General features: G+C 32.2%; 5 protein-coding genes and 2 pseudogenes across 7 annotated transcripts; 6 read left to right on the forward strand and 1 right to left on the reverse strand.

Moving 5' to 3' along the window:
• The first annotated feature begins 15,356 nt into the window (after positions 1-15,356).
• Positions 15,357-20,791, forward strand: LOC121212660 (nuclear transcription factor Y subunit A-1). Of its 3 annotated transcripts, XM_041085862.1 has the most exons (6): positions 15,357-15,505; positions 16,669-16,976; positions 17,696-17,811; positions 17,915-17,986; positions 19,725-19,889; positions 20,095-20,791. In XM_041085862.1, the coding sequence occupies exons 2-6, from the start codon at positions 16,709-16,711 to the stop codon at positions 20,419-20,421; spliced, it is 948 nt and encodes a 315-aa protein (XP_040941796.1). In that variant the 5' UTR covers positions 15,357-15,505; positions 16,669-16,708; the 3' UTR covers positions 20,422-20,791. The 3 variants fall into 3 exon arrangements, with proteins under 3 accessions (XP_040941796.1, XP_040941795.1, XP_040941797.1); XM_041085861.1 differs by lacking the exon at positions 15,357-15,505 and having other exon boundaries at positions 15,574-16,976; XM_041085863.1 differs by lacking the exon at positions 15,357-15,505 and having other exon boundaries at positions 15,628-16,976; positions 17,884-17,986.
• A 3,375-nt stretch (positions 20,792-24,166) lies between these two features.
• LOC107945202 (sulfite reductase [ferredoxin], chloroplastic) lies at positions 24,167-28,528 on the forward strand. The gene is made up of 8 exons (XM_016879087.2): positions 24,167-24,480; positions 25,165-25,950; positions 26,351-26,647; positions 26,757-26,954; positions 27,335-27,469; positions 27,595-27,711; positions 27,794-27,952; positions 28,024-28,528. Exons 1-8 carry the CDS (start codon positions 24,310-24,312, stop codon positions 28,228-28,230), a joined length of 2,070 nt encoding a protein of 689 aa, XP_016734576.2. The 5' UTR covers positions 24,167-24,309; the 3' UTR covers positions 28,231-28,528.
• A 1,358-nt stretch (positions 28,529-29,886) lies between these two features.
• Positions 29,887-37,475, forward strand: LOC121212370 (uncharacterized; annotated as a pseudogene).
• A 943-nt stretch (positions 37,476-38,418) lies between these two features.
• LOC121212371 (inosine-5'-monophosphate dehydrogenase 2-like) lies at positions 38,419-39,926 on the reverse strand (annotated as a pseudogene).
• Positions 39,927-42,866: 2,940 nt separating this feature from the next.
• LOC107950398 (protein RETICULATA-RELATED 4, chloroplastic) lies at positions 42,867-46,057 on the forward strand. Its single transcript, XM_016885271.2, has 8 exons — positions 42,867-43,511; positions 44,214-44,282; positions 44,704-44,835; positions 44,937-44,990; positions 45,074-45,118; positions 45,202-45,341; positions 45,432-45,557; positions 45,651-46,057. Exons 1-8 carry the CDS (start codon positions 43,005-43,007, stop codon positions 45,721-45,723), a joined length of 1,146 nt encoding a protein of 381 aa, XP_016740760.2. The 5' UTR covers positions 42,867-43,004; the 3' UTR covers positions 45,724-46,057.
• A 4,503-nt stretch (positions 46,058-50,560) lies between these two features.
• LOC107939450 (zinc finger CCCH domain-containing protein 22) lies at positions 50,561-54,064 on the forward strand. Its single transcript, XM_041085864.1, has 9 exons — positions 50,561-51,535; positions 51,605-51,754; positions 51,846-52,025; positions 52,108-52,184; positions 52,263-52,511; positions 52,601-52,739; positions 52,890-53,045; positions 53,145-53,203; positions 53,651-54,064. The coding sequence occupies exons 1-8, from the start codon at positions 50,913-50,915 to the stop codon at positions 53,167-53,169; spliced, it is 1,599 nt and encodes a 532-aa protein (XP_040941798.1). The 5' UTR covers positions 50,561-50,912; the 3' UTR covers positions 53,170-53,203; positions 53,651-54,064.
• A 6,964-nt stretch (positions 54,065-61,028) lies between these two features.
• Positions 61,029-68,445, forward strand: LOC107939461 (uncharacterized). The gene is made up of 11 exons (XM_016872797.2): positions 61,029-63,393; positions 63,871-64,110; positions 64,497-64,626; positions 64,711-64,863; positions 64,973-65,217; positions 65,335-65,404; positions 65,843-66,049; positions 66,196-66,431; positions 66,633-66,711; positions 66,795-66,932; positions 67,692-68,445. The coding sequence occupies exons 1-11, from the start codon at positions 61,226-61,228 to the stop codon at positions 67,887-67,889; spliced, it is 3,864 nt and encodes a 1,287-aa protein (XP_016728286.1). The 5' UTR covers positions 61,029-61,225; the 3' UTR covers positions 67,890-68,445.
• The last annotated feature ends 3,644 nt before the right edge of the window (positions 68,446-72,089 follow it).

Genomic DNA, 72,089 nt, shown 5'->3' on the forward strand with positions numbered 1-72,089 from the left:
CGATTTTTCGCATTATCACTAATTTCATAATCATTTTCTCATTTCATAGCCTATCCTTACATTTACCTCATTGCCATGACATAACATTTTGTTTGTTGTTTCCAATACTTGGATGTCCCCCGATAGCTTCCTTTTCCATTCAACTTTCAGGTGCTCAGATATTGACGACATGAATAAGCCCGTTACGAATCTTGAAATTGATTTTGAGAAGGCTGTTTGCTTAGGAGAATTTGAAGCCGAAGAAAATGCTGAAGATTATGTCTCGTCTCCTGAATTGTTAAGAATGGTGGAACAAGAGGATAAACAGGTTCTTCCTTATGAAGAATCTGTGGAAACAATAAATTTGGGCACTGAAGAGAGGAAATAAGAAGTGAAGATTGGGACTTCTATTTTAGAAAGTACTAGGCATAGTTTGATCACTTTACTCCGCGAATACAAAGATGTTTTCGCGTGGTCATACCAGGACATGCCAGGGCTAAATGAAGATTTAGTGGTCCATAAGCTCCCATTAAAGCCAGAATGCAAGCCCATCCAGCAAAAATTAAGACAGATGAGGCCCGAAATGCTGTTGAAAATAAAAGAGGAAGTCAAGAAGCAATTTGACGCTAGCTTCCTACAAGCCTCCAAATATCCAGAATGGGTGGCTAACATAGTCCCGGTACCAAAGAAAGATGGAAAAGTACGAATGTGCGTGGATTACCGTGACCTGAATCGAGCAAGCCCAAAAGATAATTTTCTCTTGCCACATATTGACACGTTGGTGGACAACACAGCAAAACATTCATTGTTTTCTTTCATGGATGGATTCTCGGGGTATAATCAGATCAAGATGGCCCCTGAGGATATAGAGAAAACTACCTTCATAACAATGTGGGGAATGTTCTACTACAAGGTGATGCCATTCGGGTTAAAGAATGCTGGGGCAACATATCAGAGGGCTATGGTGACGTTATTCCATGACATGATGCATAAAGAAATAAAGGTCTACGTCGATGATATGATTGTTAAATCTCGAGGAGAAGAAGAGCATGTAATGAACCTCAAGAAGTTGTTCGAAAGGCTGAGAAAATTTCAGCTAAAGCTTAATCCAGCCAAATGTACATTCGGGGCTACCTCGGGAAATTTGCTAGGCTTCATTGTTAGTGAAAGAGGTATCGAAGTTGATCCAGATAAAATAAAAGCCATCCAAGAATTACCACATCCGCGCACGCAAAAGGAAGTTAGAGGATTTTTAGGGAGATTAAATTACATCGCCCGATTTATCGCTCAACTTACCAACCAATGCGACCCAATCTTTCGGCTTCTTCGAAAACATAACCCGGGAGAATGGAATAAGGAATGCCAAGTGACCTTTGATAAGATAAAACAATATTTGTCCAGTCCTCCAGTACTAGTACCGCCAACTCCGGGAAGACCATTAATTTTGTATCTGACAGTGTTAGAAAGTTCAATGGGTTGCGTACTGGGGCAACATGATGAGTCAGGGGGAAAAGAAAAGGCGATCTACTACCTCAGCAAAAAGTTCACTGAATATGAGGCAAAATATTCGTCTATTGAGAAATATTGTTGTGCTCTGGTTTGGGTAGCACGGAGACTCAGACAATATATGTTGTATCACACGACATGGCTAATTTCAAAGCTGGACCCAATAAAATACATGATGGAATCGCCGGCACTATCAGGAAGAATGGCACGATGGCAGCTCCTCCTTTCGGAATATGACATTGCCTATGTAAGTCAGAAGTCAATAAAAGGGAGCGCAATAGCTGACTTCTTAGCAACTCGAACGACAGAGGAATATGAGCCTTTAAGATTCGATTTCCCAGATGAAGACTTAATGTGCATCACAAAAATAGAATCCGAGTCATCAAAAGAGAAGTCATGGAAGATGTGCTTTGATGGTGCGTAAAATGCTTTAGGGCATGGAATTGGAGCAATCCTGGTATCACCAGACGGGAATCATTGTCCGTTCACTGCAAGACTGAACTTCTTCTGTACCAATAATATCGCAGAATATGAGGCCTGTATCATGGGGCTTCGTGCAGCTATCGAACGAAACATCGAGATCTTAGAGGTGTACGGGGACTCAGCCCTAGTGATTTACCAAATCCGTGGAGAATGGGAAGTGAGGGACTCAAATTTGATTAAGTACAGCGATTTAGTGGCTGGATTGATCAAGGAATTCAAAGAAATAACTTTTCATTACTTCCCACGAGAAGAGAACCAACTGGCTGATGCCCTAGCCACTTTGGCTTCAATGTTCAAAGCAAGTAGAGAAGCAGAAATAATGCCCCTCAAAATGAGCATATACGAGGTCCCTGCACACTGTTGTAGCATTGAGAAAGAAGTAGACAGACGGCCTTGGTTCCATGATATCTTAGAATATATCAAGAATCAAAGGTATCCCGAACAAGCGAATGAGAACGATAAAAGAACAATTAGAAGAATGGCAGCGGGATTTGTTCTTGATGGGGATATCCTGTATAAAAGAGGAAAGGATCAAATGCTTTTGAGATGTGTGGATGATGTTGAAGCCAGAAAAATACTTGAAGAGGTCCATGAGGGAATTTGCGGAACGCATGCCAATGGTTTCAATATGGCCAGAAAGATCATGAGACTCGGTTATTATTGGCTGACAATGGAAAGTGACTGTATCAATTTTGCCAGAAAATGCCACAAATGTCAAATCTACGGCGATAAAATTCATGTAGCCCTTTCACCCCTTCATGTCATGACTTCTCCGTGGCCTTTTTCTATGTGGGGCATGGATGTCATAGGGCCAATTTCTCCAAAAGCTTCAAATGGACATCGATTCATTTTTGTGGTTATCGATTACTTTACAAAATGGATTGAAGCCGCTTCGTTTGCCAATGTGACGAAGACTGCAGTGTGCAAGTTTTTGAAAAAGGAAATCATTTGCCGATATGGTTTGCCTGAAAGAATCATCTCAGATAATGCCACGAATCTGAACAATAAGATGATGAAAGAAGTGTGCGAGCAGTTCCAAATAAAGCATCATAATTTCTCGCCCTATCGCCCAAAGATGAACGGGGCTGTTGAAGCAGCTAACAAGAACATTAAGAGGATCATTGGGAAAATGACTGAGACATATAAAGATTGGCACGAGAAACTTCCATTTGCTTTGTTTGCATATCGCACATCTGTGCGAACATCTACGGGAGCAACTCTTTTCTCTCTAGTCTATGGAATGGAAGCTGTACTACCTATCGAGGTTGAGATCCCCTCTCTGCGAGTATTGATGGAATCAAAGTTAGAAGAAGCAGAATGGGTTCGAGCTCGATATGATCAGTTGAACCTCATTGAAGAAAAACGTCTAAGGGCAATTTGTCATGGGCAAATGTACCAAAAGAGAATGATCGCAGCCCATGACAATAAGGTACGACCAAGAGAGTTCCATGAAGGAGAACTCGTTCTGAGAAAGATTCTCCCAATACAAAAAGACCTGTGAGGAAAATGGGCACCAAATTGGGAAGGACCATACGTTGTAAAAAAGGCATTCTCAGGAGGAGCTTTAATCCTTACCGAGATGGATGGGAAGGAGTTACCGAATCCGGTGAATTCAGATGCAGTGAATAAATATTATGCTTAAGATGAAAACCCGAAAAGGGCATCTTAAAAAAAAAGAGAGGGATCAGGGCGAAAACCCGAAAAGGGCGTCTTGATTAGTACAAAAAGATTAGGATGAAAACCCGAGAGGGCATCCTAATGAAACAAACCTGGCGGTCGAACGATAGGTCAAGTAGTGAGACTACAGTATTTGAAGCACTTCTGAAAGCTCGAAATTTTCTACGCAAGAAGCCATGCTCGAAAAGATTATTGAGTGAGAAACGTGTTGTATCCGTTGAATACATTGCTATGTGTTGTAGGCCAATTTTAGCCCATTTACATCAAAACCCAATTTAGCCTTACCTAACCCACCAAAATTAAACCCAAAACCCAAAATCTTAACTACCCAAATCCCAATTTACATCAAAACCCCAATGGCCCAAACCCTAAGCCCAAATCAAAATAAAAAACCTAGCCCACAACTTAAACTTTTCTCAACTGGCCACTCATTTTCCACCACCAACTCCACTAACCACACCTTTTCCACCACCAACTCCACTAGCCACTCTTTTTCCACCACCAACTCCACTAACCACACCTTTTCCACCACCAACTCCACTAGCCACTCTTTTTCCACCACCAACTCCACTAGCCACACCTTTTCCACCACCAACTCCACTAGCCACTCTTTTTCCACCACCAACTCCACTAGCCACACCTTCTCCACCACCACTTGTACCTACAAATGAAGACATAAACAATAAAAAAATATTTTGTAAATGGCTATATAAGCCTTCTCATATTTTGTATATGGAGGAGATTTTTTGGAGAGTTTTTGGGAGAGAAAGTTATTGTAAAGGATTTTTGGAGAGGTTCCTTTTTAAAGTAATCAAGGAGAAGAGTTATTGTGAAGGCTAGTTTTTGGAGAAGCTAGTTTTTTTTGGAGATTAATCAAAAATCAAAGCAAAAGATGTTTCTTTGTCTATTCTCATTTTAAGTTCTTTGTTTACTTATTGTTTTCCTTTCAATCTTATTTTGTTTCTTTTATACGAAAGTAAAAAAAATAAAAGGAGGAAGCTTACCCATTTTTACCGAAAAAGTTTTTTTGAGGTCCGGCTGCCGTGTACGGTGGCGCCGGCGGCGGTCTGGCGACCGGACGATGGCCGGCCTTGTGGCCGAAAATCACCCACCCTCTCCCTCTCTTTTTTTTGTTATTATTATATTTCTTAATATTATATTATATATATTCTTTTAATATATTAGGTATATTTTAAATTTTATATTACGTATATATATATTTTATACTATTTTATTTATATATCTTTAATATTATATTATTTATATTTTTTTTTCTACATGTTATCTTATGTATATATCTTAACTATATTATGTATGTATTTTAACACTATATTATGTACATATTTTTAATATTATCATGTATTTATTTTTTATATATGTACATATTGATGTAGTATTATTAATAGTATTTTTTTTAACATCATTATTATTTCTAATATATATATTATGTACATCTTTTTTATTTCTATTTTATTTTTTATTTGTCAATATTAATTATTATTATTCTAATATTTTGATATTTTAATATTTTATATTTTATATATTTTATTATTCCCATCATTGTTCGCATTTTTTGACAATAATATTCTTAGATTTTTTTTACTATCATTTTAAAAACTTTTTACATTTTAATTTTAAGAATAAGGTAATGTACCGATTTTAACATTAAGTCATCGATTTCATCGCTATGTTGGGTGAAATTAATCGGCTCGTGTTAAAAACGGGACCTCCTTCTAAAAAACAAAAAAACTTGCAACTTCTCATTTCCTTCAATCGGATCACACTTAAATGTCAAATTGAATTCGTATTTTTTGAAAATCAAGACAACATGTGTTTAATAAGATACCAATTTTGGGCGTCGCGAGGGTGCTAATACCTTCCTCGCGCGTAACCGACTCCCGAACCCTAAATTTTCTCTGGATTTTAACGTAGACCTAAACTTAGCCTTTTATTTGTTTTAATAAGAGATCTAATAGGTGTCCGATCACACCTAGGAAAAAGGATCGGTGGCGACTCCCTGTTTATTTCAAAAATCAAACGTCAAATTTCAAACTTTTTTTTCAATAAATCGCCACAATTAGCGACCAAGCTAAGCTAAAATTTTTACGTCGCTACACTATGCATGTGCTTTGCTTTCCATAGCTGCTTTTAAATAAACTATTTATTGTATATTAATAAAAATATTAAAAATATAGTTTATATTTACATATTTTTATAATTATATTTAAATTAAAATTTATTATTTAAATTTTATTTGAGTCGAATTAATCTGAGGTGAAATTTTCTTATAAGTTTATCAACTTCAAGTAGACTATTTGACTTATGAAAAGATTTTTTAAAGGCCTTCATTTTTTAGGGTAAACTACATTAATAATCACTCAACTATGAAAATTTACAAAATGATCACTCAAATATTTTGAATTTTTGGGTGTTTCTATTTTTATATTAGTCAATTAGTGACCAAAAAAGACAAATTGAACAATTAAGTGACCATTTTGTAATTTTCTATAGTTGTATAATAAAAAAATATTAATAATTATGTAATTATTAGTGTAATTTATTATTTAAAAAATAGATTTTGTTAATGAGGATACTATGTGTTTAAATCTATTTGAATCAATAACCCTTTAAGAATTTGTCATCACCATTGCAATAAGTTGACTTTTAATACTAATTTATAATGTATAAATTACTTATATAATATCGAAAATTACTAACGATTGATGATATATATATTTTAATTTGATAAGCATGTCTCATTTATTTTTAAACTAATATTTTAATGGTTTTTTCGAAACTGATTCAAAATAATTGACTAATTACGAAAATAATTTAGGTGTAAAATTTTGTATGAAAATAACCCGTTTCTTATGATGCATGTCGGTGTTGTCATTTTTATTGGCGGCACCACCTCGTCGTTATTGAGTAATCATCAACTTTTAAAAAGAAAATGTGCATGGGTCCTGCCAAAAAAATTGAAGGCACCAGATTGAAGTGTGATTATATAAAATATTCAGGGACCTGATGAAGCAATTGTCCTTTTTAGATTGGCTGGCGGCACCAAATTAAATGCTTTACAATTTTTTGTCTATTTGCATGTTAGGTTTGTTCCCTTTTGAAATTAAATTTAAATAATCTTTAAAAAATATAAGAATAACAAAAATATACCCTTCTCATTTTTTTTAAATTTTTTAAAAACAATAAACTTAAAAAACTATATAAAATTCTTACTTAAATTACCCAAATACATCTCTCAAAAATTTCCTCAAGTTTATCTAAATTCAAATATGTTAGGGAATGAATAGAAAATGTTTAAATTTAGATAAACTTGAGGAAAAATTTTTTAGGGATATATGTGGGTAATTTAAATAAGAATTTTATATAATTTTTTAAGTTTATTGTTTTTAAAAAAATAAGAAATGAGAAGGGTTTATTTTTGTTATTATTATATTTTTAAGGGTTATTTAAATTTAATTTCAAAAGGGAACAGACCTAACATGCAAATAGACCAAAAATTTGGAAAGCATTACAGTTGCCGAATTAAATGGTAATTGCTTCATCATGTTTTGAACGTTTTATATAATCACACTTTAGTCTAGTGCCGCCAATTTATCTGGTGGCACCAATAAAAATTATTTTTTAAAATACAATCATTGGTCAATGATGGGAGGCCGGTGCCGCCAATGTGTCTGGCGGCACCGACAAGTACTATAAAAATCAAGTTATTTACGTACATGATTTTTAATTTGGGTCCTTTTCATAATTAATCAAAAAATTAGGTTACTTCTAGAAAAAAAAAGTCCATTAAAGATTATATATTTAGCAACATTAATTATAATTTCTTTATTGATTTTCTTTTATGAATTGAATAATTAAATAATTAAAATAAATTATATATTTACATATAATAAAACTCAACTTGAGCATCAATCTCATATATCAAATAAGAAAAAAAAAAGTATAGTGCTTGTTTACATCAACCCAAGTGATTTCCACATGGTAAGCCCATCAAAGTATATAATCATTTGTTTACATCAACTCAATATGAGTTTAGATGGGCTGCGCGTTTATCTGCGATTAGTGTAAAAACAGCAGTAACAATGAGATTAGATAATATAATGATACTGTAGCATGAACTAAAAAGTAAGCTAAATGCACTATACCGTACCCAATCGCCCATTCAAACCCACCATCAATTGAGTTTTCAAGACATAAATAAATCTTAAACCTTAAAAATATATATTTCCTTTTTTTTACTGCTAAAGAGATCAATTTTGTAGCGGTATAGCCCTTCTAGTCAGAATGTTTTATTTTGGTAATGAATCGTATGATTTGAAATTAATTAATAATAGTAATAACATATACAAATGTATGATATTAAAATAAAAAAAAGTTAGATTAAATTGTGAGTAAAACAAAATTTAAATACGTAAATACATCAGATTAAGAAATATTAAGTACACTACAATCGTTTAACATGATGTTATAATCAATTTTGAGTTGATGTCGAGTTTACTTGTGATAGCAACTTAATAAATAACATTATTGATACTAGATTTTTGTCACACCTGCAATATGGGTGAAAGAAAATTTTCATTTAAAATTTGTTCAATAATGAATATAGGTAAGGCAGTAACGAACTTATAATATTAAACACATGTTCGATCATTGGGTTTTTTTTAATTATTTTATTTAAATATGATATAAAAGTACGAAAAGATAAAAATGACATCATAATAATATTAATTATAATTTGAAAGGAGTATTTCTATAATTTCATAATTGAGTTGGTAACCCAGTTAAGGGTGACACGAGCTCCATAAATTGCTTAAATATAAGTATTAGGTTAGATATTTAACATGTGTTTGATCATTGGATTTGTAATTTGTAATTATTTTATTTAAAGATGGTATAAAAGTATGAAAAGACAAAAGTGACATCACAATAACATTGATTATTATTTAAAAAAATTGTATTTCTGTAATTTCATAACCAAGTTGGTGACCAGTTAAAGGTGACACTAATTCAGTAAAGTGTTTAAATATAAGTATTATATTAGATATTAAACACATATTCCGTCATTGGATTTGTAATTTGTAATTATTTTATTTGAAAATTATATAAAAGTATAAAAAGATAAAAGTGCTATCGTAATAATGTTAATTATAATTTAAAAGAAATGGTATTTTTATAATTTCATAATTGAGTAAGCAGATCGATTAAGAGTGATACTAACTTAGTAAAATACTTAAATATGAATATTATATTAAATACATTAAATATTTTTTTAAAAAAAATTATAATATGTAACTATAAACCATACAATTACCGATGCAATACCGATTACCTTATTAATTAAAAAAGAGAGGATATTTTTGGAATTTCGGGAGAATAAAAGCAACAATCTCACTTCCGACGGAAGGATATTTCTGGAATTTGAAGAAAGTGCCAAAAAACACAAAAAGTTGGAGCGACGCCTGCGACATTCGAACTCTCGCGGGGAAACCTCATGTTCTTAGCAGGCACACGCCTTAACCACTCGGCCATAGCGCCACTTTAATTTTGTCTGTATTTAACTTCTTTTTATCTTTTCTCTAAATAAAGCAGTCCATATGAGGTGTCCAATTACTCAATGCTTTAGCTATTTATTTCTTTATATAAATTTTGTTTGGCTTCTTTTGGTAAAATATATTTGTATCCTTTATGAGAAATTTTCAAATAATAAGTAACAAGTACTTTATTAGTCCTACCAATTGCAACGAAAAAGGGGTAATATAATTTTTAGTCCCTAAACATTTTTTAATCCATTTTGGTATGTTTGGTCTTTAAACTTGAGTTTTGTCAAGATTTGATGGCATGACTGTAACACCCCTACCCGTATTCGTCGCTGGAACAGAGTACGAGGCATTACCGAGGAGTACAAAACACTTACAGATAATTTAAATATATTTTTATAACAACTTGTCTCGATTTCATACTATTTCATATTTAAGCTTTACTTGCCAAAAGTATTTGAAATATCATCTTTATGCAAATAGCACACATGAGGTACATAATTCCATAGTTAAGAATGAACACATTTATCAAACATATTTCACATTCATATATCAATGTCTTACATTTCCATATATCAATAACCGACATTTTTCTTGTTTTTCAAATAATTATGTGTAACCATTGATAAGCATGTAATTCACTGTTTCTTCCTGTCAATCACAATTTCAAATGACAAATTCGTGTGAATCAGCTCAACCTCATTAGGTGTTTAAATTCTATCACTTTGATTCACATACTGATAACTTACTAACATAGCCTGTCAAACACAATCTCTGAATGATAAAATCACATAATTGAGCTCAATAATAATAATGATAACATTACTTACATTTCTTTTTCCACATGTTACATTTACGACTTACCAACTTGTCCATCCAATGAACAGCTTACGGATTTGAGTACATCGTGATTTGAAGCCCGAAATTTAGCTGAAGCACATAAGTGCTAAACGGAAGCCCGAAGGCTAACTGAAGCACATAAGTGCTAAACGGAAGCCCGGAGGCTAACTAAAGCATTTAAGTGCTAAACGGAAGCCCGAAGGCTAACTAAAGCTCATCAGAGCTAAACTGAAACCCCAAAAGGGTTAATTGAAACTCATATGAGTTAACGGAAGCTCGTAAGAGCTAAACGGAAAGCAAACACGAGAATTCGCAACAAATGTTGAATCTCGGTTTACTTGGGTAATTTACCGTCAATTCATCTTTTTCACTGAAAGATTGTACTCATTTCCTGCGTTCCGTTCCTCCGAAATTCTCAGTTTAATTTCATAACTTTTGTACATAATTTACTTATTTTCAATAATTAACATACATAAATATTAATCACCATCCATAAAATAATATTGAAATTTAATAATATTAACAAATGGTCACTAAATTTAGTTATATAAACTCACAAGTTCGATTTTTTGTATTATAGCGATAATCATAATTTCATAATAAATATTCCAAATAAAACATTATATCGTTTCTAATTCAACACTTATAGATTATAATCGGGCATGTGATCAGTTTATACACGAGTCATTCATATATTTTTGTATATTTTCCTCCTCCTCCTCTCCATCCACATCCTTAGTATAAACAACACACTTGTAGGTAACATTATCTATAATTTTCACTATCTACTTATGTGAATATTCAAGCTGTCCATCTGTGTCATAGTCACTAAATTATTTTTATCTTGAGCTACAGAACTCCAAATTAAGATCCATTAATTTTCCCAGAAACTAGATTCACATATCTTCTTACCAAAAAATTTTCATAATTTTTGGTTGGGCCAATTAATACAGTTTATTCATTGAAGTCTCCCCTGTTATGCTGTCTGACAGTTCCAACCCTTTTATCACTAAAAATTAATTATCTCCTCGTACAGGATTCGAATGATATTCCCGTTTGTTTCTTTTGAAAATAGATTCATTCAGGATTCTAAACATATAAATTTAAACCCCTAATTATTTTTATCCAATTTTTTTTATGATTTTACAAAGTCAGAACAGGGGAACCCGAAATCATTCTGACCTTGTCTCACAAAATTTATCATATCTCATGATTTACAATTCCATTGCTTACATTATTTATTCTATAAAAAACTAGATTCAATAATCTTTAATTTCATATTTTATTCATCCTTAATTCCATTTCTAAAATTTTTGGTGATTTTTCAAAGTTAGACTACTACAGTTTTAGTGCAAAATGTTGATTTCCATTTTGCCCCAAATTTCACAATTCATACAATTCAGTCCTTGCTCAATTAACCCCTCAATTAAGATAATTTTCTCAATTAATACTTTTCCTAAACATTATAAGTTATTTCATAACAATTGAATTTCAAAATTTCTACATAAAACTCTAACTTCAAACTCTTTTACAATTAGGTCCCAAACATTCACTTTCTATTCAATTCTCACAATAAAATCAACATATAAACAATTTAAAGCTCTAATTCCATGCCAAATCATCATATACTTCCAGCACATATGTATAGAAACTTTCAATTTCTTTCATAGAATCAAAAACTAATGAATTCAACAATAGGACCTAGTTGTAAAAGTCACAAAAACACAAAAATTTCAAGAAATAATCAAGAATTTAACTTACTTGAAGTAAAAATATGAAAAACCAGCTTAATAGAACTCTTCCATGGTGTTTTTCTGATGAGAATGTAGAAAAATAAAGAAAAATCTAGATAATTCCACTTTAGTCCTAGCTTTTTAAAGTAAAATTTGCAATTTTCTAATTTTGCCCTCAATTCTCCTTATTTTCTTGCTGATTTCATGCCCTTGCCGTTCAGCCCAAATAGAATTTGGGTCTATTTTCCTTTTAAACCCTCTTTCTTTTATTAATTAAGCTATTTAATCATTTCCCATAATTTTGCATTTGATACAATTTAGTCCTTTTTGTTTAATTAACTGTCAGAACTTTAAAATTTCTTGACAAAACTTTATTACTAACATATTAACACTCCATAAATATTTATAAAAATATTTATGGCTCGATTTAAAATTATCGAGGTCTCGATACCTCGTTTTCGATTCTAATTATTTTAATATTTATTTTTAGTACACTATTCACTATTTCAAAAAAATTTTCTAACTTCACATTTAATTTATACTCACTAAACTAATAATATTTCCTACTCATTTGTCGGATTTAGTGATCTCGAATCACTGTTCCGACACCATTGAAAATTAGGCTGTTACAATGACATTCTAAAATTAGACCATATTATCAATTTTTCATATTTTTCAAATTTAGGGACCAAAATGAAATTAGCTGACAAGTCTCGATACCAAAATTGACCTAATTACCATGTTTATATGCCAAAAATTACATTATTCAAAAAAATCCCTTTATTTTATTTTTTAGCAATTGGTCCTCATATTTTACGGCAGTTGAGAAATTAATTCAATTTAGCAACATTGTTAAACCTTATCGTAAAATTATTGATCTAAAAAACAACAGTTGAACAATTTATATGCGGATAATTAACAAAAATCAACAATTCAATAAAATTATATGAAAACAAAAAAAAATCCAGTAATCCAGATTCATGTGTGTACCAATAAATGTCTATCCAAAAATTTTATATTTAGTCCCTTTACTTCTATTTTTTAACGATTAATCCTCATATTTTATGAAAATTATGAAGCTAGTTCATTTTGACAAAACTATTAAACCTTTATCGGTGACTTGAAAGTCAACATTTCAACCATCTATATGTAAATAATTAGCAAAAACCAACAATTCAACAAAAAGTATACAAAACAAATTGAAATAATATCTACCAACAATTAGACCGAAGTTTCCAACTTTCATGAAAGAAGAGGACAAAATTCTGATATGTTAAAGTAAGGATACTAATTTCGTAATTTTTATAAAATAAAGGATGAAATCCGAAATTAGACCCATAAATTTTTTTAAATTAATAAAGTAGATCAAGTTTATTTGTCGTTACCCTAATAAAAGTGGTCCCAAATTTGAGACACGCGTTTCTCGTAATGTTTTTTGCCCGTCAAGTGCGTGTCACGTGGGCCTTTCCCCCTTCGTATTTTTTCTGCGTCTTTGACAACGTCACCCTAAGCTCTACTCTCATTACGTACACTCTATTTTTCCCCGGCAACCGGCTCTTCACCGGTTTTATTTTCTCTTAGTCTAACTCAAGTAAATGCTCTGAATGGCGAAAGGTCAAGGGATTTCATCCACCTTTTAAGGGGAATCAAATTAATGACCGAATTAATCATATCATTGATTTTGATTAAATTAATTTGATTGATAGGTTTAATTTTAATTAAATGAATTGTTATAAAATTATAAATTTTGAGTTAAATCGATTTTTTTTTATGTTAATTCATATTAGTTCATAAGTCAATCGATTCTTTCTCTTATTTAGATTAGTAGTGTTGGTTGATTCTTAATCCAACCAGTAAATTTTTTTTAAACTGGTTTGGTAGTCGAATCAATCAATGATTTTAAGTTTGAGAAATATAAAAAATAATCCATTGTAATTTCGACAGTATAGTAGATTTTATGCTCATTTTAACTCACGCTTGTTGCATTCTTATTCAATAAAATTATATCATCGTAGATTCACTCTTGTATAATTTAAATAGTAGGGTAAATTATATTTAATGTCACTAAACTATTAGTAAGTTTACATTTTAGTTACTTAACTTCAAAAAGTTACTAAATGGTCATTGAACTATTCGAAAGTTTTTATTTAACTCACTAGGCTATTAAGTTTTCTTTTTTAAAGTCCGACTAGTAAGCTCCAAGTGATTATTCGAAATCGATATGGTGAATCAATACCTATCGATGAGTAGAAGAATATACCTTAGATCCAAGTTAACCTAATAAGTAGTGCTGAAATTTGGAGAAAAAACTGTTTGGGTTTTGATTCATAGATCCGTGGTGTTTCAAAGTTGTTTCATAATAAAAAATTTTGTAGAAGACAAGGGAGAGAAGAGCTTTCATTTTGTGCAAGTAACGCCACCAGAGAATGCCATACAACAACGGTTTTATCAACACGGTGTTTTAAATAATTTAGTGATTATTTTATAACTTTTTAAAGTTGAATGATCAAAATGTAATTTTATTAATAATATGGTAACCTTGAGTGTAATTTACTCTATATATTAAACTCTCTCGTAAAGTCTTTTCTCATTAAAAACTTACGTATATTTAGTCGACAAAACAATTTATTTACAACATAAGTTGTTGAAATAAGGAAAAACAATTACACTGGATCGTTTTGAGTTGTCTTTACTTCATTGAAATGCTTTCTTAAATAATTCATAAAATATTACTGCATTAAATTTAGAGGTGGTATCAAGGGGTTGGCAACGGCCTGATCCCTTTAAAATGAAAAATTTTAGTTTTGATCTTTTATAATTTATAAAATTTTAAATTAGTACATGGTAAAATATTATTTTCCTTTTCAAATAATTAAATTTTAATTTAATTTTAAAAAATTTATAAATATATAAACTATTAAAATAGTGAATTCGCAATAAAATATACAACTGAATCTGCAGAAAAGAATTGACTTTTCCCTTCATTAAATTCCTTAAAAAGATGGTACAATTTAGGGACTAATGTGGATAAACAATTCAAGGATCAAATTAAAAAAATATTAAATTTAAGGGTTAAAATTGCTTTATCCTAAAATAAATAACCCAAAAAGAAAGAGAATAATAAAAAGGTTAAAATGTGTCAAAAATCCCTGTACTCTTCATAAATTTTAGAATTTAGTCCATCTATTTTTCATATTTCAAAATTAAAGTCCAACTATTTAAAAACTTGTTGATGTGACATTTTAAAATTTAAAAAAAATCATTTGGTAGTGATATAACTAAAAAATTGATATTGTAATGAACCTGAATTTAATAAAATAATTTTAGCATCGTTAAAAGTTGGACCTAAATTTCAAAACCTAAAAAGTAAAGGGACTAAATTCTTAGAAATAAAAAGTATAAAAACTAAATTCTAAATTTAAAAAAAATGCAAGGACTTATGCATATTTAAACTTAATAAGAAAAAATAGTACTGAGAAAAAAACCACGTGTCGGTAGAATCTCGATAAAACCTGGAATTCTAACATTTTGTGACGTCATCAAAGTTTAACTCTCAGAGTTTAAATACGCAATAAATAAATAAATAAGAAAAAAAGAAAAATGGGCGAAGCTCTCTTTTTAGTGTTTTAACTGAATTGCAGAGAGACTATATTGACTCTCTCTTATTTATTTTCTCTCTCAAAAAATCCCCAAAATCTAGGGTTGTTGTTTTTGTTCTTCTTTGTTAAACCGGTAAGTGTCTCTTTCAATTCCCTTTTTCTCTTTCCTTTTTCTTTTAATGGATTTTTTTTCATAATTTCTGATTTTTTAAATTGTTTCTTCTTTTTGCCTCTTTTTTTTTTTGGGGGGGGGGTAATTTAGAAAGTGGAATTGCAGTAAGTTTAGGGTGTTTGGAATTTTGGGGGGTTTTTGTTTTTTGTTTGAATTTTTATTTTGTATTTGGGGGTTTTGATTGTAGAATTTGATGAATCGAGGTGATCTTTAGTGTTAGAATTTTGGGTTTTGTGGGATAACTCGAGAAATAGGGTTTTCTTTTAAAGAAAGTAAAATTCTGGGTTCCATGCAGAACATGGAATAATAGTTTTGAATTATTGGGAATTTAGGGAAAAAGAAAATTAGTGAATTAAGAGTGAACTTTGAGGAGACCAAGTAAATAACTTTGTTGATACAGCAAAAGGATGTTGTGAACTTTAATATTTTGGAAAGCATCAAAAGCAAAAAAGATTTGTTATAGATAAGATATGCAGAAGAACAGTGATTGGGAAATCTTTTTATTTTCTTTGAATCTTGAACATAGAACAAGTAGCAAAAGCATAATTTACTAATATGGGCACAAAATATACTAATTTTCCATAAGGAATGTTAACCGGTTCTGGGTTTTGTCTGTGTGTGTGGTCAAAGCTTTGTGGTTATCACTTTTATGCTTTTTATTTCTCTTTTTAAAACAAGTTTTGATGTGTTCTTTTTGATGAATGTGGAAATTTCCTTTTTCTCCTTTTTATGTTTTTCTTTCTATTCTATCTGCTCGAAGGAAAGGTCGTAACTTCTTGTATAAGGCATTTTCGCTGGTTCTGTGTTAATTGCGGTTCATGTCTATGTCTATGTTTTGCTTTGTTTTGTTTTTCTCATGTGCCATTACATAAGTAAGAAGAATTCGTGTTTTCGAAGGATAGATTCCCATGTTTTTATGTCAATCGGTGTGTTTTTGTAGCTATGTCTTTATGTTTATTTTATTTCAAATGGCTTCTAATTATGACATGTTTCTTGTGTGGAAGTAATTTATTGTTTGGTCAGAAGGAATCATTCCGTTCGTTTTGTATTTTCTATCTTGATAGATGGCCCTATTGTGATTGTAAATTTTAAATAAGTTCAAATGTCCTCATCTTTGGGCACAGAGAATAAGAAATTGACTATCATTTGAGTGTATTGGGAGGAATGCAGTCGAATTCTGAAGAAGGAAGTCGATTAGAACCTGCAGTGCATGGTGTTCATCCAACTGCAGTTTATTCTGAACCCAAGTGGCGTAATACTGGTTATGGTGCCATCTCCCCGGGAGTGAGAGGAGTGAACTCATTAAATTCATCTTCGATGGAATGCACTAATGCATCAGAGTCGAATGATGGGCAGTCACTGTCCAATGGTGCACTAAATGAAGAGGATGATGTTAATAAAGAAACACAAACTACTGCATCCTCTCGGGCAGGTACGTCACATTATTATGCTATTAATATCTGTAGCCAATAATTACTAAAAAGAAAATGTTATGAACATAACTGGCTAAGTCTGTATGAAGTTTACTGCTTGGCCATATTCTTAGTAAAAGTACCATGGAGGTCTCTGTACTAGGAGCAGGATTACATTTTGCCCCCGCTACTCAAAAAATGGGGAAAGTAGTCCCAGTATGCTAGATCAAAGAGCAAACTGGTTTTTTTTTGCTATTAAAAACTAGTCCTTATACATCAGCATGAGGTACACTGGCATGCCACGTGTCATTGTCTGGTTATTCCATTAGCCACATCAGTTTTTGATAGTACAAATGAATGAAAATTTTAACTAAAAGGATTAATTTGCTCTTTGATCTAACGTACATAGACTAATTTATCCATATCTTAAGTAGAAGGGGTAAAATGCGATCTAACTCCCTAGTATGGGGGTCTCTATGGTACTTTTACCCCAATTCTTCATCATGTAATGAGTTCTGAGATTGAACATGGATATATAGGTTATTCAAATTAGATATCGTTCTAGATTCTGTTTAGTGGTTACTACTATTTCAAGTAAACCTTTATGATGGTTATGTGGAATTGGAAATAATTGTGAAAACCTAGTTCAAGACATTTGGTCTCTCTCAACTATTATAACCATATAAGTGGATGTGCTAAGCAACGGGTTTCTTTTGCCATGCCCTCTGTTCATTTTTAGTTGGAACTGGAGGACAAGAACATCACAATTTGCAGCATGTTGGATCTAGCATGCCTGCTGTGCGTGATGAAGGCCTCACCCAACCTCCCCTGCTTGAGCTTGTTGGTCATTCAATCGTAAGTGGCTCAGGTTCAATATTTTCTCCTGTACTGTTAGGGGTCTCATAGTTACAGAACTTGCTATGGAAGGATTCCTAGTTTTCTTCCAATCCTTTTGCAGGCATGTGCATCAAATCCTTATATAGATCCACTTTATGGAGGAATGATGGCAGCTTATGGACATCAGCCTATGGTATGCAACCTTAGCCTATTCCTATCAATATGATCTAGTCTAGATGCGTTCTTCTCTTACAAATTGATCATTGTGCTCTTGCTATATAATTTTTATCTTGAATTTGTGCTGCTTGTGGATTTGTTTCTATTGATGTTCTATCTTTCGTTTGAAATCTCATGAGACATCAAGGTTATACTGATGCTTCAATACAGATTGCAGTTTACGTATTTAATATCACTCTGCTTGATAGACATTTTTTCTGCCTAACTTACATTTTCAAATGCAAAGCATAAACGTTTTTCCGGAAAAGCTTTACTATTCTTTTATTCCTTGGTTTGAGTTGGAAAGAATTGAAGAGGATTTGCACTTTGCTACTTTTCAGCATGTTTGTACATATGCTCAATTCAGTGTTTGTTAAGGGTGCAAGGAGCGCTGTAGGCACTATAACCATTTTATACTTGAGGCACAAGGCGCAAAAAATGTGCCTGCCTGAGCAATATGTATGTTTGTGCTTTTATTTGCACTAACATTGGTAAATTTTCTCTTCATTTTGGTGAGCCAATATATGTGATTTTTTTATTTTTTTTTGGGGGGTGGGGAGGGGTGTTCCATGTTTGTTTTCAAATACTCAAAACATTGAGAAGTGGAGAATTTTGGAATTTGCACCTGGAAAAAAAGTCCTAAAAATACTCGCAAAGCTGAAGGATTTTTTTCCTTCTTTTAACAAATAGAGCTAAATTTCCGTACCTTGTGGAGGTTAATTTTCCCAAATTTTCTCCAAGAAACCAAACATGAATTTTTTTTTTTTAAGTCTCCGCATAGCCAAATTTTTATGTTATATGCTCAACTTTGGTCTTAGCTAGTAGTGTTTGCATGTTCTAGTGCTAGGTTTTTATCTTTTCATTCGCTTCTTAATTTCTTATCTTCTAACGGACTCCATCATAGGGGTAGACCAAACCAACAAGCCTTAATCCCAATTTACTTGTGTCGGATACAAAAACCAAGACAAAGTAACATTTATGTAGGGTCAGGTACATCAATCCTCCTCCTATTATTCCTATCTTCCACCATCTTCTCTTCTAGATCTAATAGAATAAAATTGTTGGGGGTAGACAAAGTAAAATGAAAAGAACAATATTGCTGGAACTAAATGAAAACTTCTTCACGGTGGAAGTTCACCTGTAGTTACTTCATTTTTGCACTAAATTCAGCAACCCTTAATTTAGATGACCAGTTTTGCAGGATAGTATTTTCTGCGACTTTGGATGCTTGCTACTTAGATGAATAGAGAAACATGCTTTTGAATTTCAAGTTCTTTCCAATTCTTAATCTTTAGTGAACCATCGGTCCATGATTTGCCATTTTCCTCCTCTTTTTCTTCCTATCTTTGTTTATATATATATATTTGGTACAACTGTGATTCGATCCCAAGCTATTCTAGGGGAAGGTGAACACTTGGCTAATAGGCCACACCTTGGTGGTCTCCTATCTTTGTATATGGTCTTGGCATATTGGGGGTTGGCATTGGGATACTAGGGAACAGGGAAATCTGACTGAAGCATGATTTTATTACATTACCAGGCCTAAGTCACGAATTGTCACTTGTTCTTCTTCTAGTTTATTTGTTATAATATGATAAAATTCTTGAAAGCAAGAGCACCATTACAGTAAGCTTCTTCGTTTAAGAACCTTCTTTTGATATTTGACGGACAAGACATGGTACACTTTCTAATGAATAAATTTTTGCAATGGCTAGGGTTATCCTCCGTTTGTTGGAATGCCTCATGCAAGAATGACTTTGCCGATTGAAATGGCACAAGAGCCTGTTTATGTAAATGCCAAACAGTACCAAGGAATTCTCAGGCGAAGGCAGGCCCGTGCCAAAGCAGAACTTGAGAAGAAGGTTGTTAAATCCCGAAAGGTAAATCTAAAACCACATACTCACGGTATTGATAATTGTGCAGTTTAAACAAGAGATCTTTTTCAAAATATTGACTATTAAAGTTCGAACCTCAACATAGGGAGAAACTTGGTTCTTTTTATTGTTTATATGGTTCGACTCTATTACATATATGCATGTCGTCTGACCTTTATCCTTGTAATACCACATCTTCTATGGCCTACAGCCTTATCTTCACGAATCAAGGCACCAGCATGCTTTACGTAGGGCGAGAGGTAGTGGAGGACGTTTTGCAAAGAAAACAGATACCAATCCAGGAGAAGAAAAAGGATCAGGTTCAGGTCCCACGTTATCATCCCAATCTCCAAGTTCCTCCGGTTCTGAACCATTACAAACTGATTCCAACGAAACCTGGACCTCCTCCCTCACCCAGCATGGCATCCACCATGTCAACGGCGGCAGCCATTATCAGAAGCTAGGTGGTAACATCTCCAATCAGGCCGCTTTCTATCCGGTGAATGGAGGACAATCCTTTCAAAAGCTGAAGGGTTGAACTCCAGAGACGGTTACAGTCATGGCAATGCATTAGCGAGGCGGCAAATCATTCTTGGCTTCGGTTATATGGAAGGGGAGAAGAGATTGTACGAGACCCGGACATCGTTTTCGTCTTGTCTGTGCTTCTATAATTTTTCCCAAAGCTGCATTTTTGTAAATATACCGTTGAATAGAACTGAAAAAGTAAGTAGTTAAATTAGTAGAGTTTGTGAGAAATATTTGATAACTAGTAGATTGCACCCAGGGCTTTCGTCGTTTTAAGTTTAAAAAAAAAAAAAAAAACCTGATGTTTTTGTAGTTTGGATTAGCAGTTTTTTTATAATGGTGACACTTTTTTAAACGTTAAATATATGAGCCTTTTGGGAGCATGCTATTTGCCTTTTTATTATAACATCTACAAAATATAAGTTAAAATGTGTTGCAGGTCCCTATCTCTTCAACTATTTGAAATATGCTCCCTATACTTTTTATTTTTAAGGAATTTAGGCCCATTTATTTTTTTAGTTTTAAAAATGCAAAGTTCAGTTTTTAGTGAATTTAATAAAGAAGTTTAATGAGGTTTAAAACAGAATGATAGAAGTAGAGAGAGACTGAATTCTGAATCTAAGAAGGGTATATAGACTTTTAAGTAGACTTGTTCATGGGTCGAATTATCTTTTTAAATCGAAGGTTCTTTCGAAATTTGAGAGGGTTTGAGTAAAATTATTATGTCCGTTTAAAATATGGGTCGAGCTCGGACTTAAAACATTTAAAGCTAAAGCGTAGCCCAACATGACCCTTTTTCAAGTCTATAATATTTTATATAATGTTAATTTTATATATTATGTAATTTAAAACACATTAAAAAATAAATCTATATAGAATAATATAAACATTAAAATAATGTTAAGATGATTATATAAAAATTTTAATAACTAAAAAATATATAAATTTATTAAATATTAAAATAATATAATATAAATATTTAAAAAAATAATAATATAGGTGACCCTAAAATGAGTCTGGGTTAGTCTTTTGTAAATATAGGTAAATTTTGACAAAATTTTAAACCCATATTTAGGTCAAGTTTGAGCAAATTTAAAATATGTTAATATCATATTTAGGCCTACCCGAACTTGACCTAATCCAGCTCATGAACACCTCTACCTCTAAGCTCATATTTTAACCTAAAAATAAATACAACAAAATTTGATTTTTTTACTTTTTTAAAAAAAAAGAGTAAATTACAAAATAAATTAAAATATTTATAAAAATAAAATAATTAAATTATATGTAATTAAAATAAAAAAATAAAGTAGCATGATTAAATATGGATGATTGGTATAAAGCTTCTTTTACATCTATTTTATTATTTATACTATTAAGTGTTGATTTAATTATTAATTTAATTATCAAATTAGATGAATATGTTAGTATGATGTAAGTGGTGACCTTTGTATTAAAAAAAAAAAAAGTGGTGACCTTTAATTAAGTTGACGGCCAAGGACTCCTTTTTCCTATCATCAGTCAACAAAATAATATTATTACTGAATTTTTAATTATTTTAGGGTTTTGATAAAAATCAATAATTGCCCTTTAAACCCTAAACCTTCATCTACTTAATAAATTTCTCTTTAGATTTTTATATTTATTTTTCAAAATAGGAACTATTACCAGATATATAATAAAAATTATTAAATTAGTATTTTAAAAATAAAATTTATTTTTTAAATTAATAAAAATGCTTTTAAAATAAATAAATGATTTTTAATCACTTTATGTAACGGGGTTTTTTAGAAATAAAAATGGGGACGCCATAACCTACTGCACAGTGGGTGAAAACGTAATTCCGTCCAAGTTCAATGTACCACTAAACTCCATATTTGTTTTCGTATCTTTGTCCAATAACTTTTCACGCGCTTTATTTTGACATTTGTAACGCGCTATTTTTTTATTTTTATTTTTTGTTTTCTACAGTCGAAGCTTATATTCCAAATTTGGGGAATGTTAATTTGAGGACTAAATTGTAAATACAAAATTTTAATCACTTTCTAATTTTTTATTTTGGTAAAATAAAATAAAAATGAAAGTTAGGAATTTTACAAATTTTTAAAAAGATAAACATAAATTTAACATTTTATTATTGAAAAGTTGAGAATTTTGGATTAGAGAACAAACTGATATGTTGACATGTAAAAGATACTCATGTCACGTGATATTATTGGAATGGATCGTTTTTGACATAGAAGTATTCATGGGCCGGACCTAAGTATGATATTAAATATTTCATATTTGTCCAAACTTGGCTCGACCTGAAATATGAGCTTAAAATTTTATTCAAATCGGCCTATATTTGCAAATTATTAACCCAGGCCCATTTTAGACTTGCCCATATTATTTTTTAAAAAATATTTATTTTATTTTAATATTTAATAATTTTATAAATTTTTTATTTATTGAATTTTTTTATATAGTTAACTTAACATCATTTTAATGCTTACATTAGAGTAGTATTATATATTTAGTATAGATTTATTTTTTAATGTGTTTTAAATTACAAAATATATAAAAATAACATAATATTAGGTATTATAAACTAAAAAATAAGTTGGGTTTGGCTTGGGTCTTGAACGTTAAAGCCCAATCTCAACCCGTATTTTAAATGGGCTTAATTTTTTGCCCAGACTCATTTTTTGAGCTTAATATTTTTGCCTAAACCCTCCTAAATTTCAGACTGATAGTCTAACCCATGAACAGGTCTAATTTGACGGAGAATTTTATTTGATAATTTCTCTTTAAAGAGGTATTTGTCACGCTTTGAATTACGTTATTTATTCAAATTTATTTTTAAATTACTAATTAAACATAATGATGGTAAAAAAATCTCAGATTTGATACGACTTAACTTGATTCGATAAGGTTAATTATTTTTTTATGAAATAGGGTTTGGGTTAAGATGGATTTAATTCTTTAATTAATCAAATCAAGTTGAGTTTAGAAAAAATTCATCCCATATTGCCTCGATGTAATATTAATTTTAAATATATAATAAAATTTATAATAATATTTAATTTCGAATCGAGTAGAATTTCAATCATGTTAAAGGTTGCCATTTTTAAGTTTAATGGTGTAAAAAACCCTTAAACTTTTTGAAAAAAAGCAATTAAGCTCTTGCATTTTTTTTGTATTTAATTAGGTATTTGAATTTTTAAAATGTATCAAAAAAGTCTTCAAAATTTTTCAAAAAAATAAATTAATTAAGCCACTGTTTTTCTACACTCATTTGGGTACTTAAACTTTCAAAATGCATAAAAAATGCCTTTAAAAATAAAATAAAAATCAATTAAGCCCCTGCTTTTTTCACTCAGTTGAGTACTTAAACTGTCAAAATTCATTAAAAATGCCCTTTGACCGTTAAAGTTAGTCCCTAATTTATATTAGTTAAAGTCACAACGTATCACAATCACGAAGTGACATGTGACAAAAAAATAGTAAAAAATAAAAATTAATAAAAAATATTAAAAATTATAATTTTTTTATGTATTTTATAATTTTTTATACGATTTTTATAAAAGTATAATTTAATTAATTAATTATGTTAAAGGTTGCCATCTCTAATTAAGTGCCGCGAGTAATGCATTGCGCGTGGGCATGTTATCAATGTCCATATTCAACAGGGAAAAAAAAATGTCCCGTGTCAGGCACGTGACCATTGGCGCACCTTAGCAAAAACAAATAACACTTCCTCTTCTTATTTTTATAATTATCGCACTTCACACAAATAAAATCCACTTCTTCTTCTTCTCTATCAATAAAGAGAAAAGCATCAAATTCTCTGCTTTTATCTCTTCACCATTGTTGCTATACCTTTCTTTAGTAAAGCCTTTTAGTTTTTTCATTCTAAGCAATGACGACGTCGTTTGGAACTACGACCGGTACTCTCACGCCGACCGATCCCAAGATCCGATTTCAGAGCTTCACGGGGTTGAAATCTTCCAATTCCATAGCTTTGACGAGGAATCTTCGTGTGTTTCCCCTTCCTTTTTGCACTCCTACTCTCATTAGAGCTGTCTCCACGGTCAGTTTTTTTTTTGAATGTTAATTGTTGTTTGGAATCTAAGAAAGTGTGGGAAAATCTTGTAACTTTTTGGCAAATTGTATTGCTTTTCACTCTCTTATCTCAGCCTGTCCCTAAAAAAAAAATTCATTCTTTATTACTTTCTGAGAAATTGCTAATGTCAAATGATCAGTTTGAGACTGTTTTCCCTTTATTATTATTATTATTTTGCATATTTTGGAACTAATATTGATTTGTTTCATTTTGAATGTTAATTTTTGTTCGGACTCTAAGAAAGTGTGGGAAAATCTTGTAACTTTTTTTTTTTCAAATTGTTTTCCTTTTCACTCTCTTTTCTCAGCTTGTCCCTTACAAAAAAAATACATTTCATTCTTTTTTACTTTCTGAGAAATTGCTAATGTCAAATGATCAATTGACACTTTACTTTTCCCTTAAATTCATTTTTTTGTGTGCATATTTTGGAAATAATATCATTTTGAATGTTAATTGTTGTTTGGAAGCTAAGAGAGTGTGGGAAAATCTTAAGAAAGTTGCTAATGTCAAATGATCAATTGACACTGTTTTCCCTTCAATTTTTTGTTTATCTATTAATAGGTATATATTTTAGAAATAAAATATTAATTCATATTTTAAATTTGAGAATTATTTATATTAATTTGCGTCTTTGCTTGAATCCCATTGCAGCCATTGAAGCCTGAAACAAGTACAGCAGAACCAAAACGAAGCAAAGTTGAAATCTTTAAAGAACAAAGTAATTTCATTAGATACCCTCTCAATGAAGAAATATATACAGATACACCCAACATAAACGAAGCTTCAACACAATTAATTAAGTTCCATGGCAGTTATCAACAATATAACCGAGATGAACGTGGTACTCGGTCGTATTCGTTCATGCTTCGAACTAAAAACCCCGGTGGGAAAGTCCCGAACCAGCTTTACTTAACTATGGATGATCTCGCCGATCAATTCGGTATCGGAACATTACGTTTAACGACGAGGCAAACGTTTCAACTCCATGGTGTTTTGAAAAAAGATCTCAAGACTGTTATGAGTACTATTATTAGAAACATGGGGTCGACTCTCGGTGCGTGTGGGGATCTTAATCGAAATGTGCTTGCTCCAGCTGCACCGTTTATGACGAAAGAATATAAGTTTGCGCAAGAAACTGCAGAGAATATTGCGGCATTGTTGACTCCGCAATCGGGGTTTTATTATGATGTATGGGTGGATGGAGAGAAATTTATGACTTCGGAACCTCCGGAAGTTGTGAAAGCTAGGAATGATAACTCTCACGGAACGAATTTCCCAGATTCTCCGGAGCCGATATATGGTACACAGTTCTTGCCTAGGAAGTTTAAGATTGCTGTGACTGTGCCAACTGATAACTCGGTGGATATTCTCACGAATGATATCGGTGTAGTGGTGGTCTTCGATGAAAACGGGGAGCCTCAAGGGTTCAACATATACGTAAGATTATTACTGTAGGATCGAGTGGTCCTTGTACTAGGAGACGGATCGCATTTTGTCCTTTTACTTAAAGAAAGAGCAAATTAGTCATTGTATTACTGTTAAAAGCTGATCCCTATAAGTTAGCATGAGTTACACGTGGCGTACCACATGTAACTGACTGGTTATTCGGTCAGCTATCTCAGTTTTTAATGGTAGAAGTGAATGAAATTTGCTCTTTAATCTAACATACAGAGACTAATTTGTTCATTTTTTAGAAAAAGGGGGGGCAAAATGTAATCTGAGGGGCAAAATGTAATCTGACTCTTAGTACGGGGGCTTACATGGTACTTTTACCCATCTTTCACCATTTTTATTGCACCTTTTTATACCTAAAAGTATTGGTTTCTTGTTATTGCAGGTTGGCGGTGGCATGGGAAGAACACATAGACAAGAGACTACTTTCCCGCGTTTGGGTGAACCACTCGGTTACGTGCCAAAAGGTGACATTTTATATGCTATTAAAGCCATCGTTGCTACACAACGAGACCATGGTAGAAGAGATGATCGTAAATATAGTAGGATGAAATATTTGATTAGTTCTTGGGGGATTGAAAAATTTAGAAATGTTGTTGAGCAATATTATGGAAAGAAATTCGAGCCTTTCCACGAGTTGCCGGAATGGGAATTTAAGAGTTACTTGGGATGGCACGAGCAGGTTCGTGTTTTTGATTTGATGTTATGATTGTCTTGAATTGTTTTCATTTTTAACATCCTTAGCATTGACACGGTGCGTTTAACCGACTTGGTAACTTCTCATTTCACAGGGTGACGGTGCTTTATTTTGCGGGCTCCATGTAGATAACGGTCGGATTGGAGGAAAAATGAAAAAGACACTGAGGGAAGTGATAGAGAAGTATAATTTAAATGTGCGAATCACCCCGAACCAAAACCTCATTTTGTGTGACATTCGTAGTGCATGGAGGCGTCCTATTACCACAGTTCTCGCTCAAGCTGGGTTGCTGGTAAGATTCTTATTAGAGTCAAGCATCTTAATATAACGGTTAAGTATATTTGTTTATTAGTTCGGGTTCGTTGCCCGTATGATAGTTTATTTATGGCATGTTAGTAGCTAGATAAGACTATCTAACCTAATATGGAATCACACGAACCGTTACCAAATATACCATGGCGTAGAATCCCTCCAAAAAGACTGCATGTAGGATTTGCTTAATCATTGCCCAAAGCACCGAAATAACATTTTTCGGGAGCTTACTATTTGTGTAGTGTGCACTTTGTGCTTAATTGTTTAGTTCTTTCCTTTGGTTATCGATATTCATTCTCGAAAATTATAATTCATATGTTGAATTAGAATGTACGGCTGACATGTTCTTGCTACGAACAGCATCCTAGATATGTGGACCCCTTGAACTTAACCGCTATGGCGTGCCCGGCTTTCCCACTTTGCCCTTTGGCAATAACCGAAGCTGAACGAGGTATCCCCGACATCCTCAAGCGTGTCAGAGCTGTCTTTGAGAAGGTGCGTTGTATGATCATTGGCTTAAACAGTCAACTCCTTGACCCTTTTAAAGAATCCTATCAATTATCTGTATTTGTGATCGGGTTTGGAACTCTAATAAATAGATCGGCACTGCCTAATTTCAGGTTGGACTCAAGTACAGTGAGTCCATAGTGATAAGGGTAACTGGTTGCCCTAATGGTTGTGCCAGACCATACATGGCTGAGCTTGGACTAGTTGGTGACGGTCCAAACAGTTATCAGGTAATTCGATTATTTGACTCGATGCCGTTTTATACTTGGTAGGATAACTCAGTAATTCCCCCCCTTCTTTTTTTTTGTTTAGATTTGGCTCGGAGGAACACCGAATCAAACCCAATTAGCAAGAACTTTTATGAACAAAGTCAAAGTTCAAGATCTCGAAAAAGTTTTCGAGCCTTTATTCTACTACTGGAAACGAAAAAGACAGCCCAAAGAATCATTCGGCGACTTCACAACCCGAATGGTAAGTATTTTTTTGTCTTCGATATTGCCTCGTTAATATTTATCCAACAATCAAATGATGATTTCTCGCAGGGATTCGAAAAACTTCATGAGCTGGTAGACAAGTGGGAAGGTCCAGTTCAATCACCGGTAAGGTATAACCTTAAGCCATTCGCCGATAAAGAGACATACGAAGCCATGGAAGAGCTTGCAAAGCTGCAGAACAAGAGCCCTCATCAACTGGCAATGGAAGTCATTCGTAATTTCGTTGCTGCCCAGCAAAACGGTAAGAGCGAATGAGTTGGTTTTTACGATATTCTCACTGGCTGGCTGCATTGTCTAATAAACGGAACTGTCGGTGTCTCTTTCTCGAGGTTGTTACTGTTTGGTAACATCGGATGAAATCTTGGTTTTTCGAGATGATTTTGGTATCATTTTACGGGATCTGGGTTCTTATCTATAAAATTATTGTGTGTCCTAATTGTTTGTTGAGGATTGTGGAGTTTTTGGTTTTTAGAATATAAATTGCCATAGCTTAGGGATGAAACAGCAAAAAGCAAAAATGAATAAAGCTTCAATGACAATTAACAATGGCAAACTCGAAACTAAAAGCTGATTTCTGGTCTTTTATTATTATTATTATTTATGTCTTTTAGATTATAAAACATGGATTTGTTCTTCTCAATGGATGGATATATATATATTCTCAAAAGGATCAATTGCATCATTTTCAAATTAACGATAAGACAACTTTTAGTCCTTGAAATTTACAAGTTTTTCTAAATTAGTACCAGCATGTCATCGTTTAAATTTTTTATAACAAAAAATTACGACTTTAAGTGATGTGGCATAATGTAATATTATAGTATTGTCATTTAATAGATTAAAATTGAAAAAAAATTTGTCAAGTCTCGAAATTAATGTGAATTTAAAATATTAAGAATTTATCAAAACTAAATTAAGAAAAATTATCGTTTTCAAAATATTAATATTGAATCCGATCTTCACAAGATAAGCTTCGATCAAAATACATATTTGTGTGTACTATTGTGTGGATAACTTGAAATAATTTTTGAGTAATTCTTGAATAATATACATGCACACCAGGATAGCAATCCATGTGAAGTGGTCCCTGAAGTCATTCATTTTCAGAGTCAAACATGGAGATGGTGCATGCCTTGAGACATAGTTAAAATCAACAATGTCCAAAGTAAAAAAGCATCTTTGTGTTTCGGTCCAGACTGTTTGTTTCCTTAGAAAATGAAGTATTCCCAGACAAAAGTCAATGTGAAGGTGGAGAGACTCGAGACAAAGAGAGAGAAGAAACCCAGTCCGAGCCCATGCAACACACATTACTTTGGATTTAGTAACGAGGTGTCAGTATTTGTTGCAAACATTAATACTTAATTTTTTTTAATTATTGAGTTATTAAAATAAATAATTTATAGGTTATACTATGTATCTAAGGAATACCTCTAAAGGCATGTATTTTTTTGTTAATTTTTAAAACTTCAACTTAGTAATTATGTCTATTTTGATATCATAATTTCGCAATTAACTCCATTTCAATTTATATATTTAGAAAAGTATAATAGTTTAATTATGTGACAGTCGAATTTGTGTCTGTTATCATCTAAAAAGTTAATTTATTTAATGACGTGGAATAATTTTAAAATATTACGTTATTAAATTCAGATATTAAAGTGAACAAAAAAAAAGCATAGATAAAATAAACCTAGTTTCAAGTTGGACAAAAAATTACATTAAAAAATAAATTGGATTAGTCTCAGGGACTAATGTAGATAATGGTCGCCAATTTTAGAGACTAATATGATCAAAAAAGGAACTATAAGGACTAATATGAAAAATGTTATCGTAATCAATATATTAAGACTTTTTCAAAACCAAACAAAAAAACACTTATTTGAAACAACCCCCCCCCAAAAAATAAAAAGAAAACAAAAAGTTGCGTCTTCTTTGCGTGGAGAAGCAATCAATGGGAGAAACCATAACAAAAAGATCCAAATGGCAATACCCACCACCACAACCAGCCCCAAAGATCCTTCATTTACCACCTAGGCCTAAAAGAAAACCATCATTAAAGCCTTCAAAGCTACCATCTTTACACAATGAAACAAAAGGGAAACAACTAGTGAACTTATTTGATCAAGAAAGGTGTTTCAAAAGAGGGCTTATCCCATTAATGCTTGTGAATCCAATGGAAAAAAGTAATGAAGAAATGAAAAGAGATAAGGTTGAAGAAGAAGAAGAAGAAGAAAATAATGGTGGTGTTGTAGCTTTGGTTGAAGAAGAGAAATGAAAGTTCCAAGCTAAAATGTTGAGAGCTGAATGTAATTTATTGAGGATTGAAAGAGACACTGTTGTTAAGAAAATGAGAGAAGCAGCATGAAAATGGAGAAAACCTTGAAATCTGCTGTTCATACTTTGGTTTTTGTTAGTGATTCCTTTCTCTCTCTTTTTTGTTTATGTTGCGCGGAAGCCTGTGAAAGAGTAAAATTATTGTACTGAAAAATCACACTAAGTTCAATTCCCAGGAAAGAGAGGTAGATCACGAAGATCACTTAAATACCAAGTCTTTCCTAGCCAGAATATCCCTCTATCGTAATTTAATAGCACAATAAATCACTACAATCACATTCACAAAATATGCAAAACAAATAATAAAGAACACCAGAATTTTAACGAGGTTCAGCAAATTTTGCCTACGTCCTCGGGCACTACCAAATATATTTCACTCCAAAAATTACAAGTGAAATTTACAAATAGAGAGAGAGAATAATGCCTTAAGTAGAGAATGGCAATTATGGGATGAAGAAAGTAAGCAATGGTTAGGCCTATTTATAGTTGAGGTTCAAGGATCAACTTGCAATGTCCCTATACAATTAGGGACCAAAATTGCAATTATCCCATGCCAACTTTTAACCCAACTTGCCAACCAATATTACTTTCTACTTTCGGTGCCCACCCCATTTGACTTTTCAAACAATGGTGGGTTCCAATAATCTCCACCTTGAAGATTTGATTACGATAATCTTATCTTCACACAATTCTTTCTGCTTTTGACAACAATACTTGATAGTGCCTTCTTCAACTGTTAAACTTGCAGGATATTAATCAAGTTCAAACAATGTTCGAACTTGGTTGCTGTTACCACCTTGGTCATCATATCTGCGGGATTATCTGCAGTCTTGATCTTCTGAAGACAAATTTTCCCCTCTTCAATAATTTCCCGCACAAAATGGAATCGTATGTCGATATGTTTTGTACGTGCATGATAGACTTGATTCTTTGCTAAATGAATAGCACTTTGACTATCACAATACACGTTAATATGCTCCTGAACCAACCCCAAGGTTTTAGCCATACCTTGTAACCAAATAGCCTCCTTTACAGCCTCTGTTACAGCCATGTACTCGGCTTTTGTGGTTAACAATGCAACTGTAGACTGTAGTGTAGACTTCCAACTTATTGGTCCTCCAGCAAGTGTAAACACATAACCGGTGGTTGATCTTCGCTTGTCCAAATCACCGGCATAGTCAGAATCAACGTACCCAATAACACCTTTACCAAGTGTATTATCCTGCTTGAACAGTAATCCAACATCCACGGTCTTCTGAATATACCGTAGAATCCATTTCACAGCTTGCCAATGTCCTTTTCTAGGATTATGCATATACCTGCTCACTATACTAACTGCCTGTGAAATGTCGGGTCTTGTACACACCATTGCATACATCAAGCTACCCATTGCATTAGAATACGGAACTTGCAACATGTATCCTCGTTCCGTATTTGTCGAAGGAGATAGTTGTGCAGAAAGCTTGAAATGAGAAGCCAACGGGGTACTTACAGGTTTTGTCTGCTCGTTCATGCCAAACTACTGTAGTACCTTTTTCAAATACTACTTCTGAGACAAGCTAACTCTATCATGAGCTCTATCTCTCCATATTTCCATGCCGAGAATCTTTTTAGCTTTTCCTAGATCTTTCATCTCAAACTCGAGATTGAGTTGAGTCTTCAATCTTTCAATCTCAACTTTGCTCTTAGATGCTATTAGCATATCATCAACATATAAGAGCAAGTATATGAAAGTTCCTTCTTGTAGCTTCTGAAAATACACGCAATGATCAAATTTACTTCTTGTGTACCTTTGCCCTTTCATGAACTGATCAAATCGCTTGTACCACTGCCTTGGAGATTGCTTCAATCTATAAAGTGACTTTGTCAGTTTGCAAACCCAATTTTCTTTTCCAGCAACCTTGAATCCATCTGGCTGAGTCCTATAGATTTCCTCTTCCAAATCACCGTGTAAAAACGCGGTCTTCACATCAAGCTGAACTAGTTCAAGATCATATTGCGCAACCAAGGCTAGCAAAATCCGAATAGACGAATGCTTCACAACTGGAGAAAACACTTCATTTTAGTCTATTCCTTCTTTCTGAGCATAACCCTTTGCTACTAATCTAGCCTTGTATCGAATTTCATTTTTATCAGGAAATCCTTCCTTCTTTGCATATACCCATTTGCATCCAATTACCTTCTTTCCCTTGGGTAGTGTCACCAACTCCCAGGTCTTATTTTTATGAAGAGACTGCATTTCTTCATTCATTGCTTGCTTCCACTTTACACCATCAGGGTTACTTATTACTTCTGTGTAAGTAGAAGGAACATCATCATCTGTAATTGGAAGTGCATAGGCCACTATATCATCAAAGCGAGCAGGCTTACGAATCTCTCTTCTTGGCCTTCTATATGCAATTGAATCTTGTTGCTGTAGAGGTTCTTGGGTAGGAACCTCTTCATCATTTGTCCCTTCAATATTAGTTGGATCATCGTTAACCTTTTCAAGCTCCACCTGCTGCAAAGTACTACTGGATTTGTCATCCTTTTGTGAATCCTTGTACTTCAACATGGTTGATTCATCAAAAGTCACATCTCTACTGAAAACAATCTTCCTTGTATCAGGACACCAGAGACGATATCCTTTTACTCCATCAGTTATACCCAAGAATAATGCTTTCTTTGCTCTTGGGTCTAACTTAGATTCTTTTACATGATAATATGCAGTGGAACCAAATACATGCAAAGAATCATAATCAGTAGCAGATTTACCAGTCCACATCTCCATAGGAGTTTTTCCATTTATTGCAGCTGATGGCAAACGGTTAATTAGATGGCACGCATATGTAACTGCCTCAGCCCAAAATTCTTTGCCCAATCCAGCATTGGATAACATACATCGAACTTTCTCCAGTATAGTTCGATTCATTCGTTCTGCCACCCCATTTTGCTGTGGTGTATCCCGAACAGTGAAGTGTCGCACAATGCCCTCATCTTGGCATACTTGTAGAAATGGATCGTTTTTGTACTCAGTACCATTATCTGATCGAAGTCGTTTGACCTTTCGACCAGTCTGAGTCTCCACCATCTTCTTCCATTTCAGAAATGCATCCAAAACTTCACTTTTTCTTTTCATTAGATACACCCATACTTTTCTTGAATAATTATCAACAAAAGTAACAAAATAGTGCATACCTCCCAAAGAAGCTACTTTGGTAGGTCCCCACACATCACTGTGAATGTAGTCCAGAATTCCTTTCGTATTGTGAATTGCTGGACCAAATTTTACCCTCTTCTGCTTGCCCAGAACACAATGTTCACAGAATTCCATTTTGCAAGAATTTGCACCTTTCAATAAGCCTTGCTTCACCAATGTCTGCAAAGCTTTTTCACCAGCATGTCCCAATCGCATATGCCATAATCTGGTAGCCTCTGAATCTACATCTTTTGTAGAAACTGTTGATGTTGATCCAATAACTGTACTTCCATTTAAAAAATACAAGTTATTTCTTCTTGTGCCTTTCATCACCGTCAGTTGCCCAGCTACTACTTTTAGTAATCCATCTCTCAAAGTGATTGTGAGCCCTTTAGATTCTAGTGCACCTAATGAGATGAGATTTTTCTTCAGGCTAGGTACGTAGCGAACATCTGTCAAGACTTGGATTGAGCCGTCGTGATTCTTCAATTGGACTGTACCCACTCTCATTGTCTTACAAGCACTATCATTGCCCATAAGAACAATTCCACCTTCTAGCTCTTTAAGACTAGAAAACCAGTCATTATTAGGACACATATGGTAAGTACATCCTGAATCTAAAATCCACTCATCCGTTTGACATGCCATTGCCATGCCAACCAAGCTAAAGTCTGACTCCTCATCATGCTCTGCTACACATGCATTAGAAATAGCCTTGCCCTTTTGTAGCTTAGGACAATTCTTTTTCCAATGCCCTTTTTCACGGCAAAAGGCACATTCATCTTTGGCGGGTCTCCCTTTGGACTTTCCCCTTCTACCAGATTTGCTGCTGTGTGAACGACCTCTTACTGTTAAGACTTCTGCGGTTGTATATCTGTGATCTCTTTTATCTTTCTTTCGAGTCTCAGATATATACAACGCACTACAGGCTACATCAAATGTGATCGTGTCCTTCCCATGAAGCAATGTGGTGGTAAGATGATCATATTCATCTGGAAGGGAATTCAACAACAATAATGCATTGTCTTCATCTTCAAATTTCTCATCCAAATTTAGCAAGTCTGCTAAAATTTTATTGAATGAGTTCACATGGTCATTCATCGACATACCAGGTGCATACGTGAATCGATAAAGTTTCTTTTTCATATAAAGCCTATTTTCAAGACTTTTCGTTAGAAACTTTTCTTCCAGTGTATCCCATAACTTCTTCGCTGATGTCTCCCTCATGACAGAGTACTTCTGCTCTTTGGCCAAACATAGGCGGATTGTACCACACGCCTGTCTATTGATCTTGGCCCACTCCTTGTCATCCATCTTGTCAGGTTTTTCTTCAAGGGCCATATCTAGCTCTTGCTGACATAAGACATCCAGGATCTCACATTGCCACATACCAAAATTATTGGTACCGTCAAATTTCTCTACTTCAAATTTTGCATTTGTCACAGTAGTCCTTGCTGATGACGATGCTGCTGCCATTTTTCTCCTCAATCCCAACTACTGTATACGTGAACAGTACCGTATACGTGAATAGTGTCATATACGTGAATAGTACCATATACGTGAATAGTGCCGTATACGTGAATAGTACCTTAAACGGTCGTATTCCCCAAGTACGAACCTGGCTCTGGTACCAATTGTTGCGCGGAAGCGTGTGAAAGAGTAAAATTATTGTACTGAAAAATCACACTAAGTTCAATTCCCAAGAAAGAGAGGTAGATCACGAAGATCACTTAAATACCAAGTCTTTCCTAGCCAGAATATCCCTCTATCGTAATTTAATAGCACAATAAATCACTACAATCACATTCACAAAATATGCAAAACAAATAATAAAGAACACCAGAATTTTAACGAGGTTCAGCAAATTTTGCCTACGTCCTCGGGCACTACCAAATATATTTCACTCCAAAAATTACAAGTGAAATTTACAAATAGAGAGAGAGAATAATGCCTTAAGTAGAGAATGGCAATTATGGGATGAAGAAAGTAAGCAATGGTTAGGCCTATTTATAGTCGAGGTTCAAGGATCAACTTGCAATGTCCCTATACAATTAGGGACCAAAATTGCAATTATCCCATGCCAACTTTTAACCCAACTTGCCAACCAATATTACTTTCTACTTTCGGTGCCCACCCCATTTGACTTTTCAAACAATGGTGGGTTCCAATAGTTTATTTTCTGTTTGGTTCTCGAGAATTGATTGTTTTCTGTTTGGTTGCTGGATTTTTATTGATAGAATGTGTGAAGCCATTGTTAAGTTGAGCCTCTGTTCATACACTAGTTTCTGTTAGTTCCCTTTCTTTTTTTCACCTTTTTTTTATTATTTTCTGTAGTCTACCATAGTCGATTTCTTTTTCAATTTCATCTATCTATCTATCTATATATATTTATTTTTGTTTGATAATGCATGTATTAACCTCATTCGGACATATATACTTATCCGACACTTATAACCGACTCATTCGAGTCGGTCGATAATTCAATGACCTTGATTATGCAGGGAAGAAACAACATTTGTGAAGGAAATGATGTGAAGATGATATTGGAAGAACTGATCAATGAATTGTTGGAAAAAGTAGAAAAATTGCAAAAGAGGACAGGGGTTAAAGATTTAGAGGCTAAAAAATGTAGTAATTTCGATAAACAAGCATGTTTTCTCCGAACACAATTCGACAAGTTCGGAGAATTCTCCGACGAACAAATACGCGCGGAGGAGATTCGAGAAATGGCAGAAGCTAGCTTATCTATTAAAACGAGTAGTGAAAGCGACGAGGGCCTTGTTTCGAATCGAAACAACAATGTAAGAACATAAAACTTAAGTTCTTGTACTACTTTTGTGTCATACATATTCGGACATTCATACGGAGATATGATCTTCTAAATATCGTGCATACTCGTATTGGTAGGTGGAGATTTTGAGGAGAAACATGGAGAGATTGTCACAAGGGGTTTTATTCGAGAGAATAGCAGAGGAATACGGTCCGATGACCTCCTCGGGTAACAGTTCGAAGAGGATTGACTATTCGGATTCATCACTGTCATCGACACAACGTTCGGACAAGGTAAATTTCATGAATGATTCGTGCTATATATCGATGCTCATTGCACATGCATATATCCAGAAAGTTTTTACGTCTGTTGGGTCGAGTTCTTGTAAGGTATACGAATGGGACATGGTTACTATTGTGCCTTGAACAATATACTCGGTTCCGGTTGGTATTGAGCTTCATCGTACATATCTACGTTAATTTAGTTCACACAGCTGATGAAAATCCCGATTATGAATCGATTGCTATACATTTGTTTCTGCAGGAGAAAATGTCCGGTGAACCAAGAGTGTGCTCGGGACATTGCAAGGCTATAGTGCGGAGAATTGTTGAGCAAGTTCGTGCGGAGACCGAACAATGGTCTCAGATGCAAGATATGTTGGGGCAAGTAAGGGACGAGATGGAAGAATTGCAAAAATGTCGAGATTATTGGGAAGATCGAGCACTTGATTCGGACTACCAGATTCGATCCTTGAAATCTGCTGTAAGATTATCGTAAAGCTAACTTCGTCCCGGTTATTCGTAAAGCTAACATGTTCTTTTTTGCTTTCACTAGGTGAAAGAATGGAGACAGAAAGTACATTCTAGCGAGCTACAGGCTAGCGAGCTACAGGCTCGAATGTTCGTGCTTCAGGAAGAGATCGAGACATTGTGGAACGAAACAGAAAGGAAAACCGTGAGGGGTAGAAATACTTCACCGGCTAACCAAGGAGCAAGAAACGAAACGGAGAAGCGGATACTCATGTGTGACTTGAAGGAAAACCATTGTGCAAACGATGATGGCTGCAAGGCTCAACCATGCACTGCTACTGGACTTCTTCCTCGAAGATCACCCCTGAGAGAACTCGGTAATATGTCGGCATTGATGAAGCAACACGGCGAAGGAATCTTGCCGTTATTTTGCCTTCGTCGAGATCCGGAAACAAAATGCTCATTCTAGACAAACCGGATTCCCAACAAGTACGGCGATCAAAACGATCGGTTCACAGACTTAACCGGTTCGAAACAAGCACACTGGCTTACATAGTATTGTAAATCTAAGTCTAACAATATGTTGTTGATAATAAATATTTTTATTTCTATTTATATTTTATAAAAAAATTAAAAAATTTAAATAAATATTTTATATTATATCTAATATTTTATATTTTATAAAAAAATTAAAATTAAATATTTTTTAATAAGTTTTTCAATTAATAAGTCCCTGGTAAAATATAGATTCTTTTTACTCTAATTATGTTAAATGATTTTTTATTTTATACTAAAAATATCTATGATAATTTTTTTTAATTTTTATTATTCTAATAATTTTAAGATATATTTTTATAATTTTAATAATTTGATAACATTTAAATATTTTATAATTAATTAAGAAAAGTTTTAAAATTTTAATTAATTTATACAAGTTTAGAGAAAAATTCTAAACTTGGATTTTATCGAGATATGACACAGATAACACATTTGACCACTGTTACGACTAAAATAAAAGGTTAAGCGAATTGACTCAAAAACTACTTAAAATAGATAAAATTCAAAAATTGAAACAAAAATCAACAGTTAAATTAATTTAATAAAAAATGTTTTTAATTTTTTATAAAATTTTAATTATTTATCTAATTATTGTTGATTTGGTGATCAAATTAAACTTATTGAATAAAAAATCTACAATTTGACATATTCAATCACCAGTCTGGTTATTAAAATTTATATAAATTTTTAAATTTTCAGGTGATAATATGACACAAACTTAGAATATCACATCAAATTTTTATAAATTTGCTATGTTAACTCAATTAGGATGGACATTGTTACCAACGCAGGAAAACATGAGTTCAAATATGTTAAAACATATTATTCTCGTATTTATGAGTTGAGGAGGGATTAGTTCTAAGCACTGTGTCAACAAAAACAAATATGATCAGAACCTATAATAATTTAAACAACAACCAAAGAGGGAAAAATCTCAAAATGTTTCTTTTCATAAGAAACCAAACCATGCACTCCGCCTTCGGCCTGTGCTGCACTCGTTCGAACTTGTTCCAGTTTCATGACGACACGATAGTGTACCATAAGCAACAATAATCAAATCACAAACCATAAAAAACACATGGAATCTTATAAAGGTGATTAATCATACCTCAAGCCTAAGTGTGCCTGATCTCAAGAGTTCATGTGCAGATGGTAGAGAGGAAGCACCGAGATCTTGGAATCCTTGCTTGACTGCTTGCATTGTGTAAGGTATAAATTTTAGTACAGAGCCTTTATCCGCTCCAACAACCCCTTGTGCAATCTTCAACTTCGCGGTATCACCCAAGTGTCTTTGATTACTTCCTTTAGTCATTGCTTCTAGGGAGCCCATCCCGCGATATTTTTTGACACGTTGACCATTCTAATGAAAGACTCTCACTAACTCCTGTCTGGTGAGCAGTGCACCATAATCTATACTATAATGCCTAGAGCTACAGAAAATATACTCATAAGCTCCAGGAGCCTCGGTGCTTCCGGCTAAAAAGCTTCCCATCATCACAGTAGATGCCCCCAAAACCAAAGCCTTGACAATATGTCCCGAGTTCGAAATGCCACCGTCAGCAATAACGGGCACACCATGCTGTGCCGCAATAGATGACACCTTGTAAACGGCTGTTGCCTGAGAGGTAGCAAAATCAAAGAAAATAAATTTGGCAACTTATAATGAAAGGAATAGTCTAGTAAAATGATATATTCAACTCAAAATAAAGTTATCGAACTATCATCATGAACTATCGAGGAGAAGTTTTTTGTACCTGTCCTCGTCCAACAGCACAAACCTCTTGTGTGGTGCAAATGGACCCAGACCCATCCCAACTCTTAATCCATCTACACCAGCTTGAATCAAATTCTGTGCTTGTGCCATAGTCACCACATTCCCACCAATCATCCAATTGAGGATATGTCTTTGTTAATAAATTTGATCATCTCGATCTGATACATCGAATTACCCTGGGAGCTATCCAAGACCACCACATTAGCCCCTGCCTTCACCAAGTGCTCCAACCTCTCCCTATCCGATTCTCTTGTCCCTATAGCTGCACCCACCATCCATTTCCCATCGGCTCCCACTGACAGACATTTAAAACCCCAAAACAGGAAAAAAGATTTAACCCAACAAGGATGCTAACTAGTTTCCAAATTACCTGATTCAGTAACAGGAACACGAAGTGACTTAGCGGAACGGATAATGGAAGCTTGTTGAGAAGAAGTACAGTTGCAACTTGCAATGAACAATAGCGATACCACCAAGGGCAGCCATTGAAGCAGCCATGTGAGCTTCGAAGACAGTGTCCATAGGGGAAGCAACACAAGGGATAGAGAGTGGGACATTGCGAGAGAGACGAGTGGATAAAGAGATCAATCAGTAACCTTGGTTGAATGTTTTTGAAGCTGGGAAGCCGTCCTCCATGTTATCTGCTTTTTGTGTCGAAATGGGTGAATTACTGAGGGGTTTAAATAATACCCAAAGGAATTTGAACTCTACCAAAACACCAAGTTAATATTAAAAGTTGGATTAATCTAAAATTATCTTTTATATTAAGATTATCTAAGATAAATTACATAAACATGACCCGCACAAGAGACAAGAAGCTAGGTCGGCAGTCTCACTGTCAGAACTCAGATGGGTGAATTCAGTTAAATATCAATGGTACTGTTAAGGAAAATTCCGAATTTGCTGCTGTCGGGGAGTCTTGCATGATCAGAACAGATAATAGATTCTAGGCTATAATAGATTGAAGCCGAGTTATGGGACATCTTGAATAGGTTAATTTTTTTTCAGAATCAGGATTATGAAATAATATTAATTCATGCTGATAATATGGAGGTTGTAAAGGTTATCTAAAACTTCTCATCTAGTGCATCAAATTTTACCATGACTAAACGAATTCATTAGCTTTTGTCGAAAGATAGTGAATCTTGCAACATGTCCCTAGAAAGGATAACAATTATACTGAATGCCTAACTAAACTGGCCTTTGGGAAGAAAAAGGGTCTACAACCGAAACAGTGATATAACCAATAATTTTTTACATCCAAATCAGCATCAATTATTCGAATAAATAATACTGATTCGAATAATAAATATTTAAAATATATATATGCATAAATTTTAATTTCGGATAATTTTTTAAAAAATTTAAATCTAATATTATTTAAATTCGAAAAAATGAATAAAATATTCAAATACGTAACCCCAACTATTACCTACCTAAAATTCTCAACCGAATTATCCTCCGTAAACAAGTATTGTGCCAATGCTAGGGTGGCAACCAGCTATCAACAGCTAATTTGACTAATTGTTTGGGAGTTCCTAAGTTGTTAGGAAATTACGTCTAATTTGTCCTATTATTTTTTGTTAAAATATGCCACAAGTCCCTATATTTTTCATAAATTTTAAATTTAAATCTTATACTTTATTTTTAAGAATTTTAATTTCTCTATAAAACAAATTTGAGATTTAGGCCTAGTCCGATTATTTATATTGTTGATATCTTCTATAAAAAAAAAACAAATTCAAATTGGCATACTATATGATTGACAAAAAAAGGTTAAAATATATGTCAAGTCCCTATACTCTATGTACATTTGAAACTTAATCCTTTTATTTTTCAGATTCTAAAATTTAAGTTCAATTATTAACATTGCTAAAATCTTTTGTAAATTCACAAATGTGACATTTGGAAATAAAAAAACTCAATTGGTTTCTACGTAACGAAAAATTATGTTATAATGAATCTGAATTTAACAAAAAGATTTTAACGATTTGAACATTTGAAGTTACATTTTTAAATTAAAAAAATAAAGAGACTAAATTCTTTGAAATAAAAGTAATGGGAAGTACATAGACTCAAAGTATATTTAAACTAAAATAATAAACATGGTAAGTTTGACAATTTTTATGACAAAAAAATAATTTTAGTAGTTAATTTTTAAATTTGAAAAATAAAAATATTTGATTTTTAATTTTAATTTTTAAAATATGAAAACTAAATAGCAAGTTTTATTAAAGTAGATGGACTGACGGCATAATTTTACCTAATAATAATGAGATTCTTGCAGTATCCTTTTAAGATTCTAAGAATAAAGAACATCCCGCTGCGCACACGTGGCACCCACTCTATGCCTCCTTCAAACGTATGCTTCAGGCTGTGTGTTACACGCTCCTGCATGAATATAAATTAATTTCATTTGTAGTACTCAACTATTAGTGTTTTTCTATTTTATCAATCTTTCAAAAATTTTGATTTAATCATTAACATTCTCGATATTTTATATTTTGGTCATTTTCCCGTTAAATCATCAACGGAGTGTTAACATGACCTTATTTATTGGCATAATAACAAGTTCAGCACCTTAAAGTTTAAATATTGTTTTCAAAATCAAACTATAATCGAACTGATCAGGTTATTGGCTTAGTTGATGTGATTAAAAACATTAAAAATTCATAAAATAATAAAAAATTTAAAAAAATCTCGATTTAATTGGATTTTTAGTCGGTTCAATTGATCTATTCCGATTTGCAATTCAACAGGTTCAATATTGTTATCTAGATCAAAACCTTAGTCGGTTTTCACCGATTTTGTCCAATTCAAACTTCATTAAGTTTAAAAGTGGTTATCTCAATACTAATTCTCCTACACAACCTATTCACAAATCACTGTTCTTCTTAGAGATTTATCAAAATTAAGTTAAGGGCATTTGCTTAAAATAATGTAAAATTACATTTGGTAATAAAATTATGAAAATATGATATTACGAGATGGAAAGTCAGATATGTTACAAAGTAATATTGATCCAAAATATGAGAATACAAGGTCTAATTTAAGGTAACGTGAATCAAACACACCCTAGATTTTAGATTAGGGGTGGCAATTCAAACGATAGATTCAAATATTGTGGATTCGAATTTTAAAATTAATATTCAGTGTGGATTCAAAGCATATGCAAATAGATATTTTGAATATCCATTAATCCGATCTACATTGATTATTTAGACAACAAATGCTTGTTTAGATTCGAATAATTATACCCATTTTTAGATTTTTTACGAATTTAGATATTTGAAAATGATTAAAAATTTCAAATATTTTTACATATTTAAATACTCGACAAATAATATTATTTAATTTGATTATAGATTTGGATAGTAATATTAGGATGATAGATTCGACATATTTACGGATTTGGATAATTAGGAAATTATACACATGGTGGTGGAAAGAGGAGGAGGAGGAGGAGCGTGAGTTTCACATGATAGAAGAAGAGAGTAGGAAAGAAATTTTAAGACAAGACTGGCCAAAAGTCCTTTTTAAAATCCTTCTTAGTTAGTAAAGTTTGATAACCAAAAAGCCGCCAACGACATACGTTAACTCCGAAAACAACGTAAGGAACAACCAAACACAAAACCACCTCCGCCACCGCCGTCCCCACCGCTACCAATGTCTGCCGCCACCTCCCTTTTCACCCCATTCCCGCCTTTTTCTCCTCTCCCGAAAACCACCTCTAAATTCTCCACCACCTTCCGTCTCCGCCTCCCTTCTCCCATCACCACTATCCGCCACCGCAAACATTCCCCGTTCCCAACCTTCTCCACCCTCCCCGGCGGCGGAAATAACTCCGCTGGAGGCGGTGGAAACAATGACAACGGAAAAGGAAAAGGTGGTAGTGGTGGCGGTGATGAGAATGCGGGTGATGAGAACAGGAAAGAAGCGATGATTGTATTGGCGGAGGCAGGGAGGTCAATGGAAACCCTGCCGACGGACTTGGCGGATGCTATCCAAGCCGGAAAGGTTCCTGGGTCGGTTATAGACCGGTTCTTGGGTCTTGAAAAATCGGATCTTATGCGTTGGCTAATGCAGTTTGATGGGTTTAAAGAAAGGCTTTTAGCTGATGATCTTTTCTTTGCTAAAGTGTTCATTGAATGTGGTGTTGGGATCTTCACCAAGGTTCTATTTTTGCCCCTTTCTTGCTTTAATTTGCCTTTTTGGGATTTAGGGTTCTTAGTTTTTATTATAAATCATCAATAATTTGTTGAAAGATTCCCATTTTTTATTGCTTTGCTAGGTCACTTTATAAATTACTTTGCATTAAAGAGTAAATTGATCCTTGTTGTTTCATTTGTAAGATTAAAAACTAGCATGGCCGATGAAGTAATCATAGTGACGTTCAACTTCATGTTCACATATAGTGACTAACTTTTAACCATAGAAAATGAATCATTTAACAAAAGGATCAATTTGCTCCTTAATTTAACACACAAGGACTAATTTGTTTATTTTTTGAGTAAAGAAGAAAAGTATAATTTGATTTTTAGTACAAGAGCTTCTATGGTACTTTTGTTGCAAGTTGATTGTTGATGTATATGCATAATGGTATTAGTTTAGAAGGAGATCATCAATGAAATGAAATGCATCTTATGGAGTGGGAGAATTTCTTGAATCAACTCGGTTGGAGGGTTTTTATTTGCGTTGATGTCCTCGGTTTCGCTTGTGTAAAAGCGATTATTCCTTTAATATTATGTTGTTCCTAATTGTGTCAACGGTGGTGATCGCTTCGTTATGGTCTCCTACACTCGTATTCTTTCATTTTGCATTGGTCTATTTGGTTTTGTCGATTCAATCTTATGTTTATTTCCTGGTTTCTTTTAGACTGCTGCTGAATACGAACGTCGCAGAGAAAACTTTTTCAAGGAGCTCGAAATCGTTTTTGCCGATGTGGTATTGTTGTTTACCTCATAAATAGTCCCTTTTTTCTTTTGTTCTGAATAGCGATGATTGGCTTGTTTGGCTAAATTCAATGAAAAAAATCAAGGGTGTCTTGCGGCAGATGCTCAAGGCCATCCATCGAGTGTGTCAAGCTGTAGAATGACCCCTCGAGACCCATCAAGGGCATAGTGATAAAGAAGTCGTTAGTTCAAGATTAGTGGATGAAACATGTAACTCCTACACGTTTGCTTGTGGCCCGAGCAATCTAACCATAAGAGTAAAATGCTTTTAACACCAAACTATACCTTCTATGGTTTCGTATGCTCCTCCTCGACTAGGATAGAGAAACGATCATACATATAGGTTATTGCAACTTAAATGTCGGATTTTGTTATCATTATCTTCTTAAATTTTCTGATTTGTTTTTTCCTAGGTAATGGCCATAATTGCCGATTTCATGCTTGTTTATCTTCCTGCTCCTACCGTTTCTCTCCAGCCTTCTCTTGCAGCTAGTGCCGGTGTTATTTCCAAGTTCTTCCATGGCTGTCCCGATAATGCTTTTCAGGTTTCTGTTTTTTATAATTTCCAATGATGGAGATTTCACAATGTCCTTCTAAGATGAAAAAACTAAACACGATTTTTGATCGTGAAATTCCGTCTCTGCAGGTTGCTCTACACGGGACCTCATATTCACTTCTGCAGAGATTAGGTGCGGTAATGGTAAGGAAATCTTTCCCCTTTTTCAACTTTTAATAGATATGATTTCAGTGACTGGCAAATGAACAAGCTGTGATACGATGCAGCGTAACGGGGCAAAACTGTTTGCAGTAGGCACCACTTCTTCCTTGGTAAGTTTTCGGGATCTATTCATTTCTTATCCCCTGTGATTGATTTTATCAAACCGAAATCCCAGATCTCATTTTTCCTGTAGGTTGGCACAGCTGCCACAAATGCCTTGATTAATGCAAAAAAGGCTGTCGATAAGTCTTCCGTTGATGAAATTGAAAACGTTCCCATATTATCCACCAGTGTTGCATACGGTGTATATATGGCCATTTCTAGCAACCTCAGGTACGTAGATCTCGTATCCCCAAAAATGCTTCCACGATTATCCTAATTCCATACACAAACACTCAGAACCATTGTTTTTGATGAATATAGGTACCAAGTGCTAGCCGGTGTAATCGAACAACGGGTGTTAGAACCTTTGCTACACCAGCACAAGTTTTTGTTGAGCACGATATGCTTTGCCATTCGAACAGGCAACACATACTTGGGTTCCCTTTTGTAAGACTCGATATCAAATCTTCAAATACTTTGTACTCGTTTCTTTGCCTACACCTTCTCACTTTTTCGCAATTTTCTGCTATGCTTCCATAGGTGGGTCGATTATGCTCGTTTGGTTGGTATTCAAAAACCGCAGGAAGAGGAGAACCCTGTATTGGTCTCGTAATTCAGGAATTTGAAGCTTTGCTCGTGCAACATGTACTAAAGGATTCATCGTAGACAAATCCATGTCTGAATCATCCCGGAACTTACAGTTCTATAGTTTGACATTATATGCATATCAAGGTTTTTTTTTTTTTTTTCATTTTGCCGTTGTTTTCATGCCGCTCCGGGATTCCGAATGCCCCTAACCAATGGGTTAAAATGAATTTTCTTCCTAAGCTTCAGTAGTATTTAGATTTTCATTTTTGCTACATTCCATTTTTTGTGTGTATTGAGACCAGAAGGGTCTGTTTCATTTAAGACAATATAGTAATACCCTTTCTCTTTTGGTCCCTAAATGTTATCATTTGAGACAAATCTTTCTAAAATGCATGCGTGCATATATATATAGGTTGAAATACAAGGGAGGTCCCTGTAATATAGAGACTGAATCAAATTAGTTCTTATAATATAAAAAAGAATCAAATAAGTCCAAATTATTAAATGATATTTTTTAAAGAGTAAATGCCAACTCTATCCCAATTTGTTGGTCTGTTTAATAACTTTTTAAACAAATAAATTATTTAAATAAAAATAAATTTATTAATGTTATGTTTCGAAGTTTGGCTTTATAAATAAATACGATCACAAAAAGTATATTTTTTAATTTTTTATCACAATATTAGCAAAAAATCTTACATATACTACAATTTTTTTAGTCTCTTTTACTTTTTCAAATTTCAAATTTTAAGTCTAAGTATGAACACTAAAATTGACATAAAATGATCCAAAATTTTAAAACCCAAACTGACTCAATCTAAATTTCCTCGACCCCAACTCAATCAGCCCAATAAACAAATTTGTGGTTAAGCGTACCGATGTCATCTCGAGTCCATGTGATTACGATATATATTGTTGACAGTAATTAAAATATATAAATCCGAATATGTAATATCAAAATATAGTGGAGATATTAAATATAATATATAAACCAATGTTCTCAAAATCTGATCGAATTGGTTGGTACATTTGTTTAGAATAAGAAAAAATAATCAGTTGATTCGTGAATTGATACAGATCCATTAAATCAGATTTTATAATTTTTTTAATAATTTATTTGGTTTGAACCGTTCAGACAAAAAATCAATAATCCGACCAATTTAACCATTAATATTATTCCAGAAACAGGAATATAAATACAAATATTACCCAAATCCGCAAATATCTGAATCCGCATTTTCCGCTAATTTAAATATTATAATCATAAGGCCAAGTTTGTACCATAAGTTGGGCCATACTGAAACTTGAACAGCAGATATGTTAATATGAATGGGTCCAATATATTGACAACCCACAAAATCTTTTAAATTACCTAAATCTCCTTGCCTTTAAAAAAGCAATAAAAAATATTTTTTTAATATATTTTGACAATATTGAATCATTTCCATTTCTACATATAATTTATTAATCATTTATTATATATTTTAAACTTCACAAATAATATTATTTGTAATTTAATCCCTATAAATTTTGAAAATAAATAACTAAAGACAATTAATATTTTTCTATCGATGTTATATAATTTTGATTAATATAGTAATAAATTAAATTCCCAATATTTATAAATTCTATTAATTTGATCCTGATCTAAAAATATATCAACAAAGAATGTATAATTTTAAAAAAATCCAAAAAGTTTATAATATATATTATAGACAAAGTAAATTTTGAAGATTAAATTTGTTAGTATACAGATCAAAATTATATAAAATTAATAAAAATATTAATTGTCTTAAGATGCTCACTTTTAAAATTAACAGGGACTAAATTGTTATATTTTTTTATTGAACCAATTTACTTAATATAAAAAATGAAATACAGAAAAAAATATTTTTTACCTACGAAAGGGGTTAAATGGGTAATATATACTAATTTTCTTTTAATTGGTCAAATAAACCCTTTTTTTCAAGATTTAGAGGTATAAGATATAAGTTGACTTTGATAAGAGAGAGTATGAAATCGTGTCTAACTGGACAATTTTCTACTGACATGTCAAAAAGCTCGTACAGTTGAATAAACTTTCATACATTCTTTCTAACCTATTTTATTAAATTTTGAAAAAAATAAAAAAGGACTTGGATTTCGCATATTTAGTCTATTTAACCAACAAAAGGCATTATTTTAAACTCAAATTTGGATTTTTTTTTTATTTTACTCTAAGGCGGTGCATAGGATAATACATAATTACCCCTTTTCAAATAGACCCACAACATCTAAAATACGAAATCAAAGGGTGGAGATCGGGGATGTGTTCCATGGGGCCGGATGCAGAGAATCAAAACTGTGCTGCTTAAGTATAAATCCAATTTAAATTACATCATACGGTACGGGGGGGAAGAAGTTTTGTCAGAAAGATAGTAACTCAACGTGCACTAATACTGTAACTGAAGCTGTTCATTATTTACGCGCTCCCAAAATGCGTGCTCTTCACACTCCACTTTCTTTTAATTTTTAAAATTTTTAAAAAATTTTCACGTGCTTCCATTGTAGTAATTATTAATTTGTCTAATTTAAAATCTTTCCTTTTTATTAAAAATATATAATAATTTATTTATCCTTCCAAATTTTTTTAAAAAATCATTTTTGTTTCCTATTTAAATTTTCATCCTTTTTTAATTATTATATTTATATTATTTATCAAGTAATCTAAAAAATGATAAAAAAATTTACATTTATTAATTTTGCTGACAATAATTTTTTAAAAATTTTAAAAATATTAATTTTTATACTTTTTTAATAATTTCAATATTTTTAGGAATTTAAATAATACTTTTATATATTATTAAATTAATTTATTTTAATATTAAAGTTGTTAATTTCTTTTATTTTAATAAATGATATAAATATATTTACAATGAATTAAATACAAAACTCGTGATTGAGTATTCAATCCTCGCTCTGAGTATGGAGTAACTTTAAAACTTATGACAAACATCTATCTTTTAATGGGCTTACAAAATACAAAAAATTAATTACTAACATCGTTTCGATAGATACCTCGAGACCTCAAATATATATAAATATTTGTGTATATATAATTATATATATAACATAAAATAATAGTAGTAGAAATGCAAATGTAATTAAATATTGCATTATCCATTTATCCAAATATAAAATGGTTGGTTAATAAAAAAAGGCTTATAATAAGAATAATAATTAATAACAAAGCAAGTGAATAGATCTAACAAAATTTACTATTAAGGATAATATAGTGGAATTAAAAAATTATAAATATATATTTAAATAAAAAACTTTACAAAGTGAGTCATGTTTTTTTTTTCAATTTTTTTTGATATATTCAATTTATGGTGATTCTGTATTATCTTAATTTTATTTATGGAGTTTTTCAATTTCGTAGATAATGTATAAAATAATTATTTTTTAATATCGTACGACGATTTTGTGTTTATGTATTTGTGAAACAGTTTATGTTTTCAATCAATGTTTGTAGTAAGTTTTTAGAATTGGACCGATGTTCAAACCGACCAAATGGTTTGTTCTTGATTCAATCGTTCGGTTCAATTTTAATTACATAAATTATTTAAAAAGTCATGAAAGTTAAATTTTTTTAAAAATATATAAAAAAATGCAAATGAATCAATCCCAAGCAATTTGCTCAAAAGTTGGTTCAACCCATTGTTTGAACTGTATACTGATCAGTTCTAGATTTTATCGATTTGACCAATTAGCCTGATTTGGTTCCAACAATCTAATCAATTCAACCCTTAAAGTCTTGAATTCAAATAACGTGAACGAAGAAAAAAAATACTAAAAAAATTTGAATTGATGATCAAATTGACCGATTGGTCGATCTAATTTTAATTAAATAAATCATTTAAAATTTTACAAAAAATTTAAAAACATCATTAAAAAATATAAAAACTTGATCCAATTAATTTTTTAACCCGACTCAATCAATTTCTAGTGGTTCCAGCTAAAAGTCATTTCAATTTATTGTCTGGATCAATATACTGATCAATTCTCGATCAATTAATTTGATGAGTCAACCTGATATAGTTCAAACAACCTTGTTTTGCGGTTTATTTGAAAACCCGAACTGAATTAATATTTTAATCAGAATCTAATATAATTATGAAAAAATCAAATTAAAATTTAAAAATAAAAGAAGAGACAATTTCCCTTTCAAGTTTATTGAAGCAGATCTGAATCTCCTCCCCACTTAGCCTAGTTTTGTCCATTTCTGTAAAAGACAAATCTCCCCTCCCTACCATAACACAATCAATATTTTAATACCATAAAGTAAACAATTTTCTTTAAATAGAGGAAAAATTACACTAGTGTCACTCACTTATTGGTAATTTTCAATTTTAGTCTAATAATTATGAAAAGTTATAAAATGATCATTTGATTAAATTACCATCGTAAGGAACAACTTTAGCTCTTAATATTTACACATCATGTAATTTGATTCTTTTTTCAAATTTACTTTTCTTTATCCCCCTTTTGCCTAAAAAATTTTTAAAAAAAATTATCAGTTAAATTTTTCACCAAAAATTCAAGATAATAATATTCATATTTTCTTATTCTTTTAAAAATAACTCTCAATGTTTCAAAGAAAAAGGCAAGGTTTAAAGTTTAATATTATGCCAAGTGATTTTCCCGTTAGTAATTTAACTAAAAAAGACACAACCGAAAAGTTAAATGATTATTTTGTAGTGTTTCATAGTTGAGTAACTAAAAAGGAAATCTACTAATAGTTAAATGACTAGAAGTGTAATTTACCCTTAAAAATATTTAAACCCCAATATAAAAAAACCATAAATTTACTCTCCCGAGGTTGCCTGCTCTGCTCTGCACTGTCTTTTTTTGTGTGTGTGGTTCTAATTTCTAAAGTTCCCCTTTTTCTTTTTTCCCATCATCAAAAGTATAAAATAAAAAAATAAAAAAGAAGAAGAAGAAAAAGTGAGAAAATTTGCAGGAAAACGCCATTTTTGTTTATAATTTCATAATAATTTTACTGGAAAAAAATAATATTTAAAACCCATATCCATCATTGCCCTTTTGAAAGCAAAGTCCACTCCTTTATTTCACTCTTTTCTCTGTCTTATCCTCTTCTTCTTCTTCATCGTCTCTCAAGACTGGTTTTTTTAAAAGCTTTTTTCAGCTTTTTTTTGTTGTTCAATTCCTGCCATGGATTCATATGAAGCAACGAGGATAGTGTTTTCTAGGATCCAAAATTTAGACCCTGAAAATGCTTCTAAAATCATAGGTTACCTTCTTCTTCAAGACCATGGTGACAAAGAGATGATACGTTTAGCTTTTGGACCTGAAGCTTTAATCCATTCTTTGATCTTTAAAGCTAAAACCCATCTAGGTCTCCCCATTTCTAACCCACCTTCGCCGTCTCCTCCTCCGCCGTTCTCTTACGCCGGTGTCGTTAATGGGTGTGCCAAATCTTTGCATGGTGTTGCCGCCAACGACAATGTTGGATTCGTGGATGATTTTCAGTTTCAAGAACATGTTTCGGATTATTTGACCGGCGGTAGTGGGGGATACGCCGATTCGACTTTACATCGACGGAGTTTCTCGGTTCCGGGACTGTGTTTAACCGGTGAAGATCTGAAACCTTGTTTGTATTTTGCTCGAGGGTTTTGTAAGAACGGTAGTAAGTGTAAGTTTATCCATGGAGATCACTGTGCTGAGAACGAGTTGGAACACTGCCAAGAGCTGCTCAGATCGAAATCTTTCCAACAAGCGGCGGCGACGGTGACGGCATCACAGTTCATGGCCGGTGGTGCTTCTTTGCCGTACAGGTGAAGCTTAGCTTAATCTCCTTTTTTTTTTTCGTTAATTTAAGTGTAAATAACATTTTTCCATTGCAGATCACCATTGATGATAACAGATGAGCTTCATAAATACGGTCGGTGCCGGGCCGAAGCAGCCATGGGAGCTAATTCAAACTCTAGGCAAATTTATTTAACATTTCCAGCTGACAGTACTTTTAAAGAAGAAGATGTTTCGAATTATTTCAGGTAACTGTATCCGCCATTGTTGGTTCTTGTTCGAGCTTCCATTGTAGAGTTTTTAAGTTTTTTTTCTCATGCCATTTTGTGTTTTATATAGCATTTATGGACCTGTACAAGATGTTAGAATACCTTATCAACAAAAAAGGATGTTCGGTTTCGTCACGTTCGTGTATCCCGAAACAGTGAAGCTCATTTTATCGAAAGGAAACCCGCATTTCGTTTGTGATTCTCGGGTTCTCGTTAAACCGTACAAGGAGAAAGGCAAAGTTCATGAGAAGTATGATTTTTCGGTTTTTCGTTATCTATATGTTGCATATATTGTCTGCATTGTATCGATGTAATTCATGTTATTTGATTAGGAAGCAACAACAATTGGAGAGAGGAGAGTATTCCGCCACTCCGGTTGATTCCCGGGAACCATTTGATCTTCAACTCGGTGCGTATAGAAACAAAGAACTAGGTTTCGGTTTATGTACTACTTGATCGTGAGCTTTTTCAATTTGAACTTGTTTAGGTACGAGAATGTTTTATAATGCTCAAGAGATGATGTTACGAAGGAAACTTGAGGAGCAGGCCGATTTACAACAGGCCATCGAACTACAAGGAAGAAGGTTAATGAATTTGCAGCTTTTGGACCTCAAAAACCAACACCATTCTTCGTTTCATCACAGTTTGTCCACTGGTTCTCCCATTCCTTCGCCGACTGTTTCCCGTATTCCCACCAATCAGGCTCGTATTTTCCCAGTTGAAGCAACCCTAGAAGGTTTATAACACTTAACACTGCCGAGAACAGTTCAAATTAACTTTCGTGTTCCATTATTCATTTCAGTTTTGCTTTTTCTTTTCCTGCAGATAATGGTGGTTTGAAATCACCAGCTGCCGATAAGCTGCTCGAGGAAGTTAAGCCAGTTTGTAACCATAAAAGCGACAACGGCATTACCGTTACCAAGGAGGATAAGGCCAATACCGAACAAAACGACTTCCCCCAAAGGTATAAAGATTGTCATTAAATTTAACATTAAAAAACATATATCCCCATTACACGAAGCGTGTTCGGTTCTACGTAATGCTTCCACTTTGTGGCGATCATTTGAATCGTTTCTTATCTGTATTTATTATTTGTTGGCCTTTTCTGTTGCAGCTTGGAGCATATTCTCCCCGATAACCTTTTCGCATCACCTAAGAAGTCAACTGGCGAGTGCTTCACCGTCTTTACCGACGAGAAAAACCGTTCACCGGCCAACACCTCCGGCCTCAACGTGGCTTCTCTCAAATCATGTTTCCTACAGCTCCCCAGGTAAAACATTCCGTACATAAGAAGACGACAATAACCCCGTTCCTTCGAATACGAAAAACCAAAGCTAACTAAGAACATTCCATTTGGCTGCCATTACAGGTTTTCATCAGGACAAGGAGCTTAAAGGAACTGAAACTCTCTTCTAACAAGTAGACATGGTAAGACACATATATTAACATTGTTGGAAAACTTTGCCCAAATTTAATGAATTTTAGTAAAAGTACGATGGAGGCCCTTGTACTAAGGACCAAATTGAATTTTGCCCTCTATACTTAAAAAATAAGCAAATTAGTCCCTGAATGTTAGATCAAAGAGTAAATCGGTTCTTTTATTAAAGATTTCATTTATTTTACTGTTAAAAACTGATCTTTGTACATTAGTGATACTATTTGATTACTCTTGTCATTCATATCAGTTTTTAATAATAGAAATGGACGAAATCTTTATAAAAAAAGATCAGTTTGCTTATTAGGATTAAATTGTCCATATATTTTGAGTAGTAAGGGACAAAAAAATGCAAACAATACTTAGTACAAGGACCTCCATGGTATTTTTACCAATGATTTTCATAATGTTGAAACTGTTTTTTTCCTGAACATTTGCAGAAAACATTGAGAAGATCATACAAAAGGAATAGAAAAAAAAAGTCCTCTAGCTAGCTGTATAGCCAAAAAACCATACCCAAAAACTGCAGCAATATCATCATCATATGATCATTATGATCATCATCATGATGAATACATACTACTTACAATGAATTAAAGATACATATAAATGTATAGGTAAAGGACAGTAGGTTCTTTTTCTCTGTGTATGTTGGACCATACAGTAAAATTAGACCCAGTAATAACTCTCTTTTTTTTATTACCTGATACTGTAATATTATTTCAGTTTACCCTTTGCTCGAAATTGTAAACAATCCTAATTTCGTGGTTTTTAGTAGTATAGAATATGAATAACTTCATATATGAAAGTTCCAAAAGGGAGAAATTATGAAAAAAAAGCTGCAACTTTGGCAACTTTCTTTTTCGTTATTATTATTATTTAATTTATTGTTCATGGATATTATTGCAAAACAAGGAAATGTTTTTTTTTTTTGGAATTGTTAGTGCCATTTTACCGTTCGGGTTTGTGGTTGCTCCTGTATTTTTTAAGGTTCGAAAACGGGTTTTTCTTTGAGAATGTGATATGTTTTATCATTATATTCAATATTTGTTAGCTAGCGTGCAAATAAAATAAAAAAATTTGTGGTTATTCTTAACAATAATTTTTTAAGGTTTGAATTGCATTCAACACTTGGTGTGTAAATCAGGGGAAAATGAAGTAAAAAGATAGATTCGTGATTGTTCTTAACAATGTCAGATTGTTTTTAACAATGTTATTTTTAAAGTTTGAATTTAGATTTTTTTTTAAATGTAATATGTTTTATCATTATATTTAACATTTGTTGGTGTATAGATAAGAAAAATATTATAATTTTTAAAAAAAAGTGAAGTAAAAAGATCCGGTTCGGTTTTTTTTAGAATGTAACGTAGCTTGTCGTTGGATTCATTATTTATTTGTGTGCAAAATTTAAAAAAAAAATTAAGTAAAAAAGAAAAGGTGGTTGATTCATGTGAATAAAGGTGACTGTCTTTTAGGTTTTTTGTGGTATGATATGTCTTATTTTATAGGTGGGGGAAGGGTCACATTGTCACATGGGGATCTGACAATTTATATCAATGACATCTTTGTGTTTTCTTTTTAAATTTAAATTTAAATTTTAAAATTTTATTTTTAAAAATTTTATTTTTTTAGATTTTAAATTAAATTTTAATTATTAGTATTGTTAAATTTGTTGCTGTAAAATTTTGAAATTAAAAAAAAAACTTGATAATTGATAGTAATGTAATTAAAAAATAAGATTAATAAATTTAAATTTAACAAAATAATTAATCGTATTAATAATTGAATTGAAAAATAGAGATATTAACTTTTTAAAAATAAAAATATAAGGTAAATTTCAATCATATATATATATTGTTCTGGGTTTTCTTATGTTTAGCATAAATCTTGATTAAATCCAGAATGGAGTCGAGTCAACTTTTATTTGAGAAGCGAGTTTTTTTTAATATTTTTTTTTAATAAGATTCGAATTTAAAACTTTATTTTAGTTCTAACAAGTATTAAAATTTTGTCATAAATGATACGGTTCAACGAGATTCGCAATTTAATTGAGGTGTAATTATCGAATACAAAATAAAAAAATTAAGAGTAATAATATTTTGTCAATTTAACATTTTATTCATTGGGGGTTGGGGAAAAATGGAAATGTTTTTAGCATAGTCTTAAATCATGTTGGTCTGCATGCAATTGTGTGTTAAATGCTTGTGCTGCCTACAGTCCCAACTTTATCTTATGCCATATTTACACATATTTTTGTCCCCCCACCCTAACTTCTTCTTTTTTGGTGGTTGTCAACATTAATGAGATGTTTATATGTTATATATAAGGAGGGTGAACTTAGAAAATTGTTTTAGGGATAAAAAAGAATAAAAATAATGTGGAAGGGTATCACAGTATAATTTTATTATTATATTAATTTATAATTTTAAAAGGACTAAATAAATAATTTTTATTTAGGAGGGTCAAGACTAGTGTCTACCTCTATTCTCTTCGCCTCTATATATAAAGTTTAAAAAAAAAATCAACAAAAACAACATTAACTGGATTTTTTTTTTCTTACCTTCAAGAGAGGAAGATGAATGTTGGCGACTAGTGCTGAAAAACATTGCTGGCTGGGTCAAGATCGCAATAGAGGGGAAAGGGGAAGGGGAAGGGGAAGGGGAAGAAGGGTAAGACATTTTTCTAAGAAAGATTCATTTTCCCATGTTCTGGTTAATGATTTACAGTGGGAATTCATTTTCCACCAATCAAACACCGTAAAATAATGAAAAATTTTTACGAAAGACATTTTATTGACAAACAAACGGACCCTAAGTATGACTTTTAACTATACTATTTAAAAAGTATTTTTTTAAATATATTCTCAATTTTTTTATTTTGAAATATCCATATCACAGGTAATAATGATTACTTTAACACGTTATAATTTTTAAAATTTTAAACCAAATCAAACCGAACATCAAATATAACCAAACGAAAGCTAATTCCATTGATTCATTTCGGTTTTTTTTAAGTATTTATTTGAGTTATTTTTATTGATTATATTAAAATAAATAAAAATTAAAATTGATTCGTTTTGGATGATTTTTTTAATATTAATCTTCATTATAGGTTCTTATAATATAATATTTAGAACTATCCATAACTCCTCTCAAACCCTTAAATAGGAAGATAATACACTTTAGTACAATCGAATCTACGTCCTCTTACACTAACAATAATATCAATACTAATCGAACTAAAACTAGTCGAGAGATGAAACATTTTTCCTCAATGAACTAAAAATTGAAACCAACAAATTTATGTAATAAATCAAATTTTTATTTGAAGTGTCTCAATCACTATTGTGGGTAATAGTGTCAATATCATTTGCCCCAATTTTCATGCAAGATAGCTGGATAACTTTGCTGATATAATATAATATAGTATAATATAATATAATATAATATAAAAAGGCATAATTAAGCAAAATTGGTTTTTTTATTATAAAGTTAAATATATGATTGTGGGTTTTAAAGTCAAAATCATCAAACATTTTATGTGAACATCCAAAGTGGAAATTTTGAAAGTGAAGTTGTATGATTACTTTCATATCTTTGTCCTCTTTTATTGCTGACTTATTAGCCTATTGTTGTCACCTTGTCTTAATCATTTAGTATTGGTTTGTTTTTGAGCTTAATCCCTATGAATTATATTATTTTTGCAATTTAGTACTTTAACCTTTTTTTTTCACAGTTTGCCCCATAAATTTGCCAATAATGTGACATGTAGACTTATCATGTGTTGGGATATTCACCCAAGTCCAAAGGTCTATTCGAAATTTGAGAATATTTGGGTTAAAAAGAAATAGGTTTGTTTAAAAATATGAGCCAAGCTTGGGCTTAAACATTTAATGCTTGAGTCGGCATAACCGTTTTCTAGAGTCTGATAATGTTTTATATTGTGTAATTTATAACACGTAAAAAATTAGATCTATAGTAGCATATAATATTACTATGTAATATAATGTAAACATTAAAAATTGTTAAGATAACTATATATAAAATTATTAAATATTAGATTAAAAATAATATAAATATATTTTATTTTATTTTTTTAAATATGGGCAGGTCTAAAATGAGCTTAGATTAACTACAAAAATGGATGGGCTTGGACAAAATTTTAAGTCCATGTATTGAGTCGAATTGGGCTTGAATAAGCATGAAACGTGTTAATATAATGTTTAGGGCCTACTCGACTCAACCCATGACTACCTCGAGTGACATGACATTATTATTGGACATCTATAATTTTTAAGTGAATAGAGACAAGAATGATAGTTTAAGTGTGATAAAAAAAATAGATAATTGAAAAAATAAGACCATTTGTTTACTCATTTTTGTCATTTTTTGTCATTTTGGCCCTTATTCTTTTTTTGGGTTATTTTGACCCTCGATATTTAAAATTTAGTTAAACTACGCTTTTGGATAAAAAGACTTACTAAATCTTAAAATTTAACAGCATTGATGTGGCCACTGGTGTGGCAGTCCACGTCTAATTCATAAAAAATAAAAGAATAAAAATAAATATTTAAAAATCAACTTTTTTTTTTAAAGTTCATATAAACTTTTAGAAAATTTATCCATGTTAGCATTGAATTATACGTAAAATGTCACGTGAGTTGTCATGTCAATACTATTAAAATTTTGACAGTTTAATCAATATTCCGTATTCTAATTCTATAAGTGAAGTTGATATTTTATTATGTGTTCTTAAATTATTATTTAAAAAAAAACTTGTAATTTTTTTTAATAAAATAAAGAATAAATTACCAAAATAACCATTTTTATTTCCCTCAGGTTATATTTTAGTCACTTTACGTTTTAGCCTCTTACGTTAACGTGTTGTAACTTTTTAGTCATTGAGCCGTTAATTGCTATTAATGGTGTAACGGTAAGTTGACATAGCATGTTAAATCATCATTTAAAACAAAAAATTTAGGTTAAATTATACAATTAGTCCTCGTATTTTTTCGTTTTGAGTAATTTAAATTTTTTTTCTTTTATGTTCTTGTAACTTCCTTTTTTTCTTCTTCCTTATTCTGCATTCTTTTCTGCTTCTCCTTCTATTTTCCTCCCTTCTTCATCTCTTTTAACGTAAAAAAAATTCTCAAAATGAAAAAATATAGGGACTAATTGTATAATTTAACCTAAAAATTTCGTTTGAAATGATGATTTAACGTGCCACGTCAGATTACTGTTATATTGTTAACGACAATTAATGCTTAGTGACTAAAATGTTACAATACGTTAACATAAGTGACTAAAGCGTAACATTTTAAACATAAATAATTATTTTGGTAATTTACCCTAAAATAAATTAAAAATTTTGAAAAAATATGGTTTTAACTTATTTTAAAATAAATAAACATGCACATTGCATGTATATTATTTTAATTTTAATTTTATATATTTTTTAATTATAATTATTAATTTAGTTGGTATCACGTAAGCATATAGATTTTGATATTGTTTATCCAAAAATAGCATGTCTTTTCAAATCTCGATGTAAGGCTAATATGGTAATTCGCCCGTTCCTTAAAGAAAGGGCAAAAAAAAAACAATATTAATCAAATTAGTACATGGCTACAACATTTCCTACCTAATTGATTTCATCTTATTATCATGCCATCTTTGGTTTTCTTTTTATAATTATAAATTTAGTCCTTCATGTTTATATTTTTTTATCAAATTGACCCTTATTGTATTAGCTAAATTTAGTCATCAATCTTTTTAAAAAAAATCAAGTTATTATTTTTTAACAAAAATAATGACTAAAACGTTAAATTTTTAAATACGGTAGCCCACATCACAATTTACGTGTACTTCATACTTTTTTTTGAATTTTATATAATATTTTTTATTTTTTTATAATGATTTGTTGATCTGAAATATAAGATAAATAGTGTCATGCCAACATGAAAGTACACTTGGACTACTACGCCCAACGTCATTAAAAAATTAGTGTTTTAGCAAGCATTTCCATCAAAAAAAAATGTGTTGACTATTTTTTTGAAAGATTAATTGTCAAATTTAGTTTAAAAAAACGGGCCAATTTGATAAAGAAAATATAAATGTTAAGGGCTATATTTATCATTATACCTTTTTTTATATAATCAGATCCTTAAATTGTTTTGAAGTTAAAATAAATATATGGTTAAAATAAACCACATGTCCTTGTACTTTTTCAAAAATTTGAAATTTAATCCTTATACTTTTAATTTCACGAATTCAGTACCTCTAATTTTCAGGTTTCAAAATCCAAGTCCAATTGTTAACACTGTTAATTTTTTTGAGGTCACTGTTAATTTTTTATTGTTAAATTTGTGGTGTTAACAATTGGAGTTGAATTTTGAAATTTAAAATATAGAGAGACTATATTCTTAGAAATAAAAATACAATGATTAAAATTCACAAGAGACTTATAATATATTTTAGCCTAAAAAATCTACATAGCATAAGCATGAAGCCCATGGGCCTTTGGTATACAGGCTCAAAAGCTTCGATAATGTCAAATAGGGGCCTCGGCCTCCTTTCTCTAAATTGGGAAAATTTTTCTTTTAGCCCTTCCCACAAATTATAACATTCAATTTGAGTTTTGAATGATTTTTTTTTGCATTTTCAGCCAAATTTGAAAAAAAAAATTAAATTTAATATTTTATTAAAAATAAATTTTTAATTTTGATCCAAAATTTTATAATTTTATTTCCTCCCTTAAACAAATTTCATAACTTCACACCAATGACATTTCTTCTTTTTCCACCAATATTTATTATGCTCACATTAAAATAATTATATAAATTGAAATTATGTTCTTCAAAAAATTATAAATATATTTTTATAATAATAAATTGAAATTCATATATATATTTATAAATATCTAACTATATTTTATTGCAATATTTTATATATTTAATATTATTAACTGTATCTATATAGATTTAGGAAAATTATCCTGTAATCGCTTGTGAAAATTTTTAAACTCCATTATTGAGTTACTGGTGTGACATATGTTTATCAATAATTATCCATAAATTTAACGCTCAACGTTTTTCTCTTTTATCAATTTGGTCATTGTTCACTTTTTTTAGTTAAATTTATTATTAATTTTTTAAAAATAGTCAAATCGTATTTTTTAACTGAGATACTAATTAGAATATTAATTTTTAACGATGTTGATGTGGCAATCCGTGTGGAAGTCTACATGCACTTCATGTTGATATGATGCTATTTGTTTTATATGCCACATCAATAAATAATCCTAAAAATTATAAAATAATTCAAAAAAATCCACGCTATAAAATATAAAATTGCCATGAGAGCTATCATGTTTAAAAATATAACGTTTTAATCAGTAATTCTGTTAAAAAATAACAATTTGGCTCGTTTAAAAAGGTTGAGTGTCAAATTTAGTTAAAAATGGGAATAAGGGTTAAATTGACAAAAAAAATATATGTTAAAGTACTAAATTTATCATTTTATTTTTTCTTTGTAATATATATATGAAAGGGTGATGCTTTAATATCTCAAGAAATAAAAAGAAAGTGTTTTTTTATTTATTTTTTAAAATATTTTCACCCAAAGGTTGTGATTTGTAAATATTGCAATTTTAAGACAATGATATTAAAAATTTACAATTTAATTATAATTATTTAAAAAAAAGAGGGAAAAAATAACAAAGGGAAAAGAAAAGGGACCTTTTTCAAAGCAACATTAAAGGATCAAACTTTAAAAAATGAAAAATTGAAAAAAAAAAATCTTTCGAAAACTGTGAAAAAGACCTCTCTTTCTGTAGACCTTGCATTATTTGCATTTATTTGCGTTCATCCAATGGTATAAATCTAAAAAAAAAAAAAAGGGAGAGAAAAAAAGAAAAGCAAACTCCATCAATCAGCTACCTTTTGATCGATCAAGGAATCTGATCATCAATCCAAAAACAGATTGATAGCCGTTGGATTTGATGACTCCTATGTTGACATGTCGCCGGCGTTAATAGACCCCGGAGGAGCTTCTTCTTCAGCCCCCAATGGTCAGGTTTCTTCTGTTCCTTTTACATTGAATTCATTTGGGTCTTTTTCTGTTTCTCAATCGAAATTTTCACAAGAAAAGATGAACCCATCTTCTAGTTTTGGATTTGGAAGCGATTTTAATTCTGGGTTTTCGGATTCCAACCCGAATAATCCCGATTTTAGCTTCAATACGCCGTCCACACAACGACCATCGGCCGGCCTTGCTAGGCCAAGGTTTGTTAAAATTAGAAAGCAATTGGATTCCCATAATTTGAAATCTTCAGGCGATTTAGGAACTCGGTTAGGGCCCGGTTTTAATCCGTTTCGGTCTGTGTCCGGTGTTCCTGGCCCGGGTGGGAATTTAGAGGGAGGAGTTGTGAATGAAATGAGGAATTTGAGAATTGGGAAAAGTTGTGGTTTAGGTGATCAAAGTTTAGTTTTTAAGCTTCCGGACGAGTTAAGGAAGTTGAACATCGAGGACGGTTCCAAGGGTAATTGGAGCAATGTGAATGATAGCAATGTAGGTGGTTATGTTGGAGAAGGTGTGGAAACCGGAAAACTTCCGGATGAGTTGCAGAGCAAGTTGAATATTAAAGGCGGTGAGGATTTTGTTGATGGAAGTAAGAAGGTATTTGTATTTACGGGCGGAAAAGGTAGTGATTCTTTGGTCGGAAGCTCGACAGGTGCTGTTCGAGATAGGATCAAGAATTTGAATATAAAGGGGTCCGATGATAGTAAAATGAATGAGAAGACGGGTGAAAAGTCTGGTCATCTTGGTGGGGAAAGAGAGAAGGTATTGTCAACTGAGATGGAGAGGAAATTGAATATTGGGAGTGTTTCGGGAGATTCTACTGCTCAAACCGACAAGGGATTTTCTTCTTCACAAATATTTGGAAACGATGTACGAACTGAAAAGTTGGATGATAAGAAGCTCGAAGAGTTCGGTAATTCTCTACATAAAGAATCTGTTTTCCAGGCAGCAACATCGGGTTTGTATCCAAGTGATATTAGACCTGGTGAAGCTGCAGCATCATCAACTCTGTTTTCATCTACTACAATGCATTTCCAGCCCGGTGCAAAGTCCTTTGGCTCGACTTCTAGTAAACCAGAAAAGAAGGATGGATCTGGTTTTACAGCCAAACAAGATACTATAGATACACCCTTTGTAGAATTCAAAACTCCTCATTCACAGGCAAATATGTTCTTTGGATTAAATAAAAAATTAGAATTTAGTGCAAAGAAAGAAACCAGTAAAACCACAAAAGTCAAGAAAAGGAAAGGAAAGTTGAAGCAACCTACACCGGTCCAGCTATGGCATGGACCAGATTTTGTTTCTAGTAAAACTGGTACTCGGGATAATGCTGATGCTTTGGAGTATTCACCAATGGATGTCTCACCTTATCAGGAAACCCTAGCTGATACTCGATGTTCAAGAGAATCTTCCGTAGCTTCGGATGAGTCACGACCAGCAGTTCCCAATGATGCAATAGATGAGGATCTGGTTACTGCAACACAACATATGGATATAAAAGGAAGTGAGAAAGATGAAATAAAAATGGAGGGTTATGGAGATGTTTTCAATAAAGCTGTTGCTACTGAAGCTCCTCAAGAAGATTCTGTATCAGGGGCTGAAACTGAAAGCTTTATATCTGCAGTCGAGGAGATAGATGATAACAGTGATATTGCTCTGAGTTCAGCTGAAAAGGAAGTCACTTCGAGATTGAATATCGAGAGGCAAGATAGCGACACTCAGATGTACTTTTCTTCCACTTCTAATTCAGAACATATAAGTGGGTGTGACTTCACCTTTGCTGCGTCTTCTTCAGCTCAAAGTCAACTATCATCACCAACACGCTATCAACGAAAGAAGAATTCGGCTAAAATTTCTTTTGATACTCCTTATTCCGGTTCAAATGTGAGAATTCCTTGTGCATCGTCTTCTGCACAGTTTTCTCCTTACACTGGAGCTTCATTGCATTTATCTCCCCTACAAGGTCAAAAAACAGATTTATCTACTTTGCAAAGCAACGTTGGAGGGAATTCTATGGTGAACAAAGGACTGGAGATAAAGCATAAGCCTAATTTGACTGGTGCAAGCACTGCAGCTCAGGAATCATGTGAAAAGTGGCGATTAAGGTTATTATTAGTTTTTGATAAATTACCTTCATTCTTTTAAAACATATTGTTTCCAAGTAGATTAATAATTTGTATGTTCTCATAGAGGTAAAAGTACCATGGAGGACTGCATTTTGCCCCCTCTACTACAAAACTGGACAAATGAGTCCCTGTACATTAAATCAAAGATAAAACTGGTGTGGTTGATGAGATAACCAGATAATTACATGTGGCATGCCATGTATACCTCATCTTGACTACAGGGACCAATTTTTAACAATAAAAATGGATGAAAATTTTAACAGAAGGACTAGCTTGCTCTTTGATCTTATGTATAGGACTAATTTAGTCAATTTTTTTAGTAGTGGGAATAAAATGCAATCTGACATATAGTACAAGGGCCTCCATGGTACTTTTACCTTCTCATAGATCATATTTGGTCCATCTTGTAATTTGGTGATGATACCTCCACTGATAAATCCATTTTGTATATACCAGGGGAAACCAAGCCTATGCGAATGGAGATTCATCCAAAGCTGAGGAATCTTATACACAAGGGATAAGTTGTATTCCTGAGAGTGAGACATCTAAAAGCTGCCTTCGAGCATTGATGCTGTGCTATAGCAACCGTGCAGCTACACGAATGTCTCTTGGAAGAATGAAAGATGCACTAGGAGATTGCATGATGGCCATGGCAATAGATCCCAGCTTTTCGAGGGTTCAACTTAGAGCAGCTAAGTAAGGCTCCTCATTTGCTTCATTTTCTTTAATCTAAGTCACCGCTGCTTTGGAATTGTGTATAATTCTGTATTTCCGTTTCAACTTTATAAATTCCTTATATACACTGTAGTTATTTAAGATTGAATTTTTTTTTTTTAAAGTCTTTGTTGCGTGAGAATTTATAAGTATTTGTTTCAGATTACCGACTTTGTTTTCCATTTCCTACGTACACATTTCTCTGTGGAGCCAATATTGCTCTGCATTGTTATCCAGTTATCATTGTTAGGCTGTTGGTTTTGTAATTAATTTGAATTTCAGTGAACTGTTATTAGTTTGGTTCATGTTTGTTATCTGCTTTCTTGTAGCTCTCCTAACCCTGGCTTCTTTTTTTCTTTTCCTTCTAGTTGCTACCTTGCCCTTGGGGAAGTTGAGAACTCAGCGCGATATTTCAGGAAGTGCTTGCAATCTGGAATTGATGTTTGCTTTGACCGAAAAGTTGCATTAGAAGCCTCTGATGGCCTACAAAAGACACAGGTGCTTATTGTTATAGACACATATGACTAAATGTAGGTTTATTTGAGGTGATAATAATGTGACTGATGCGTTCCTCTATGACAGAAAGTGTCTGAATGCATGCACCAATCTACCGAACTTTTGCAAAGAAGAACATCTGATGGTGGCGAGAGTGCTTTGGAACTAATTGCTGAAGCCTTGAAAATAAGCATGTACTCGGAAAAATTACTTGAAATGAAAGCGGAAGCCCTTTTCATTGTATGTTTATTCCTGTATACTTTTTCTAGATGTAGAACTCATGAAAGTAGATCATTTATTGTCTTAGGAAGATTGTTGGAATTATAATAACAATTTTTCTATCTTGCAGCTGCACAAATACGAAGAGGTAATTCAGCTGTGTGAGAAGACATTTGATTCAGCTGAAAAGAATTCCTTATCATTTGATAGCAATGGTCAAATAGCCAATCTGGATAGTTCGAGTTTCTCAAAGGACTTGACCTTTAGAGTTTGGCGGTGTCGCATGATCTTCAATTCTTATTTTCATCTAGGAAAGCTTGAAGAGGCTATTGCTTTTCTGGAGAAGAAAGAGGAATTGCAGTCCTCTATGTATAGGTAAACTTGACAGCCCTTCACTCATTCAATATATTAATTTATGCAATGCAACTCATTCAATATATTAATTTATGTGCTGTACTACAATGATTGGTGCACGTTCTTGGGTTTATCCAGGGATGGAAGCAACAGTCTAGAATCATCAATCCCATTGGCTGCTACTGTCCGCGAACTCTTGAGTCATAAGGTATTTTTCCTTGACATAATTTTTGCACTAAGAAACTTTTCTAGTTTATGCACACCTATGCATGTCATTGTCCTTTTGTTCACCTGGTGATATAGGTAAACTATATTCACTAGTATATTTACAACATTAACAAAATTATACTTTAGTGCACATTGTAGACATTAATAGAAATTATGTGTACTGAAAAGTAAATTATTCATGAACTTTATAACGGATCAGGTACAGACAATAAACAAATTTTTGAGTTGGGGTATGGTATCCGAATATGATTATCTTGGTTGAATTGGCTTTCAATGAGGATATTGTAAAGTTGTATTGTGCCAAAAACTGCCCCATTGCTATCTCAAAGTATAAAACCAGTACTCAGAAGTCTCGTGTACTTTGCGGTGTATTGATAAAAGGTTTGGTCTCAAATGCAATTATTTCATTTATCTGCAGGCTGCAGGGAATAAAGCATTTCAATTGGGAAGACACTTGGAAGCTGTTGAACATTATACTGCTGCTTTATCTGGCAATATGGAGTCCCGGCCTTTTTCAGCTATTTGTTTCTGTAATCGTGCTGCTGCATATAAAGCACTGGGTCAAATCACTGATGCAATTGCTGATTGCAGCCTTGCCATAGCACTCAACGGCAATTATTTGAAGGTTTGTCTGCAAACTGATTTTATCTTTATGCTCATCCATATGAATATGAAAATGATTTATGGAACTAAGAAATGTAAATTTCAATGCCCGCAAGACCATGGGTATTTTTTGTTTGGTGACATATTTGCGGTTTCACATTTTTGCAGGCAATTTCTAGACGAGCCACTTTATATGAGATGGTTAGAGACTACGATCAAGCAGCCAGTGATATTGAAAGATTTATTTCGCTTCTCATGAAGCAAATGGAGGAGAAGACCAATCAAATTGGAACAACTGACCGATCAATGAACTTTGCAAATGACTTGAGACAAGCTCGTTTGTGGCTTTCTGAAATCGAGGAAGAAGACAAAAAGGAAGTCCCTCTGGATTTCTATCTAATTTTGTAAGTTTGTTCATTTGTGATCATAATTGGCATTTGGAAAAGTTCATACGAACATGGATCCTCAAGGCCACTTTGTCTTAATATCATATTCATTTGCTTGCTTTTTCTTTAAACCTTTTCAAATATTTTTATCTTGGTAGTTAATTTTAGATTTCATACTCAAGTTTAAACCTTACCATATTATTTTAATTTTAACGGCAGGGGGGTCGAACCATCTGTTTCAGCAGCAGAAATTAAGAAGGCATATCGGAAATCTGCTCTTAGACATCATCCTGACAAGGTTTCATATATATGCTGCTATATGCATATTTTTTAAAGTTCGATGCCAGTCTGTCTGATTTATTTTTATTTTTGTGTGTGTAGGCTGTTCAATCCCTTGTAAGACATGAAAACGGAGATGATAAGCTTTGGAAGGAGATAAAAGAAGAGGCCTACAAGGATGCTGACAAACTATTTAAGATAATTGGAGAGGCATATGCTATACTTTCGGACCCTATCAAGGTATGTGTTACCCTTTATCCGATACATCTATGCCTTCCTTTAGGTGCAATATGATACATTTATGTTTACAGCATTTAGAATTATATATTACCAAGGTACTCTTAGATGAGATTTTGTGACTGTTTGGTTTAAGGTTTAAGGTTTAGGAGCATGCTTTAAAAGGCAAACAATCTTGGGACGGACCTGTGTATGCCACAAATTCCTTTTATGATGTGTCCTTATACATGAATCAATTTGATTTAAAAGGAATAGTGAAAGAACAGATATTTGTCTATATATAGAGAGAGAGAGGCAGAACATTGGAAGTATGAGTTACTCCGATTGGCACTCAATAGCGGATTCTAGGCAATGCATAGTTTGCCGTTCTATAGCTTTTCTCCTGACCTAAACATTGAATTGTCATCTTAGCCATGATTTCATATTTAAATGTTTGACATTCATTTCCTATTAAAATCTGGACGTGGATACGAGGATATAATCGTTCAAGGACCCTTCAAATACATGAAAAATAGTCCATTTCTTTTGATCACCAATTCATTTTTCCTTAAAATAAATTGATATGTCCTACCATCGAATGAATTTGGTATTGTTCAAGTTTCTATATACTCGGTAAACCTAACCGTTCCATCTAAGGACTGGTTATCTCGTATTATTTAGAAAAGAAAACCTGAATGTTAACATGACTATTTCTTTTTTGCTTGGGGTTACTGAGAAAATATGGTGTGTGTTTTTTAATCTTGTAACATCGTCTTCTTGCAGCGGTCAAGGTACGATCTTGAAGAAGAGTCAAGAAATGTGCAAAAGAAACGTACCGGAGCCACATCCAGAGCCACTACAACAGATGCTCAAAGTTATTCAGTAGATAGAAGTAGGCAACATTGGAGGGAGGTCAGAAGATCGTACGGCTTCTCAACCTCCAAAGCATCCGAAACCACTCGATCAAACAGATTCCATTGACAATTATGAGCCATGCGTTAGAAGAGAATCTCGAGATATCTAACAGATTCCAATACCGATTAAGAACTCAACAGAACAGAATCTATTCCGACCGTAATCAAGAACTAGGTGCGTGCGCTTACCAAAGGGTTGGTTTCTTTAACACTATATCAATGGATTTAAACATGAACTAACAAAGTTGAAATCTGGAAGAAGCCCTTTCTGTTTCAAGGACATTACTTGCTCATCAAGTAAACCAAAATAAAAATAAAAAATAGTACAGGTGACATCATAAACACCATGGAAGCTTTGAAGGGTTTTTGCAGCTTTCTTCCTCAAGCTGATATTCCCTAATTTTGAGAGCAGTTTTTTTTTTTGGTTTTTTTTTTGGGGGGGGGTGGAGGAGGTTAATACATTTTACCATATTTTCTTGATTGATTGTTTGATTTAATTGCTTTGTTTATGAAAAAGAGATGAAGGTTTTGAAATGAAAGATGTTATTTTGATTGTGTACAGTTGTTTTTCACCATTTGAAAAATCAAAGTTTGAATGAGTAAACTCTTTTGATCCTTTATTATTGCTTTGCCTCACTTTTTTGTTGTTGTTGATTTTAGTAGTGTATTCATATCATGTTTATGTTATGTTTTTTTATTCGTAATAATTTTTTTATGTATTATATATAAATTTTGATACGTTAATAATTCATCAAATATTGTTCGAATTTGCTTAAACGTACTATGTAGATTTTTACATTAGAAGTCAGATTATGTTTGTTTCTTCCGTTAAAAAAATTGACATATTAATCTCTTTATGTTAGAACAAAGAACAAATGGTTTTTTTTTTTGTTAACATCCTATTTTGTTTGTTAAAAATTGGCGTGACTAATGAAATAATCAAATAGCGACAAGTTGTGTATTATTTGTACCTCGTGTTGATGTATAGAGACTAATTTTTAATAGTAGAATTGAATGAATTTTAAACATAATGATCACTTTACTCTTTAATCTAACGTGTTGAGACTAAATTGCTCATTTTTTTTAATAAATTGGACAAAATGCAATCTGACTCTCCCTTCATGCTACTTCTACCTTCAATGTTGTTATTATCATATTTTGTATAATGTATTAACTAGAAATGATATTTTGTCTAGTTTTTATCGATGCTATATTTATATATTTGATTGGATTAGTTACAAGTCAATCAGAGGAATTAACTTAATTTGAAAATAATTAAAAATTTATTTTATTAAAAAAATAAATATTATTATAAGATTTTTATTTTTATATAAAAGCTATTAAAATAATTAAGCCCAAATATATCCACAAATTATGGTTGTGCTCTAATCTAGTAAAGATTAGAATAATTACATTATAGGATTTGATCATTTTAGCATAATTTAATTCTAAATTAACTGCGTTAAAAATTTTAAATTTTAAATTAATCTTCAAAAGTTAAATTATTTTAATAGAATCGCTTCAAAATACATTTAAATTAAACAAATCTTCCGATTAGTCTAATTGTAAGTTTAAGTGTTAAATATATATACATATATATATTAGTAACATTTATAAGTTAATAGAAGTCGTTCGAGTTTTAACTCGATTGACATGTGTATTGTTGTTAATATAGGAGCGAGCGAGTTCGAGTATGTTGAAGTGTATTATCCTCCTATTTATAGGTTGGGTAAGGGCAATTGATAGTTTTAGGTATTGTGTCAAAAAGAATAGATATGATCAGAACCTATAATGAGATTGTTTAAAAAAAAGTCAATAAAAAATTCAGTAAAAGTATCATGGAGGCACTTATACTATAAATAATAGTACATTTTGTCTTTTTTACTAAAAAAAATAGACAAATTAATCTATCTAGGTTAGATCAAATAATAAATTTATAATTTATAATTAAAAAAAGTGAAGGAAATGACGTGTACGAGTCACGTGACTACATCATGTCAAAAAGGAGAATCCGACGTGGCACGCGGAAAAACGTGAACGACTCTGCACCAAAGACTTCAAGACTAGAGAGAAAGAGCGAAGGGGCAAAACCGCGAACACATAATTTTAAAATTTATAATAGTATATCAGAGGCGGTCCCCTCTATTACCGGTGATGAGCTGTCAAAGTGGGAAAAATACACGTGTCATGTCTTAACCTACAGTGGTCCCCTCTAAGCTGGGACAACAAAACCTTTTTCTTTTATTATTAAAATTAAATTATTAAATAAATAAAAAAATCAAGTACAAACATAGTATATGTCAATTGAAATTATCTTATTAGTTAATTTTTTTACATATCTGTATTATATTTAATTTATTATTAAAAAATATTTATTTTTAAAATTAATTCAACCACCTATTTTTTTCTCAAATTCCATATTTACTAATTTTTAACAATTTATTCGTAAACCGATATATGGACTTATTCTTAATCTAACCTCTTAGTCTGATTCCAACAATATTGAAAACAACTACCAGTAGAACCCAAAATGTAAATATTTACTGTTTTTAATCTCGGTGTGAAAAAAGTTAAAAAAAGTTACCGTGAGAAGTTGAGAGTTGCAGGAGATGAAAAGAATATTTCTCAGGTATTTTTATTTTTTTTATGTAAATTATTTTGATATATATATTAACGATTTTCCAGGTTGGTTTTGCTGGCTGACACTTTGAGGGGTATAATGATGTACAGTTGGACTTTGAGAAATTAAATCAAATCATTTTTCTAAATTTACTTAAAAAATGAATTTTTAATAATAATAATAATAATAATATATTTTTTTAAAAAAACAATGGAGCTTCATGCATTCTAGGTCCTTCCTAGGGTTTCATAATTTATTTCCATTTTTTCTTAAAAATAAATAAATTATATTAATAGTGACTCGATTATGTTTTTTATCACCCAACTATAAAAAGTTACAAAATAGACGTTTAATTATTTAATTTGTCTTTTTTATCACCTAACTATCTTGAGTTTTTTAGTATTTTCGTTTTTACATCAACCAGCTGGTGACTAAAAAAGATAAAATTGAATAATTAAAATGACTATTTTGTAACTTTTCATAACTAAGTGTCCATTAGGTGACTACGAATATAACTTACCCAGAATTAATTGTCGAGCTAATTAAATTATCTAAAAATTATTTGAATTGAATCAAATTAACTCGTCGAACCAATTGGACCGAGATTGATTAAGATATTAATTTGAAAAAAGATTTTAAATCATTTGAATTACAAAATTATTTAATTTTTATTTTATAATTTTTTTAATAATTCATTTAATGAAACGAATGATATTCAAATCTACAGACCTTTGTTTATAGTACGGAGAATTGTGGATGATATGGGCATACATTAGTATCTTTGGTGAAACATTTTTACAAGGTTTTGCCGACATACTATATTATTGATTGATGTGAAATCAGTTAAAATAATTTTTTTATATTAATTTATTTTTCAATTAAAAATTTGTTTTCCTGTTTAAATATATATATTTTTAAATTAAATTAAAATTAATTATTAAAACATTTTTAAAATTTTAAAATTTATTAGTTAATTTTTTTATAAGGTTTCTACTTTTTTTTATTAATGAGAATAAAATTAAGTTGAATATTCTCGAGTAATGAACAATAACATATTTCGAGAATTTTAAAATTTTAAATTCGAGTATCATGTTTCGACACTCAATTAAAATCGAATAATTTATATTAATTTCTTTTAACATCCGACAATTCAACTAACGACAATTAACTCAACCCAAATAAAAAGAATTTAAAATAATCTATTTAGCTTATTAAATTTGATTTTTCGTTAATATGTTTCAAGTTTGACTTTGATTTTATTCGATTTATTTAATTTGTAAAATTTTAAAAAATTCGAACGAACCAAATATTCATCATACTCAAAAGTTGTTAATTTATCTTTAGACCCCTTTAAAAAAAAACAAAAAATTGGTGCATTGCATGGCCATGAAAATGCCATGCATTATATATATGTGTACCACTATTTTGTAATGAATGTGAGAGGGACTTGACAATATGTGAAGCCAAAATGGAATTTAAAAAAGCCCTTTGAAAATTTAATATCTACACAAATCTGGCTACTAAATGCGCACTTTTGGTCACCAACTTTTTCTATTTTAAACCTTCTTTTCATCATTATTTTTTAAAAATATTAAATATTAAAATTTCACTATTTTTAAATATTATATTAATATATTTTTTTAAATA

Source organism: Gossypium hirsutum, chromosome A13, assembly GCF_007990345.1.
Source record: "Gossypium hirsutum isolate 1008001.06 chromosome A13, Gossypium_hirsutum_v2.1, whole genome shotgun sequence".
Lineage (NCBI taxonomy): Eukaryota > Viridiplantae > Streptophyta > Magnoliopsida > Malvales > Malvaceae > Gossypium > Gossypium hirsutum.

Excerpts from the sequence above, each read along its gene's own strand:
- LOC107945202 (XM_016879087.2), top strand. The coding sequence starts at position 24,310 with ATGACGACGTCGTTTGGAACTACGACCGGTACTCTCACGCCGACCGAT. Across the intron at positions 24,481-25,164 it reads TCATTAGAGCTGTCTCCACG|CCATTGAAGCCTGAAACAAG; the intron begins GTCAGTTTTTTT and ends ATCCCATTGCAG. Across the intron at positions 25,951-26,350 it reads CTCAAGGGTTCAACATATAC|GTTGGCGGTGGCATGGGAAG; the intron begins GTAAGATTATTA and ends TTGTTATTGCAG.
- LOC107939461 (XM_016872797.2), top strand. The coding sequence starts at position 61,226 with ATGTCGCCGGCGTTAATAGACCCCGGAGGAGCTTCTTCTTCAGCCCCC. Across the intron at positions 63,394-63,870 it reads TGTGAAAAGTGGCGATTAAG|GGGAAACCAAGCCTATGCGA; the intron begins GTTATTATTAGT and ends TGTATATACCAG. Across the intron at positions 65,405-65,842 it reads GCGAACTCTTGAGTCATAAG|GCTGCAGGGAATAAAGCATT; the intron begins GTATTTTTCCTT and ends ATTTATCTGCAG.
- LOC107939450 (XM_041085864.1), top strand. The coding sequence starts at position 50,913 with ATGGATTCATATGAAGCAACGAGGATAGTGTTTTCTAGGATCCAAAAT. Across the intron at positions 52,026-52,107 it reads AAAGGCAAAGTTCATGAGAA|GAAGCAACAACAATTGGAGA; the intron begins GTATGATTTTTC and ends TTATTTGATTAG. Across the intron at positions 52,740-52,889 it reads CAAAACGACTTCCCCCAAAG|CTTGGAGCATATTCTCCCCG; the intron begins GTATAAAGATTG and ends TTTCTGTTGCAG.
- LOC107950398 (XM_016885271.2), top strand. The coding sequence starts at position 43,005 with ATGTCTGCCGCCACCTCCCTTTTCACCCCATTCCCGCCTTTTTCTCCT. Across the intron at positions 44,991-45,073 it reads AGAGATTAGGTGCGGTAATG|CGTAACGGGGCAAAACTGTT; the intron begins GTAAGGAAATCT and ends GATACGATGCAG. Across the intron at positions 45,342-45,431 it reads GCCATTTCTAGCAACCTCAG|GTACCAAGTGCTAGCCGGTG; the intron begins GTACGTAGATCT and ends TGATGAATATAG.
- LOC121212660 (XM_041085862.1), top strand. The coding sequence starts at position 16,709 with ATGCAGTCGAATTCTGAAGAAGGAAGTCGATTAGAACCTGCAGTGCAT. Across the intron at positions 16,977-17,695 it reads TACTGCATCCTCTCGGGCAG|TTGGAACTGGAGGACAAGAA; the intron begins GTACGTCACATT and ends GTTCATTTTTAG. Across the intron at positions 17,987-19,724 it reads CTTATGGACATCAGCCTATG|GGTTATCCTCCGTTTGTTGG; the intron begins GTATGCAACCTT and ends TGCAATGGCTAG.